The sequence below is a fragment of the Cibotium barometz genome, chromosome 24 (assembly GCF_041138505.1).
Source record: "Cibotium barometz isolate CiBa-2024 chromosome 24, ASM4113850v1, whole genome shotgun sequence".
Classification (NCBI taxonomy): Eukaryota; Viridiplantae; Streptophyta; class Polypodiopsida; order Cyatheales; family Cibotiaceae; genus Cibotium; species Cibotium barometz.
The window spans coordinates 17,815,439-17,887,527 of record NC_141069.1 but is presented as its reverse complement, the minus strand read 5'-3'; the positions used below and the strand labels follow the sequence as shown (position 1 = coordinate 17,887,527).

At 40.9% G+C, this 72,089-nt stretch overlaps 1 protein-coding gene across 4 annotated transcripts; it reads left to right on the top strand.

The window, feature by feature from the left end:
• Positions 1 to 25,597: 25,597 nt before the first annotated feature.
• LOC147624968 (carbonic anhydrase 2-like) lies at positions 25,598 to 59,320 on the top strand. Of its 4 annotated transcripts, XM_086818192.1 has the most exons (10): positions 25,598 to 25,780; positions 27,447 to 27,470; positions 38,218 to 38,282; positions 38,412 to 38,531; positions 51,626 to 51,674; positions 51,754 to 51,870; positions 52,000 to 52,053; positions 52,149 to 52,237; positions 52,336 to 52,441; positions 59,031 to 59,320. In XM_086818192.1, exons 1-10 carry the CDS (start codon positions 25,673 to 25,675, stop codon positions 59,199 to 59,201), a joined length of 903 nt encoding a protein of 300 aa, XP_086674318.1. In that variant the 5' UTR covers positions 25,598 to 25,672; the 3' UTR covers positions 59,202 to 59,320. The 4 variants fall into 4 exon arrangements, with proteins under 4 accessions (XP_086674318.1, XP_086674319.1, XP_086674320.1 ...); XM_086818193.1 differs by lacking the exon at positions 27,447 to 27,470; XM_086818191.1 differs by lacking the exons at positions 25,598 to 25,780; positions 27,447 to 27,470 and adding an exon at positions 28,621 to 28,967.
• The last annotated feature ends 12,769 nt before the right edge of the window (positions 59,321 to 72,089 follow it).

Genomic DNA, 72,089 nt, shown 5'->3' with positions numbered 1-72,089 from the left:
GTATACCATTCTGTATATCCGTCTCTTCAGTCTTTTGTTTGTTTTCATTCTGGTAATACATATGGGTTGATCCGTCACGTGTAATTGTTTGCATCACTTGTAAGTCGATTTACACTGTCTTTCATGTCTTTTTTGTATATGTTTCTCTGTGTCATGCTAGTGTATTGCTATGTGGATAACCAGAGAACTCAATAGGTTATCGGGTAGCGGTCACCCAATAACACTTTGGTGACCACGATGCGTCTTGCTGTCTGTTTAATTTTCTTTGTGTTTCCGTCACCATTCATGTCCGCACGTGAACAATTCTATTTGGCATGGCTACAAGCTCGGGCACTTCAGTTTTCTGACTCCATCTTGGAATCATCACAAGATGAAGCTTGTATACCAAAAGGAATGATGCATTTAATATGTTGTTCTTAAAGTAGTGTCCTAGCTTGTTCATGGAAACCTTAGTAGTTCTTGCTTGATTTTTTAAAAGAAATAATTTTATACAATGATGAAAGAAATTCTCCTATAAAGTCTCCATTAAACATAATTACTATGGCATCAAGAGCTTTGTTGACACTTTCAAAGGGAAACAACAAATTAGACCATAATAGAAGAGGAGATGCATCATAAGGGCAATCTCAAAACTCCCATACAACTTTAGTTACATGGGAGACCACAAAAGGGTGATCTCAAAACTCCCAAGAACAATGTAACTTTAGCTGCTTGTTGATTGCCTCTTTAGATGAGAGCAAGTAGCCACATGCATGTCTAGAATACATGTACATCCTTTTAAAAATGTAGGCAGATGCCTTCATTGAAGTCACCATACCCATTTCCCTCCGCTAGTATGCATCTTTAATTCGGTGTGTACTCTCTTAGCAAGCTTGTGCTATTGGTGAGCCTTAAGTTACTATGTCTTAGAGAGAAAAAGGGTAGTGTGACAATAAATAGCTCCAAAGTGAGGAAAAGCAACTCTTGTTTAAACAATCTACACACTTACATCAAGAGGGAAACATTCTTTGGTTTGATTTCCATGAGCTAAGATGGGTAGTCCATTGATTACTCCATGGCTGATCTATCAAGCATCACTTCTCATTATCACCTAAAGAGGTTTTACTTGGGTGCATGATGCAACACTACTGGCTACTACTATTGTTGCACGAAAGTTTAGGTTGCCTTTCTCTATATGGGAGTGGAGATCAATAAAGCAACACACACATACAGAGGTTTTCCTTGGGTTCAATCTCCCATGAGCTAAGATGAGTAGTCCTTTTGCTTACTCCATTGGCTGATCTTGTAGCTTTGCTTCTCGTTAAACTAGAGAGGTTTTTCTTAGGTGCATGATGTAACACCTTTGTTTGCTACTAGCTACTACTATTAGAAGAAATTTTAGATTGCCTTCCTCTATTGGAGTGGAGATCAATGTAGCAACACACACATAGATACAACATGCAAGGCAGAGATAGATGGAAGCACACTCAAAGTAGAATGATGAGAATGAGTAAAGTACAAGTGAAGTGATATGAGAAGGTCACTTACACACACTCATAAGAGTGTGTACATATGCTTGGGGGAAAAAACCTCTTGAAGAGGAAAAAAGTGTCTCGGCCCATTATAAGCCTACATCCACACATCACTACTATATAAATGGTTATAAATCCCCTATTATAGTGATAATGTAAACATGTATAGGGAGCTTGTGGTGGCTAATCAATCTCTAAATGGAAATAAGCCCAAAGCTTTCTGAAAAGCTTCAAGCTTCTCTCATGAGAGAGACTTTGTAAACATGTCTTTCCTATTATTGTGTGTAGAGACATAAACCAGGCTAATCTCTCCTACAATGAGTCTCTCCTTGACATAATGATTATGCACCTTAATGTGCTTTGTACAAGCATGAAACAATAAGTTCCTTGCAATGGCTAATGCAATCTAGATGTGAGTGAAGATGGAGGTGGGGGACTGTTGTCCAACACCACGATCTGCCAAAAAACATCTAAGCCATACACACTCCAGTCATTATAAAAGTTGCCATGTACTTAGCTTCATAGCTTAAAGTGGCCATTATCACGTTGCTTCTTAATAAGCCATGATATACATGAATCATCAAAGTGAAAGCAAAACCCACCAGTGGGGGACACTTGTGTCATAACATCCAGCCCAATTGGAATCACTTGAAAGCATGTAGCTGAACATCACCCCTCTTATCATAGAATAAGCCAAGAGACTGAGTGCCCTATAAGTATATGAATACTCACTTGGCAACCTACCAATGCTTCCTTTATGAGAATGTGCATAAACCTACTCAATTGGGAGACTACAAAAACCGAATGTCTGGTATCGTGTTATATAGATAGATGAGGCATCGAACAACAACTTGCTAATAAAGTGATGCATCAAATGGTTCACCTACATCTTGGAGACTAAGCCTAGCACCTATCTCTACTAGTGTAGCAACAAGCTTATAATCTTCAACCAAATTGTGTAAGCAGCCTATGTATGTACTTTAATTGCAGCATCATAACACCATCATCACGCTACATAAAATGTATGCCTAAATAATCATACAATTTCTTCTATACTGGTGTAGCAACAATAGGCTTTCAAAAGGTAGGAGATAAGCATACTAGTTTGTCATTAGTAATAAGACTTAGTAGAAGTAAGAGATGCTAAACAACCCAAGAGAAAACTAATCTTAAGAAAACAAATGTATGTGTTTATGGAGAAAATATTTCTCATTGCTTGGATGTAGCTTTATATAATGTCTCTTGCAACACTAGGGATATTGGGGGAAGTGCATCAAGGTGTTGTAAGGAGATGAGCATAGCAATTTTCCATTAGCAATAAGATGAATACTTAGTAGACGTAATCATCAAGACATTGTTATAAATAGAAATTCTTTGAAAGCAAGCAGCTTGCCTATATATAGGAAAGATTATGAGATTAAAGCTTAGAAGGGATAAACGTCGACAGATTGCAAGGGATAGAGTTGCTTCGAAAGGAATCCATGCTAATGTTTTTTGCTATGGTACTGATATGTTGGTGCATGAGAACTGTATTACTAAAAATGTATCAAGTTGTTGTCAGGAGGAAGGAGATAAGCACAATAGTTTGCCATTAGCAAAGAAGGCTAAAACTTAGTAGAAGTAATCGGCAAGAGATTAGGAACAAGACTTCTTTGAAAGCAAGGATCTTGCCTCAATATTGACAAGAAGATGGAAATAATGTTGTGTCACTAGAAATGGGATTAGAACTTGGTAGGGATGAACATCGATAGATTGTCGGGGATAGACCTTTTGAAAGCAATGCTAAGGGAAACTATGAATGGGAGGGAAGAGAATTCCATTTGTGTGATAAAAAGGGAGAATACTCACAATGAAATGAGACCTTCATATGCCCTTAATGAAAGAGTAGAATCTACTGACATGGTGACAAGGGATAATCTTCATAAGGATGAAAAAAATTAAAGATGTTCGACATGACTTAGATGATGTAGCATCTCTACGACATGACAGAGAAGTAACATGTACTCAAAGGGTGACAAGGGATAATCTTCATGGGGAGAGAGAAATGCCAAATTTGTACCAAGATGTAGAAGTGGCATTTGTTCACCAAAGATAAGGGAAAACCATCATGAGGAGAGAGAAATGACAAATCTTCATCAAGATGTAGAAGTATCATCTATTCATCATCAATGTGCAAAAGTAGAACATGCGAGGTAATGCAAGGAGTGATGTTCACAGTGCTTCATGTTATGTGCATGATAGAGAAAAGGGATGGATTTTTCATCCTTCATGAATATCCCCGTGTACCAAGTATGCATGTTGCAACATGGCCGTTGGTCTATTCAACTCTGCTAGTACACTCATTAAGGAGCAATTGCAAATGGGTGTGGTTTTTGTGAAGTGCAATTGTGGGAGTGTGAAAAGAAGAATGCTCATCATAGACAGGTCATTGGAAAGTACTATTGTAAGGGTGGAAGTGTGTCTCTACATCCACTTGCAAAACCACATGAACCATTAAAATCATTAATGTGTGTTGATAATGTTCAGAGTAAAACTTTTAGAAAAAATATTACAATCATGAACCATTAAAATCATTAGTGTGTGTTGATAATGTTCAAAGTAAAACTTTTAGAAAAAATATTCGAGCCTATAACAATGTGTTGGCTTTGTCTCATTGGGTGCAAATGTCCGTGAAACCATTTCACAGGCGACAGTGCTATATGCAATTTTAGGAATATACATGGTAGTGTTTATCATCGTATAGGATCCTTGGTGCAGGATGGTGTACACGGTCATGTTCCTTGATTTGCACAATTATATGTGTTTGATACTGAGCACGAATTATATGTGTTTGATACTGAGCACGAATTGTAGAATCTATTGGATGCTATGGATGGCTTGGATTCAATAATTTTAACTGAGCACGAATCGTAGAATCTATTGGATGCTATAAATGGCTTGGATTCAATAATTTTAGCTGAGCACGAATTGAAGAATCAATTGGATGCTATGAATGGCTTGGATTCAATAATTTTACAATCACTTATGAATGGCTTGGATTCAATAATTTTACAATCGATTGGATGCTATGAATGGCTTGGATTCAATAATTTTACAATCACTTATGATGTCGATGATGCATGCGTATAACCCATATGCAAGAACATTTTATAATGTGGGAAGAATGTTGAGGGATAGTCTAGATTCATGCATATAACCCATATGCAAGAACATTTTATAATGTGGCAAGAATGTTGAGGGATAGTCTAGATTCTAAAATAAAAATGACAATATGTGAGGGTAGGAGTACATCAAGGCAATACTTGATTCCAACTGCTAGTAGCGAGATTATAGATATTATGCCTAGGCAAGGTGACGCCCCCATGATTGGCTTGTCGTGGTCGATATTTTATTAAATGGTTGAGATTTGACTTTCAAGAAGATCTCAAATGTGCATAGGTCCTATATGCCACTTTTGTATGTGTTGCTATTTCAAGGAGAGGATGGATGGCATTTGAAGGTTTCTTATGTTGATGTGCCTGGATATACATGCTCATGCATTAACTAATAGCCAGTGTATCACTCAACGACAATATTATGCCTATCGTTTGCAAGTTCAGGATGACACAAATCATGCTTGCTTGCTCCATGGTGGGATGATTGTTGCATACTATAGTGTTGAGGAATCTGGGCTATTATGGGTTCGTAACAATCAAAGCGGAAGTACATGATGCAACACCTTTGGCTATTGTTGCAAGAAAAGCGTGAAAGCAAGTGGTCCATGACACATGTATTAGTTATGTCAAGATGCAATGGAAATTGTATGTTCAAAGGGTAAGCATGATCTGTTTCACTTGCAATACTGATTGGCAAGAAATATTAGATGCTTTGCATCTTGGGCAAAGTCCTTCAGATAAGCGTTTGGGTAACATCGAATTAAAAAACTTTAGACTTTTAAGGTTACAAACCTTTTAAAGTCTATGGTTAAAAAATTTACATTTTCTATCACCAAAGCTTCAATTAATACATACCCTATACCTTAGGGTATCCCTCTCTCCCTACCTCTCCCCTCGAAGTGAAATAGAATGAGCCCTCTTGCCTTTTTAAAGAAAATCGTGAGCCCAAAAAAAGAAAGATTGATAGCCTTGTCAATGTGTCTGAGGCCCCCTTCTTCTGAGTCTTTGGTTTTTTGTGGAGCATATGTATCTATGTATTTGAATGTTGTGGTTTCAACTCACACCCCCTTGTGATCGGGGCATGGCGGGATAGCCACTCGGACAAGGGCTCATGGCTATTCAAGAGAGCCTTTCCATTTTATTCTTTGTTACAACAGGCAATACTATGGCGTTTTCTGGATTCTTGGCTCCTCATGAGGTCCACATAGCCCATGTGGCTTCATTTGGTTAAAAGGACAATTTGGCACTTTTCTAATTCCTTTCTCTTTCATGATGATGTGGTCGGGTGCAGGATACATTTTAGCGGCCTATATTTGTCCTATTGACACATGTAGGAGTGAGACCAAGCCACCTGTAGGTATTGACACATGTAGGGGTGAGACCAAGCCACCTGTAGAGGGCATTTTTTTAAGTGATCTCACCCCTACATGTGTGAATATGACAAAGTGAGCCCGCTGAAATATACAGTAGTGGTGTGTGTTGAATCTGCCTTTATTGCACCTTGCTTGGACATTCTACAAAAATTAGAGATTTCGTCCATAAGTAAAGCACTCCAATGACAACCTTCGAGCAAATAGAGGGATGCAATTCGCCCCTTTTATCCTCCATATAGTACAAGACATTACTCGCCGTTACCTCTCACCTTGGAGCATATTACATTTGCTGCAAATAGAGAGATCCCTTTCATCCTCCATGTAGTACAAGACACTTCTATCTGCTACCTCTCATATCTCATGCCATGCTAGTATTTAAATGTTACGAGAAGATAGGAGGAGGTATACCTCATGCCATGCTAGTAACTGGGGTTGTATTTGGATGGTGCAAGAAGATAGGAGGATGCATAGGTTCTCTTTGAGGATTGGCAGGCATTTGGCTTGGATACACTGCGCTTGCTAGACGTAATGGCTAGAGTTGTTGCGATAAGATAGGAGGTATAGGTGCCCTTTGTGTGGATTCGTAAATATCTGTTGCACCTTGCTTGGACATTCTACAATTTAGTGATTTCCTCCATATCTAATGATCTTCTTGGAGCATATTGTCTTGCTGCATACAAAGGGATGCGATTGCCCCTTTCATCCACTACCTCCCATTTCTCATGCCATGCTAGCAATTGGAGTTGTATTTGGACGTCAAGAGAAGATAGAAGAAGGCTCTTGAAATTTCGCTTGGACACACTTCACTTGCTAAGGCAGTGGCTCCCTTAATGAGCCTTGGAACCGTGGTGAAGGTGGCCGGCTTCCTTATTGCTTGGTCAACTTAAAACTACCAAAAATCCTAGCAAGCATGTAGTCCACCTTTGCCTTGTTGGTTATTCACCAATCGATGCATACATAAAGCCTTCAAACCCTTCCAGCATGGAAGTTGACTTCCATGAAGCCTCTCAAAGGGTAAAACTTTCCTTTTCACCAAATATTCCTTTAAAGAACAATTGCAAAGCGGTACATATTCAATCATTGTCCTCCTCATCATGGCAAGGGATCCACATTGGCAAACATTGGACACATAAATCAGATCCTTCCAAATCCCTTTCTAATGGAAACTCTTTCCCATGGCATCATCTGTGGTATAGAGTCCCAAAATGACCTACCATGGGCGAAGAATGCATTTCATCCCCATCACCTTTTTCTTGTATATGAGACCATTTGTTATACAAAAATGAGGCAATTCTCTTCACATGTACCATGCGGTGAATTAAGGATCATATGAGCCAATTCCTCATCCAACAAATACTCCTCTTGTATGTCCCTAATCCAATCCGATATGACCAATAAGAATGCCCACATTCTTGATAACGAATCAACAACTACATTGTCTTTTCCCTTTCTATATGTGATCTCAAAGTCATAGTTTTGGAGTGTAGCCAACCATCTCCTATGCTTGGGTGATAGTGTACTGTGACAAGAAATATTTGAGCACTTGATCACTTAGAACATAGCATTTCTTCCATAAAGATAATGATGCCATTTCTTAATTGCATGTAAAATGACTATCATTTCTTGATAATATACATGTATCTCCATTGAGCTTTCTTACTTAGTTTTTGGCTCTCAAAAGCAATTACCCCTTGATCTTGATATAAAATAGCCCCAATCTCTCTTCCACATTCATCCTCCCTTATGGTAAAAGGCTTGGAAAAATCCGAGCATACAAGAATCCTTTTAAACTCTCTTCGAAACTCTTGTTTGCTATTTACATCCCAAATGAATGACTCCCTCTTCAACTTATCCATGTTGATAGGTGCCATAATTCGTAAATGTCACTGAATAAATGATAGAAAGATAAGAGACCTAAGAATCTTCTCAAATGTGTGATATTAGATGGTGTTGGCCAATTCTAGACACACTCCACTTTCTTAGGATCCACCCTAATAGCATCCTTGCCAACAATATGCCCAAGGTACTCCACTCTTGTGACATAAATGTGCATTTTCTCTCTTTGGCATTAATTGATCAGCCCTCAAAATCTCTAAAACTTTATGCACGTGCTTCACATGATCATCTTCACTCTTTCTATACAATAATATGTCATCAAAGAAGACCAACCATCCGATTTGGATAGATAGGGCTGAATCATCTCATTCATCGATACTTAGTAGAGGCTTCACCATATAATAAAATAGACCTCTCTCAGTCCCAAACCAAAAGGTGTCACCATACAATGAAATAGACCTCTCTCGATCGTAAATGTCATTTTGATTTCATCCCCTTCCTTCATTCTAATTTGATGGTAGCCCGATCTCCAATCAATATTTCAAAGAAGCATTCCACACACATGCAAAAAAGTGCATTCCTTCTTGTTTACAAGTAGAACGGGTGAAGCAAATAGAAAGTGGCTTGGCTTGACCCAACTTCCATGCTAGATGGGCTTGAAGGATTTATGTATGCATTGAGTGGTGAATAAACAACAAGGCAAAGGTGGAATACATGTTTACTAGAATTTCTTGTAGATTTAAGTTGACCCAATCCTTCAAGAACGATTGTAAAGCACTCTTTCCCTCTTGCTGCCTACTATACTCTATGGTACATATTCAATCATTGCCTTCCTCATCCATGGGAGGTAGCTCATCCATACCCAAGTAAGCCTTCAAATATGATACATGGAAAACATCATGTATCCTAGAGCATCATTATAGTGCTTCATTCTCTCTCGATACTTCTTGATGTTGTCCTTGCACTATTGGAGTAGGGCTTGCATCTTTCCTTGCATTTGGTGGGTTCATACCATCTTGTTTGGAAAATTCACTTTATATCCTTACATAGCCTCAAATAATGATATCCCAATGCTAAAGTGATAAGTACTATTATATGCAAATTCCACCATATGAAACCACTCATCCCACGTGTTAAAACCCTAAAGATCTCTCTAGCTAATAACCATGCATAAACATGCATGAACTAGGCATATACTCATCCACCCAACCACCCCCGAGCCCAAGCGTGCACACATAAATATAATGAAGTATCACATATCTTACCTTAGTGTCCCATACCACCAAGAGATATGACTTCACTCCAGCGGCACTTAGCTCTATCTTGCAATGGAAAGGGAGTAGACACAATGCTCTACACGAGAACATCCCTTGAGAGTGCCCCATGCCCCTATTATATAGGAGGGCCTCAAGTTACTCTTGACTCTCCATTTCCATGTGTGACCTTTGGTTGCCTGACCCTAACCTCAACCCAAGGTTAGACCTAACCCTTGCCCCACTAGAGCATGTTCCCATGCTCCCATGTTCAGATGCCTAGGGTGGGTTAGCCTCCTAGTATATGCACATATAATGTGCACATAGCACCACACATGTTCAGTATCAAAACAATAGTGCCCCAAATAAATCTCCAACCATTTGTTCACCCTCTTGGTTTGACCATTTGTCTCGGGATACCCCTCTTATAATATTAACGGATCTTGTTTAAAATCTTACAAATAGAGTGTGCCAAAAGATACTCATGAACTTCATATCTCTATCGCTTACTATTTATTGTGGCATCCTAAAGGCCACTCATGAAGTTCATATCTCTATCGCTCACTATTTAATATGTGACCCATGCAATGCATATTCTCCATGAATTGATGTGCCACTTGTGATGCTGAATACCATCCTTACCCACAATATGCCCACGTTACTCCACTCTTTTGAAATAAATGTGCCTTTTCTCTTTTTGGCATGAAATTGCAAAGCCTCCAAAACTTTATGTACATGCTTCACATGATTGTCTTCACTCTTTCTATGTATTAATATGTCATTGAAGGAGACCAACCATCCGATTTGGATAGATAGGGCTGAATCATCTTATCCACATCGATGCTTAGTAGGTCATCACCATACAACGAAATAAACCTCTCTTAGTCCTAAACCAAAAGGTATAACCAAATAGTGAAATATACCTCTCTCAATCCTAAATGTCATTTTGATTTCATCCTTTCCTTCATTCTAATTTGATGGAATCCCGATCTCCAATCAATCTTTCAAAGAAGCATGCATCTTTGAGTTCATTAAGGATATCATCCACTATCCTTGGAATAGGGTAATGGTTCACTTAATGTTGTAATCTTGTTCACATCCCTAAAATCCACACAGATGCAAAAAGTGTCATCCTTCTTCTTTACACGTAGAATGGGTGAAGAAAATAGAGAGTGGCTTGGCTTGACCCAACCCATATAAATTAACTCTAACTTTTTTAGCCACTTCATCTTTTGTCCACCATACAAAGCCTATATATAGAGGTCTATTAACAACTTTTGCATTCGTTCTCTAGCTCAATAGCATGATCTACCTTTCTTTTTTAGCCACTTCATCTTTTGTCCACCATAGAAAGCCTATATATAGAGGTCTATTAACAACTTTTGCATTCGTTCTCTAGCTCAATAGCATGATCTACCTTTCTTTTTTTTATGGTAGACGTTGGCATGTTGAATACATCTTTGTATCCTTCTAAAAGTTTTACAATAACCTTATGTAAAACCTTCTTATCTTCATCATTTCAAAGCTACAATACAAAAATTTTTCCACGTTAGCTTCAAATTTGCTGACAACACGTCAGCTTCAGAACTGCCGACTCCATATCAGCGTTAGACCTACTAACCTATTGATGCCACGTCAGCTTCCGTGCTATTGACTTACTAATGCCACATCAGCTTCTGATCTACTGACTTTGACTTGAATATTCTACGATCGTCGATTATGTACAGCTTCAAACGTGCAGATTGCTCATTTGGTTATGCGTCACTCATCTTGGTCACCCTAACTTCACCTCTCTTATGTGGTTATAGTGTCATTCACAAATTGCCACCTATGTAGCTCCCACACAAGCTCCTAACATTGCCAATTTAAGAGGGGAATATTGGTCACATGAAGGATTTTCTATTGTTGGTTCATCTGATGTAGAATTGCATGATGCTACTATGCCTGACATTGATCGTGGAGCTGACCCATACTCTGAATCAAGATTGTCTAGTTGGTGCTATGCCTAACATTGATACTAGTGCTATGCTTGACATTGATCCTGGTGCTGATCTATCCTCAAGTGATTATGCTTTTATAGCAATTGTCAGTAGAGTTGTCTCTATGGCTTATTGCATTGGGAGGGGGCACATGATGTGTATTACTAGTGGCGATGTCTACGGTCACTTATGCACTTGACCTCTCAATTATGCTCTGTCTTGAAGACATACCTGTATGCAGTGATGTTTACTTGCTGAGATGTATTACTTATGTTTAACCAACTCCTTGTTTGAGTCACCTCACCTTTGCAACTCATTGACATGGATACTAATGGAGTCATACTATTACATTATTCAGCTTGGTTGCCTTATCACTATGCATAATTCAAGGTTTCTTTACATCAGTATGTGTGGGATTACACATCCTTTTTACATTACCATGTTGAGAGGTTGCCATATACTCTCATAGTATGGTTGGATGTATGCCTTGCTGCTTCCACTTGTCAAATTTGTTATATCATCCCACTCCATTGTTGATTCCACCTTGTCGGCTCATCCATTGATAAAGGTTATTTTTCAAATGTATTAGTATTCAATGGACCTTGACAGATTATCTCTTGCTGTTGTTCTAGTGCTCACATTATCTGTTTCTTGCTGACTTAGCTGAGCTTGTTTTAACTTTGAATTAGTGTTTTGTACTACTCCCATTTAATCAAATTCAGTAGCCCAACTTTCCCATATCGCTCTATGGCCATGGGTGATGCATTCATTGAAGAGGATGCAGCCATTGTGATTTCTTGCTGGGACACGCACTCCTTTGGTCATGTATCTTTTACTGATTCCACCCTTCTTGCGTCCACATTACATGAGGAGCCACTTTCTCTTCTTGATGCATTGGAATCTAATCATTAGGATACAGTCATACATTCAGCCTTTTTCTCTGCTGACATTCAGCAGATTAAATAGAAATTGGCCTTGATTATTTTCTCATGACGTTACAGCATGCATTTGATGTTTAGACATTGGGCTTTTACACTATTTAAAGTATCCAGTTCAAAGCAATCGAGGGGGTGTCTTGCTACTTCCAATGAAGCTTTTGATGATGCCCCTTATGACAACGAACTATCAAATGCCTTCTTCCATATGTAGTACCCATCTAGAAACTCAGTATGTAGCAGTGTCACAGTTGAGCAGATTTAAGCATTGCCCCAGCTTTGGCATTGGCACACAATGAAGCATAAATGCGTTTTCTTTATGCTTGCCGCCTCCACTGACAACTATTGGGCATGATGTTTTGACACTAAAGTGACCAATAATGGTAACTATTTTCGATAGCAACCACCACTAATGGGCTTTTGTTATCCAAAATTTTCACCCTATGATCCGATATCAACTAGGCCGCGTTAATGTAGTTGCAGATGCTTTTAGTCACATACCTCTTAATGATAACCAAAGTTTTGTTTGCAATTCTAATTCATTTGATGAACTTAAACATGCTTATTTGAATAATGTGTCTGTTATTCAAGTGCTATCTTTTGATGCCATGATTGACTCATATGTGGATGATCCAGATTTTTCACCTGTATGGAATGCCATACATGCTAACAATTCTTTAAACGATTATTCTTATGAAAATGGATTTTTATTCTTTCAAAAGAGACTTTGCATCACTGCACCATTTAGAGAACTAGCCATAACTGAGATGCATGCTCCTGCATATATGTGACATAGAGGAATTCAATCCACATTAGCTGCATGTAAAGAATATTTCTTTTGGCCTGACATGAAACACGACATTGCAAAATTTGTGTCTGAATGTATTGTTTGTTGAAGAATTAAACACCATCATGGTAAATCTTTTGGTCTTTTAATGACCTTACCTATTCCCAAATGTCCATGGGAAGAGATTTCAATGGACTTTATTACTGGTTTGCCAACTATGTCCTCTCACAATGACATGATATGGCCATAGTTGATAGATTTAGCAAGCAACCATACTTTGTACCTTGCAAGAAGACCTTGTCTGCCCCTCAAGCTATAAAGCTATTCATTAAGACTATCTTTCCTCACCATGGCTTTCCCAAAGTCATTCTCTCTGACTGAGATGGCCGCTTTTGCAATCATTTTTGAGTTACTTTATTCAAGAACTTAGGTTCTAAAATGGACTTTACATCCACTTTCCACCTAGAAAGCAATGGCCATACTGAAGCTACCAACCGCACTATTATGGATCTTCTTAGATCCTATACTATTGACTGACCCTCTAATTGGGATCAACATTTGCCTCTACTTCAATTTGCAAACAACAATACCCCCCATTTGGCTATTGGTCGAGCTCCCTTTGAAATTATCTATTGCAAGAAACTTCCCATTCATGTCTCTACCATAATTAGTGATGTTCGTGCTAACACTTTAGCTTATGACCATGCCACCATTTTAGCTGAAGTCACTGAATCTATCAAACGAGCACAATTGAAATACACCACTCAAGCCAATAAGAAACGACAACCAATGAAATTCAAAGAAAATGATCTAGTTTGGCTTCACATAGAGAAAAGATGCTTAAAGAATATTGCCAAGCATCCTAAGATCAAGTTGGCTCCTAGATTTTATGGACCGTTCACGATTATCCAATAAATCAATGAAAATGCATTCTGCTGGGGCATTCCTACTCACTAGAAGATACATAACTCATTCCACATTAGTTTATTGAGACCCTTAAAGGCCCCACTCCTGTTATTGATGATCCATCTCTCCTCGAGGATGACTCTGAAGTTCTAGTACCTGAAAGTATTATAGACCACCATGACCAGACAACCACCCATACTGGCACTGTATATCATCGTTACTTGGTGAAGGAGCATAAGAATCATTCTATTGAGAAATTACAATGGATTCCTGAAACATCACTTACCTCGCACTACCAACACTTGATTCTGACATACCACTCACATTCACATTGATTCTTTTATGAACACCGATTCGCCGACTAAGGCAGCACATTCATTTAGTGCCGATTTGCCAACTAAGGCAACACATTCATTTAGTGCCAATTCGTCGACTAAGGCAGCACGTTACTTTAGTGCTCATTTGCTGACTGAGGGAGCACATTGATTTAGTACCGATTCACCATCGACGCGACTGAGGCATCACATTAGCATGAGGTTGGCCACCCTTGCTTTTGTTTATTTCATAGAAGTGAGAATAGTTGCTTTTTAACCCCGTGGTATGTTATGGAAATGAGAATTGTGGAATTATTTGATATTTTATGTGATATTTATGGTACGCTCATTTGCCACATGGTTGTGACTGGCTACGCACAAGAGTGTGGAGCAGTGGTCACACATCGTGTTGGGCGAATAAGCGAGATTTAATATGTCTTGTATTTTTGTGGTGAGCAGATCAGTGCATGGAGTAACATGGGTGTGATGGATTTTGTTGGCCGGTGCACGGCCGTCGTATTTTGATGTGCAACAATGGTCGCTTGCCCATAGTTTCATTTAATTAAATTGCTACAATTTTAATGTAAATAGAATAGCTTGGGGACCAAGTTACTTTTTGATATTAATGGCCCAAAGTGGAATGTATCAAGCTATATTTGTGAGCACTTATTTTTTGCTAATACACAAATACATGCATGAGGAAGTGTGCTCACTCATGCATGGGAGGGAGATTGAACCCACTCTTTTTGTCGTGCGTAGTTGCTATATTTATCTCCTTCTCGTTTATTTGCAAAGCTTGAAGCTATATTAACAACACTTTAAGCCATATTTTTCTTCATATATCTCCACCAAGATCAGATTCCTGGTCTTTGAGCATTAACATTAACCCTTATGTCCTTCACAAGCCCTTTGATTTACTTGACCACCTTGAAAACATCACTAAGACCTTTGACATAGATCATTAGCTTAAGGAATTTATGATTGTAATCTCTCACACCTCTTGTTTGTGTCATCATCCCACTCATAAATCTTGTGAGCACCTTGCAATTATGAAACAAATGCATCTCTCCTTTTTTTCTTGAATTCCAACCAAGTGGTAATAACGTAACCACTTTCTTGAACATGCCACCATAATGCATATTCCAATTGTAGATTAACAAAATACATCTTAGCATGCTCATTTCTAAGATTGATCTCAAAGTACAAGTCAAGTTTATTTGCCCATTCTTCAAACTCATCGTTGTTGTTGTTGTTGTTGTTGTTGTTGTTGGTGGTGGTGGTGGTGGTGGTGGTGGTGGTGTTGGTGTTGGTGTTGGTGTTCTCTCCCTTGAACTTTGAAAACACCATTTATCCTTAATGCCCTTGAACGCATCATTATTACCATGAGCATTGACAATATGTTATATCCTTTGTGAATGCTCCTTGATGCCCTTAGACTCATCATTGTTATCATGATCATTGCCAACACACCCTCTCTTACTGTAGTCGGTCTATCAAACCTTCCATTTATATGCATGTCATCAAATACCACTTTTTTTCCTCTTCCAAATTCTATAGGTGAAGATCCAAAACTCCATTTAGGAGGTTGATTATCCTTTTTCACAATGGCATGACCATCTTCAATATCATAGTCATCTTCATCATCATCCATAAGCACTGTGGTATCTGTTCACTTAAAGCTATCATTTGGTTGTTTTGAGAACCCTCCAATGTCTAATTTCTTCCTCCCTTCCATATGAGTGCTCCTCTCAATCTTGTCTCTTGAGGACCCACCCATGTGTAATTTCTTCCTCTCTTCCATATGATTGCTCCTCTCAATCTTGTCTCCAAATGAAGAAAATTCACCTTTGATCTATCAAAGCACCTCTCTTTGATTGAGTTGCAAGTTGTCTAATCTTTTGAGAGTTAGAAAAGTTGTCCATCGTTGACCTAAACATCATTGCAACATATTACATCTTTGCTCAATTGAGCATTGGGCACATTTGCAACACCCTCATTGACATCCATAGCATTCACTTGAGCTTGTTCCGCCTAACTTTAAGCCTTTAATATGTCATTGTCTCCTTGTGTATTGTCCAATGATGCATCATTTACATGCTCATTTTCCACGTTAGCCATTGCCTCTTTCCTAAAAGTGATAGCAAAAGAGGGACTTCTATATACCTTTTGGCATTGAAACTATGCAATTTCGCTGATCAAATGACCTCCAATCATAGTGTCAATAGCTCTTCAAATAAGCTTCATAAAGATGAAAATATAATCCACAAATGAAACCCTGAGAGAGAGAGAGAGAGAGAGAGAGAGAGAGAGAGAGAGAGAGAGAGAGAGAGATGTTTACCAAGAGGTTGAGAGAAATAAATGATCTTTCTTGCAATTTTATAAAGGAGTTAAAATTTATTTAGTTTCATAGTTTTTAGATGTTTAAAAAACACTAATTTCTCTCAATTTATTTATAAATTAATTTCAAAATGTCTTTGGATAGAGGTCTTTCATGCTATTGCTAAGTCTCTCATAAACTCTTAACTTCCAATTTAATCTTGGGAGCGATAAACAAAATAAAAATGGTTGCTACATTTTTTAGGTGCCTCAAAATAAGAAATTAAATAGGCGCTTAATCCAACAAATTCAGTGAATGCATTTTTTAGCTGCCTCAAAAATAAGTAACTAAGAAGTGCTTAATCCATAAATCCATAAATAATATGTAGATATTTCCATGTACAAAGTTGCATAACATTAATTTTTTTCTTCCAACAAAAAATTCTCTCGATTGGACAACATATGATGTCATAGATATCAACATTTTGCAATCAAATGTAATTGTGCAAAAATTTCAAGTTATAGTTTTATTTTTTACTTTAAGTAATTAAATTCTTAGTATCTTTGAAGTTTTTCATGTATAAACGTTGTGGGAAGGTTGTCACCAAAAAACTTATGTCAATTCTTAGTTTTATTTGCACACTTTGGGAAGTTTGCCACAAGAAAATTTATGTCAATTCTTAGTTTTATATGCACACTTTGGTTGAACATTATTGCAAATTTCCCCATTTGTTGAGAATGATATAATGTTTGCATGGTCTTGTAAACTCATTTTTGAGAAAGACAAAGCATATTTCTAAACATCACACATTGTGATGTTTGGAAACATTGTTGTACATTTCTCCGTTAGAGAATGATAAGACTTTTGAATGGTTTTATGAACTCATTTTTTGAGAAAGTAAAAGAATGCTATGTTACATTTAAAACAAGTGGATTAAGGGTTTTTTGGCCAAAAAAGGAAGAGACCGAGCCATAACAATAGCAAGCATTTGGTCTACATCAATTTGGAAGTGCCCCACATAGTAAGGAGATTGTAACAAATAAGAAGTTTTTAGATTATTCAACAACATTTGTAATAAGTTATCCCTAAAGTTGTGCTACAGTGACTCCAAGTTTCTTATTTTCTTGCATTACACAATGTGAATGGTTTGATAAACATAGTTGAAGATGCGATAATGGGATTTAAGCTTGCACCAATCAAGAAAATGTAAGAGTTTGGAATGCATATGGTCTAGACAGAAGTGCATGATAAAAATTTGCATGTATATGCTAAAACGTGCATGTCATGTGAGCAAGTTTTTGATCACTTGATGCAAATGATCCATTTTATGCCCATAGCAACCTAGGGAAATTTTCTATGAGCATAAAGGCTTATTCATTTTGGTAAGTTTTCATGATTATGAACATTTTTGAGTTATGAAATAATTGTGTTGCCCTTCAATGAAGTGATTAGACATGATGTAAATATGGTAAAACATATGAATACACTTCATGAGTTTAACTAGATCAATAGTTTGTAAGAATGCTATGCAAGTGTGAAGCTCTCTATAGAATTATTAGATATACTATCACTTGATAACTTGGTGAATGCTGACTATGATAATACATGAGTTAATATTTTGTATTAAGAGAGGTATACCATAACTTTAAATATGAAATTAACAAACCAAATTAGTTTGATGACTTCATGGATATAGCAATGACAAAGCACATGCAAAGAAAAAATTGAATGTTTCAATGAACATAGTTAAAGATGCACCTCAATAATGAAAGAATTTAGACCTGCACCAATCAAGAAAATGCAAGAGTTAGGTATACATGTGGTTTGGACAAAAATTGCAAAAGGAGAAATTATTTTTTTGAAGTCATGGATGATGATCATGATGTTAATAAAGTTTTAAATTTACACGCTGGTGATAAAACTTAGATATATATGTCGTGTGAATAAGATTTTGATGATTGTGATACAAAAATGGTTCATTTGATGCCCATACAAACCTAGTAAAGGTTGATTCATTACAACCCACAAGTTTTCATGATTATGAAATTGATGTGGTGTTTCCCTTCAATGAAGTAATTAAATGTGCTACAAATATGGAAATACATATGAATAAACTTAATGTGTTTGATCAAATCAATAGGATGCTATGCAATTGTGAAAAGCTCAAGGAGACATTTTTCTTTTTGGGATGATAATGATGCTGATGAATTCTTTAAGTTACATGTTAGCGAAAAATATTTGGATATAAAATTAATGTGTTTCCCTTCAATGAAGCAATTACATATGATGCAAACATGGAAAAACCTATGAATAAATTTTGTGTTTGATAAAATAAATAGTTTGTAAGAATGTATGCAATTTTTGAAAGCTTTATGTAATAATTAGATTTGCTAACACTTTGAAGACTTGGCAAACATCAAATATAATAGTGCATCTCTTGATATATGTGCATTGAGAGAGGGATGGCACAACTTCAAACCAAATCACTTTAGCATGTTCATGGACATATGTCCAGAATTGTTTGACTTTGTTGACACTCTTGTTTACATTAAAAGTTTAAACTTCACTCAACAAGAGCCACTCCTTAGATTGTATCACCTTTCACCTAATTTTTTCATTTTTAAATTTTATTTTCTCTACGAGAGATTAATACTTTGAACATCATTGTAAGCTTTGAGTGGACATTAACCTTTGAGTAGATATTGTAACCTTTGAGTGGACATATGAAAGAGAAGGCATATAATGATTTATCAAGTTGAACTTTTTACTTGAGGGAACTTGTTAGTAGATGTCTTTAAAAAATGTGCATTTGGAGCATTCCTTCTATAATGGGGTAGAATAGACTAAGGTTCATTGAGTGATTTTGGCATTAACCATAGTTTATGGGGTTGATTAAGTAGTTAATATAAGTTGTTAGGTGGATTCAATAAAAGAGATAATTTAGTAGAGGTGGAGATATTCATAGGAGATATTACAAGAAAAGAGAGATTGTGTCTACCTTTTTTAAGGTCAAAATACTAATCACCAAAAAGAATATAGATTGTGGTGGTTGGGTTGGACAGTGGTCAAAGGTTCATTAAGGTTGCATCTTTTCAATCACACTAAGTTTAGTTGAGATTAGACTAGTTTTACCACAAATAGCAATTTGATTTGCAAGGCAGCACCCTAGGTGGAGTACAACAAGCGAATCAGAAACAATAGAGGAAACCTAATGAGATTTCATCCTACGTATGAAAACCATGAACTCAAGATGTGAAGACTAGGAGAAACTTGATCAAACACAAATGAAGAGATGTTCCTCATGGGGTTTCCTCATGGGATTGAAGAAAAACACAAATGATGTTTCCTCATGGAATTTCTTTGCTATCCAAATCTCCTTGCACTACCATACTTAGTAGGAAGGGTTGCAAACACCAATCATGTATTGGTTGTCTTGTATCATGAGAGTTAATAACTCCAGCCAATAACTAATTCTACTGTTGAGGGGGTTTGAGAAATTCAATTTTTAGAACCTGCACATGTTTGCTACATTGCTTTTTTGTTTTTGTGAATCACTTTGTGAAGGTGGCATTAGAGGAGTCTCATCAAAGTCACTAGGAGAATTTGAGGGTGCAAATCTTTGTTCCAATTTGTGGCATGACCTCTCCTTGTTTGTATCTTACTTATTTTAATAAAAAACACAGACAAAGAGATGAGGTTACTCTATTGCATTTTCTTTGATGATATAAAATGCAATAGAGCTCTCCTTGAAAAAAACAAATAAGGAAATGAGAGATGAGATTTCTCTATTGCATTTTATTTGATATAAGATGGTCACATATCAACAATGATATGTATTTGAGACTTTATCTGGAACACAAATGATGTTAGTGTACTTTCTTTCCTTCTTTTCTCCTCTTCAATGGCTTTATTTAGAAAATTATTTTGATCCTCTAGCATTCTAAAGAGTAAGATCTCCATAAAACACACTCCCAAAGCACGGATCGTGAAAAACCTGTACATGAAAGTTGACTTTATATACCTTGCATCATTCAAGCTACAACCACAAATTAAAAGATTGGAGTGAAATCTTGAAAAAACAAGTATACTTATCGATAATCACTAGACCATACAATCAAACCGCCTTATCCTTCCTATGGATATTCAAAATTGTTGTTTTTACACAAACATGCTTTGTGAGGTCTTGACTCCATCTTGAAGGCCAAATCAACACAAGTATAAAAATGAGTGTAGTTCATATAATATATTTATTTAATATGAGTAGATCATATAATATTTTAAAAAATATGAGTGTAGATCATAAAATAAAAAATGTGAGTATAGATCATATAATATTCTCAAAACTAGTCTTTCAAAATAAAGTACAATGATGAGAATTGATGCTCATGTGTGTTGCTTTAGCTAGTGATTTTCTTCCCAAACATAATACATTACATTACTAAGAAATGACCATTCTCGATTCCCTCGCACATTGTCCTCAAACTCTTGGGTCAATTATCCTCCAATGTGCAATTTAAGAATGCCAAATCTCAGTATTCACAGATATAGATTGGCCATCTGGAGTCTCTAAGGATATTGTGAAATCCCCTTTAGTTTTACACTAGCCATGTTTGTTGAGCTCATTTTCCAATTCTTCATGCTTCTCTGTGAGACAATGCTCAGTGAGACAAGACATACCCTTGTACGGCTAATCATTTGTATAAAAGGAATTCAAGGAGGTGGGGTGATCTTTTCACCTTTAAAAGGTAAAAAATAAATCAATAAATAATATTTGTTACAATAAATATGGTTATATATGCACATGATCCATATAATAAATAACTCTAGTCGATCTATGAGTTACGACAACTATGCAACTTGTATAGCCTTTCCATTAAGTTCTGTCTTGTCCATTTCTTCATTATGATGTTAACCTTCCATGTCAACATCCATATCTATGTCACATTGTTCAAGTTATTGCATGGAAAATGACTCTTCTAGCACATTTCTCTGTGATGTATAATAAATATATATGCCATTAATGACTTTTATAACAAAAAAAACAAATTAACGTCACAAATTTTTGCTACTTTTACTAAATGATCTCGTGGCCAAATAATGCAAGTTTGAATTGCTGGTCCAAGGTCTAAATTTTAGCTTCTAGAAGGAAGACCAAGCCCTTTACAAATACACGATGTTATCATGAATTACTTGGTTCAAGGTCTCAATTTTAGCTTTTAGAAGGAAGACCAACCCCTTTGCAAATGCACGATGTTATCACAACACTAACATGTCCAATTGGTAATGGTCTTCCATTGAACAACATTATTATTTCCTTGAGTTGCAATAACAAAGCCCAGCGCATCATCTCTATCACCATCTACAAGACACACTTCACCACCCAGAAAAAGGCTCCTTCTTTTCTTTTTTATTGTTCCATATTTATCAAAAAAGAGAAGCCCCTTTCTTTTAATTTTTCTCTTTTTTACTTTAATTTACTATTTTATTTAAAAAAAACTCTTCGATTTTTTATTGGAGTGGAGATTAATGTAACACACACATAGATGCAGCAAGTAAGTAGAGATAAATGGAAGCTCAACATGAAAAGTAGATTGATGAGAATTAAGTGAAGTACAAGTGAAGTGATATGATAAAGTCACTTATACACTCATAAAAGTCTGTACATATGCTTATGGGAAACAACATTCTAAAGAGGGAAAAGGTGCCTTGGCCCATTATTAGTCTACATCCACACATCACTACAATATAAATGCTACAAATCCCCCCTTGTAGTGATGATATGCATGTAAAGGGATCATGTGGCCGATCAATCCCCAAATGGCAATAAGCCGAAAGCTTTATGAAAAGTTTCAAACTTCTCTCGTGAAGAGAGCCTTCCCAGACAAATCTATCACGTTGTCATGTGTAGAGACATAACCCATGCTAATCTCTCCTACAATGAGCATCTCCCTAACATAATGGTAATGCATCTCAATGTGCTTTGTGCGAGCATGAAACACTGGGTTTCTCACAAGGCTTAATGCACTCTAGTTGAAGACGAAGGTGAAGGATTGTTGTCTAACACTAAGATCTACCAAAAGGTGTCTACGCTATACACACTCCACAGTTGTCTCGCTGTAAAAGTTACCTTATACTCAGCTTCACAGAGCAGGCACTGGTGGCATAACATCTAGCCTAATCGAAATGACTAAAATCATGCAGCTAAACATCACCCCCTTAGCATAGAATAAGCCAATTGTAAGTATCTGAATACTTGCTTAGCATAGAATAAGCCAATTGTAAGTATCTGAATACTTGCTTAGCATAGAATAAGCCAATTGTAAGTATCTGAATACTTGCTTAGCATAGAATAAGCCAATTGTAAGTATCTGAATACTTGCTTAGCAGCTTGCCAATGTGTACTTATGGGACTATGCATAACCTGCTCAAATCAAAGACCCCAAACTAAATTTATAGCCTCTTATTACATAAATAGATGAGGCACCCAATAGCTTGCTAATAAAGTGATGCATCAAATGTTTCACTTACATCCTAGAGACTAACCCTATCACCTGTCTCTATTAGTGTAGCAACAACAGACTTACGGCATTCAAGACCAAATTGTGTAAGCAACCATTGTATGTACTTTGACTGCAATATCACCACAATACCATCATCATGCTGTAAAAATTGTACGCCCAAATAATAATGCAATGAGCCCAAATTTGTCATCTCAAATACCACATGTAATTCAGCCTTGTAGAGACTAAAATCTTCTCCTCATTAGGGCTTGTGAGAATAGCATGTCATTAACGTATGAAATGATGACAAAAAAATAATATTTACTCCTCTTCACATAGAAGGTACTCTCAGTTGTTGGTGGACTATCGTAAAAACCATTTACAAACAAGTATATGTTTATCTTCTCATACCATGCTCTGGGAGCTTGCTTAAGGCCATATAAAGCTTTTCTTAACCTGCGTACTTTCGATTCTTGCCCCTTCTCACTCAATAAAACCATGAGGTTGAGATACATAAACCTCCTCATGCAAGTCACCATTTAAGAAGGTAATCTTGATATCCAATCGATGTACATATTCCTACCATGATGTCTTGCTCATGGTAATAATTGAAGTTTATATTTTAATCCATTAGTACACCTGATGTGTCTCCCAAGATCCTATTTCCTGTCAGTGCACTAAATGTATAAACAAAATTTCGTTTATATGCCAACTATTCATTTCTACTTCTATTCATCTAAGTTTTGTGGTTCTTATAGATGGCATTGAAGAGAGCATTTATAAGCCACCGGAAGGTGGACAACAAACAAGGGAGAGTCCATTGACACTAAGGCTTCTACCAAACCAATGCATTGTATGGTTCATGAACCAAGATCAAAGATGTTTGAGATCTCAATGTCGTGTGGAGTCCAACGACATTGATCCTACACTCTATAACCTATGCGATTTTGTTGTTCACATCTTGTCAACTTAAGCAGTACCTTAAGTGGATGCATAGAAACTAGATCGAGATTCGGTAATATGTCTTGTGCTTTGTAACATCCATATACACACATTCAAAGGCATGATTGGCTATTTTCTCAAAGATGTCGATAAAGATCACGTCCACTTTTTTGTACACAACAATGAGGAGTTCAAATGAGCTAGATGAGGTATATAATTAGTATGGCCTTGGTGATATGAAGAATAAGTGTTGCATTTCTCCCTCTATCATCTTTATTCGTGTTTGGGTTTTCTTTCAATCACTTTATACTTCACGCTGGGAACATATAAATATTACCCTAATGCATGCTCAGTGATTCCACGTGCTAGGAACGACTAGCTAACTTTGTTTGGAAGATATTAAAGACTCCTTGTCAAGATGGCATATGTGAAGAAGGTCTTCTTCAATGGTCGTTGCTTTAATGAGGTGGTTTGCAGATGCAGAATGGCTTGTTGGGATGTACTTGTTTGGCTTCATTAATAATCTGATCAACCTCACTGTTTTGATGATGTTTAAGATATTGACTTAAACCATATCTTTTGGTGATGTTAAAGATATTGACTTAAACCATATCTTTTGGTGGATGAAGAAGACACCGCCATGGTTTGATGTGCCATAGTAGAGTAGTACAAAACGATCCCTCTCCCTACAAACAGGGGCATTTCAAACACTATCTTCGAGTGAATGATTGCGCAATTTTAGGTGTATCATCTAGCTATAAGAATATTAAAGGACATATGGAGCAAGATATAATTAGACACACCCAAGTTCAACGAGAGTGGCTAAACATCATTTGATTCATGTAAATCATAAAGGCAACGAGATAGAATAAAATCTCTCTAAGATAGCAGATATCCTTTTTAAAACCTATGGATAAAAAACAACAAGATGGATTCACCTTCACGTTATGAATAAAATAAATTCTACTTAACATTAAGGAGTATTGGAATATCTATGATGTGGGTTGTATATTTTACCCTTAGATAGACCACGTAGTTAGGATTTCAATAAGCTTGTCCATTACTCAGTTTAGTAAACATTCAACTCATGCACAAGGTTGCTTTTGGAATATATGGGAAATTTTGGGTGGACATTGAAACTAGCAACGAGAAAGCATTTATTAATAGGTCTAGTTCGAGTAAGCCTTGCTTGATGGGCTAGAAATGTGTGGTATCACCGCTTGGGCACACAGGATCCTGTGGGTAACTTAAAGGTGGGGGAAATAGCCTAGTAGTAAAGTTTTTGAGCTCTACTTTGGAGATTGGACTCACTCCCTTCTCACACCATAAAGTGTGGGAAGGAACCTCTTGCACCATAAAACAAAAAAGAAGGTTGTAGGCCAATGAGGTGATAGCTCAAGTGGTGAAGGTGTTTGCCTAAGACCAAGAGGTCCTGGGTTCAAAACCTCCCTTGGTGTTTCCTTGGCGGCATCGTCTATAGGTGGATAAATAAGTGCGTAAGCGTTTACGGTGAATGTCTACAGATGGTGAAATTTGGTAACTATGGGAAGATCTTGACAAAGGCTAGTCGAAAAAAACAAAAGAAAAGAAGGTTGTAAGTTGTGAGGCCCGAAAAAGAGATAAGCTATCTTCTACAAGAGGTGTGTGAGAGGTTGTTAGTTGTTGTGAGGCCCCATCAACCTTTGCCTTTAAAAGGGAAAAACAGGAGAAAAAGAGATAAGGTAGCTAATACAAGAGGTGTGTGAGAGAGAGGGAGCAAACTTCAAAGCAAGGAATGGCAGCGCATGGTCTGTGCCAGAGCCCTTTTCTTCTCAACACGCTGTCTCTCCCTTATACCGCATCATCTTCTTCTTCTTCATGGACCATGGCAGCTGTTGCTACCCAGTATCCACGCGCTGCTATGGTGGGTCTTCAATTTCCACGACGCCTTTCCGCTTGGAAGGGAATGGGAGGTCGCAGGCCGCTGTCCAAGGTATATAACATTCATTTCCCGGTCCTGCTCCCCCCCCTTTCTTTTTTTCTTGCATCTTCTGTTGCATTTTCTGTGGAGCTGTGAGGATAATGTGGTTTGGAAATATTTTCCTAAGTTATATTCCAGAAACAATTGTACAGGCATGAAAAACACAATAAGCAGCTATTTTTGTAAATTGTCGCTTTGAGCATCTTTGGGGGGCTTCACAAATGTCCACAAACAAGTAAAATCCCCAGGGATTGTGTCAGAAAGAGCTTGTATCAGAGAGGAGCTAGTGTCTGCCTCCATCGTGGAGGGGCTCACGTTGTAACTAGTCAATGTCACTTTCCATTTAGAAGCAACGGTATGGCTGGCCAAAGTGGTTAATGTGTCCAATTGTGAAGGGGGGTCGCTGGTTCAAATCTTGTCATGCCCCACATGCCCTATTGTCTGACTTGACCGGGGCGCGGATGAGATTTTTCAGAACTCATTGATGACTCGGTATTGGTTGTGGGCCTGCACTACATGTTTCCGTGGACCTTGTGAAGTCAAAAAGGGGCAGACCTGTTTTTGTGAATCATCTTTTGCCACTCAGGTGGGGGGATGGTGTCTGGCACGCTTGTGAATCCCTCCTTAGTCTTTAAATGGTAAAGTTTTACTTTCTTAAATTACATGCATTTCAAGGAATTGGTGTCTAAGTTCAAGGCTTTTTGGTTTGCCAAATGACATTGGCCAGATCTCTCTGCCTCAATGCATTTTATTATTGTTTGCCTCTTATAAGCTTTTGTGCACTTTTGAAGAAGGGGCTTGGATTCTATCATCATTAGTGAACCTTGGTATGATATGTAATAAGCATTGCTGCCCATTTTCTATTCCTGATAGCGTTGGTGTCATGTGCACCCTGTACTTGGGTGCCACGTGGACATACAAACCTTAGTCGTGTGCTAGTTTTTGGGTTAGTGATGAATTGTGAGCCCCTAGTCTAGGTACAAGTCAAGCTAGTGGCCGTAAGGGTAGGCTTGGGTAATTGCACAGCTAACTTAGTAATATTGACTTAAACCATATCTTTCATTAATCTGATCAACCTCATTGTTTTGATGATGTTGAAGATATTGACTTAAACCATATCTTTTGGTGGATGAAGCAGACACCGCCATGGTTTAAGGTGCCATAGTAGAGTAGGACAAAATGATCCCTCTCCCTACAAACAGGGGCAGGTCAAACACTATCTTCGAGTGAATGATTGCACAATTTTAGGTGTATATATGTACAACATTTGTTGCTTCCTACAATGTCTCCTTTATTTGGGTTTTCACTTTTTTATAAAATAGGTTTTTGTGGAGAGCATGACTTTCTAAAAATCTCATGTACATAAATAACATTGACAAATTTCTAAGTTCATTTAAGTAGTTGTAGGTGTACATATGTCGGTCAATAAAACATCCATTGCTTCCTACAATCTCTCCTTGACATGAATTCACAATTCTCTACAAAACTGATTTCTGTTGAGAGCACAGCTTTCAAGAAATTTGATATACATAAATTATGGTCACAAGTTTCTTAGTTTAGTTCAATTGCCAATTTACTGTACTATTTATTCTTTGTATGATCACATTGTGAAATAGTGTGGTTTTCATATGTTGCCTTCTCCTTCGTCTCCTTTCGTGTTTCATGCCACAAATTGCAGGTCCATAATGCAAGCAAGGCCAAGGTAGGCCAAGTTTATATGGTTCATGCGAGCTTTTTTTGAAGCTTTAAGATAATACCCCATACAAAATACATCTTGTGAGTATACCCCATACAAATATGTTCTGGCACAAATTAAGACTCAAGAAAAACCTTATTGGTTTCAATGTTCAACATTGTTTATCTTCAAACCTTTAATTTTACCACTCTCATTAAAAATGAAGGAAAATGTGAAGTCATCTAGCTATAAGAATATTAAAGGACATATGGAGCAAGATATAAACAGACACACCCAAGTTCAATGAGAGTGGCTAAACATCATTTGATTCATGTAAATCACAAAGGCAACGAGATAGAATCAAATCTCTAAGATAGCAGATATCCTTTTTAAAACCTATGGATAAAAAACAACAAGATGGATTCACCTTCATGTTATGAATAAAATAAATTCTACTTAACATTAAGGAGTATTGGAATATCTATGATGTGGGTTGTATATTTTACCCTTAGATAGACCACGTAGTTAGGATTTCAATAAGCTTGTCCATTACTCAGTTTAGTAAACATTCAACTCATGCACAAGGTTGCTTTTGGAATATATGGAAAATTTTGGGTGGACATTGAAACTAGCAACGAGAAAGCATTTATTAATAGGTCTAGTTCGAGTAAGCCTTGCTTGATGGGCTAGAAATGTGTGGTATCACCGCTTGGGCACACAGGATCCTATGGGTAACTTAAAGGTGGGGGAAATAGCCTAGTAGTAAAGTTTTTGAGCTCTACTTTGGAGATTGGACTCACTCCCTTCTCACACCATAAAGTGTGGGAAGGAACCTCTTGCACCATAAAACAAAAAAGAAGGTTGTAGGCCAATGAGGTGATAGCTCAAGTGGTGAAGGTGTTTGCCTAAGACCAAGAGGTCTTGGGTTCAAAACCTCCCTTTGGTGCTTCCTTGGCGGCATCGTCTATAGGTGGATAAATAAGTGCATAAGTGCTTATGGGTGACCATCTAGGGATGGTGAAATTTGGTAACTATGAGAAGATCTTGGACAAAGGTTAGTTGAAAAAAACAAAAGAAAAGAAGGTTGTAAGTTGTGAAGCCCCATCAACCTTTGCCTTTCAAGGACTTTGAGATAAACTAAGTACATTTAAAAGGGAAAAACAGGATAAAAAGAGAAAAGCTAGCTTCTACAAGAGGCGTGTGAGAGAGAGGGAGCAAACTTCAAAGCAAGGAATGGCAGCGCATGGTCTGTGCCAGAGCCCTTTTCTTCTCAACACGCTGTCTCTTCCTTATACCGCATCATCTTCTTCTTCTTCATCATCAGCTGTGGGCCATGGCAGCTGTTGCTACCCAGTATCCACGCGCTGCTATGGTGGGTCTTCAATTTCCACGACGCCTTTCGCTTCCGCTTGGAAGGGAATGGGAGGTCGCAGGCCGCTGTTTTCCCTTAACGTTGTGGCTGAGACAGCTGAGGTAGCGCAGGCCCCACCTGCAGCATCAGACGGCCTGACCATGAACCTCAAAGTAAGTGTTCTCTCTCTCTCTCTCTCTCTCTCTCTCTCTCTCTATATATATATATATATATATATATATATATATATATATATATATATATATATATATAACATTCATTCCTTTCTTTTTTTCTTGCATCTTCTGTTGCATTTTCTGTGGAGCTGTGAGGATAATGGGGTTTGGAAATATTTTCCTAAGTTATATTCCAGAAACAATTGTACAGGCATGAAAAACACAATAAGCACGTATTTTTGTAAATTGTCGCTTTGAGCATCTTTGGGGGGCTTCACAAATGTCCACAAACAAGTAAAATCCCCAGGGATTGTGTCAGAAAGAGCTTATATCAGAGAGGAGCTAGTGTCTGCCTCCATCGTGGAGGGGCTCACGTTGTAACTAGTCAATGTCACTTTCCATTTAGAAGCAACGGTATGGCTGGCCAAAGTGGTTAATGTGTCCAATTGTGAAGGGGGGTCGCTGGTTCAAATCTTGTCAGGTCCCACATGCCCTATTGTCTGACTTGACCGGGGCACGGATGAGATTTTTCAGAACTCATCGATGACTCGGCATTGGTTGTGGGCCTGCACTACATGTTTCCGTGGACCTTGTGAAGTCAAAAAGGGGCAGACCTGTTTTTGTGAATCATCTTTTGCCACTCAGGTGGGGGGATGGTGTCCGGCACGCTTGTGAATCCCTCCTTAGTCTTTAAATGGTAAAGTTTTACTTTCTTAAATTATATGCATTTCAAGGAATTGGTGTCTAAGTTCAAGGCTTTTTGGTTTGCCAAATGACATTGGCCAGATCTCTCTGCCTCAATGCATTTTATTATTGTTTGCCTCTGATAAGCTTTTGTGCACTTTTGAAGAAGGGGCTTGGATTCTATCATCATTAGTGAACCTTGGTATGATATGTAATAAGCATTGCTGCCCATTTTCTATTCCTGATAGCGTTGGTGTCATGTGCACCCTGTACTTGGGTGCCACGTGGACATACAAACCTTAGTCGTGTGCTAGTTTTTGGGTTAGTGATGAATTGTGAGCCCCTAGTCTAGGTACAGGTTCAGAGCAGCAAGTTTGTCATCGGGCAACTTACAGGCTTAGCAAAGCGCATGTGTGCATGTGTTCTACATATGACATTAGTATTTGAGCATTGGGTTCATCGCGAGGCAACTCAAAGGCTCAGCAAAGCCAGTTTCCGCATGTTTTCCACATGTTACAGTCATACTAGATTATCAAGTTCTCCATGAGGCAGATCAAAGCAAGGCAAGATCAATGTCCATGTGTTCCACTTGTGAGATTGGTGTTGGAGCAAAGAGGATAACCACCATGTGCTCAAGGAACAGTGGGGGCAGTGTTATTGCTCAGGCGATGGTCAAGGAAGAGTTTAGAGCAAAAGATATCATGGTATTGTGCTTAGTGAGAAAGAAGGAAGGTCTTCAATGTTATTGGGAGCAGTAACACTTCCAGTTTGGACCTGCAAATTGAGTAGATTTTGTAGATGTGAGAGGACGTTAACAGAATAAGCAAATTGTGGACTACTTGTGCTTTTGTGCAAGAGTTATTCAAGAAGAAAGAGAGCATTGGAAACACACATGGACATAGACCTAAATCCTGAGAGAAAGTGAAGCAAATATAAAACACAGATGTAGGCCCGGGTACAAGACCTGTAAATGCTGGAAATTGATGTTTATTACTGAAATCTGAGCACGAGGGAAGCCCGTAGGTGCTGTATAATGATAAGAAGCAGTAGAAGCTGCTAATGACCTCAACTGAATGCTGAAAAATGAGATGAATTGAGGGAAAGGGAGCCAGCCCTTACTCCCTTAGGATGCTGGTCGGCCAGCTGTAGCAGGTCGACAGCATGCCAGTAGCATAAAATGCTACATAAAATGCCCAAAAATACCAAAAAAGGTAGAAAAATGTTGAATAATCTCTGCTAAGATATGCCAAAGTAGGGCCTCATAAATGGCCAATACAATCATGAAAAAGATGATGTAGACTCTCTGGAGATGATATAATCCAACACCTCCTCTTCAGCGCCCAGAGGGGTGGTCCAATACCAGCACGCTAAAGTAACACCTCCATGGTAGCTCTCGGAAGTGGTTTGGTGAAGAGATTAGCCACATTGTCCTTGGTAGAACAATAGGCTCCATAGGTCCTACAAGATCTCCATGTATAAGCTCCAGTCTTCGGGTTGCTCGATGAGTGGTCTCCTGTGGAAATGCATCTCGATGATGCTTGCCCATCATGCATGCGGAATGAGCAGATGTGAGAGAGACTTGAGCTGAGGTAGTCCTTTGACAACCTGCTGAGAATGGAACTTGTGTAAGGCAGCAATGGGCACATGACCGAAGTGAGAATGCTACAAAGAAGTATTTGCCTCAGAAACCAAAGCCAACATGGTGAGAAAAGGTGATGAATATGGGAATCAGTGCGAGGGATCTGGGAAGAAAAATTGGTGATCTTGTAGAGACTCCCATCATGGACTCCATTGGCAACAACCGAGAGAGTCTTCCTGTCGATTACTTCGATGACCTCATCATCAAAGTACACACCAAGTCCCTTCTGAGAAGCTTTGTATACTGAAAATAGATTTTTGGAAATTCGTGGTACATGCAGAACATCATGTAAGGTGGCAGAGGAACCCAAAGAAACATTACCAACACCGGTGATAGAAAGGAAAGAGTTGTTGCCGATACGAACTGAAGAAGAGATAGTATGGTAGTCCTCCAAGATATGGGCCTGATTGGTCATGTGGGCAGAAGCACCACTATTACCAACCCATTCCACCGCTTTAGGTGTGAAACTAACCTCTTCAGGAGAAGTCATATCTGTGATCATGAGGAATGAATCCATTGAAGAAGTGGATGAATCTGTGAGTGCCATGTATGCAACTTTGGCAGATCTCTCCTCTGAAACTTTGCCTTATCTTTGGTGTTATCCTTGTGAGATGCTTTAGAAGCATTCTAGGCTTTATACTTGGCTTTATCTTTGGTGTTATCCTTGTGAGATGCTTTAGAAGCATTCTAGGCTTTATACTTGGCTTTTGCTGCCCGAGAATCATCATGACAAGCAAAGCAGCGAGCCTCAGTATGACTTGTCCTGCCACAATAATCACATTCATTGCTTTTGTCCTTGGATTCCTTAGAATTCTGTTTACCCTTGCCTTTGCCTCTGTTTTTTGTTGTTGCTACTGTTGTTGTTGGAGTTCCCTTTTGTACCTTTGCCTTTGCCCTTGTTAGAGGCAACAAAAGCAGACTCCGACTTGCCTTTTCTGTAAAGCATGCACTTGTTGTGGAGATAACTCACGACTTCCTCAAAAGGGGGGAGAGGATCGCGGAAATACCTTTTCCGCGAAGCATGCACTTGTCGTGGAGATAACTCATGACTTCCTCAAAAGGGGGGAGGGGATCACGGAAATAAATATTATCCCTAAAAGAATCAAAGGAAGCAGGCAACTTACCAAGAAGTTTATGGATGTGATTGTTGATGGTGCTCCCGTACTCCTCAAGTTGCAGCTTGATACGGGAAAACTCTCCAATCTTCTCAATCAGGTTATCTGACTCAGTGATGGTAAGCTTCTCCAAATTTGTAACATGCGGAAGCTCTGGGAGTTTTCTTTCAGCCCTAAACACCACTGGAAAACATGCTGATGCAAAACGCAGACATAAAGAGAGAGTAGAGAGAGAGAGATATGGCTGGAAATTCAGTATATTCTTATGGTACAAAAAGGTACCTAACTCTGCAGCCCTAGGCTGCCTTCATACAAAAGGTGAACATCACCCAAAATCTTGTCCTATACTTGGACCCTAAGGACCCAACTCATAATGAGTTGAATGACTCCTACAATGAGCATATGCGCCTTTTTATAGGCCTTGGGACATGTGGAGAACTGGCCGACTTGGGATATTCTTCATAAACGTTGGTCGGGCAGGCCTGTTCCCATTAACGATGAAGCGCTTGTTTCATCCGCCATGATCTGGTACAGCCGACTGGTTCTGTAAGCAGCCGACAACACCCCTTCCTTGTTTTTGTCGATGTACAGTCTATTATTTGGGCCGTTACGCAGGGTCATGGAGTTTGAGGATCAGAGATGCCTGGGATTGTTTCTACATGAGCTTAGGAGACACAAAGAGACCCTCTTGGCAGACACGAGGCCGAGCCATGATGTACCTAGACAGAGGACCCTGACAGATTTCTTCGGCACCAGCACCAGCAACCCAGCCCACACACCTCCTGATACCTCCTCCATTGGGCCATCAGGGCACCGACCACGCTCCCAGGGAGTCACCACTGATAGAGCAATTATCTTATGTCGTGCTCGTTGGCCACACCCACCAGGATCCCGAACGGCATCCTCACCATCGCCAAATTAGAGCCATTATTGCTCGGCATCGGAGGCGCCTACCTCGCTTCTACGACCTCTCCATTCTAGACAGCCCCATGGCGGAGATACTTGATCTAAGGAGAGGGCAACACTTCAACTGATGAGCATACATGGATCTACCTGATATACATTTTTCAGTATTTTCCAATATTTTCTACTCAGTATCATCTCGGAGTCTTATAGGTATGTTCTTATAACTGTAGGACAATCAGTTTATTGTACTTTTTAGTCTCATTTCGTTGTTCTCTTTGATGAGACACCAACTTCAGATGTATTCTCAGTTTTGGTCTCATAGGCCACTATGGCCTCTTAGAGACGTTAATATATCATTTCATTTCATCTCTCTCTCTCTCTCTCTCTCTCTCTCTCTCTCACACACACACACACACACACACACACACACATACACACACACGTTGAAATCTGAACTGAATGTTATGTCCGCACTACTCTAACAAGTAAAAGGTTCTTTCAACCTTCGACATGTAACATTGGAATCAAAGCTTTGAGCTTGTACAAAGTGTAGCTCAAGGGACAACCAATAAGAGCCGCCCGCACGTTTAGTGGCTGGTTTCTTTGTGCTTTCAAAAAACCATCGGGCCTTCCAATATGGCCCTTCTCTAGGCCACCAATGCAAGACATGATGATGAAGATAATGTGAGACATGTTCATGACCATGATGCCTTCCCAGCCACCCACCTCACCCCAAGTGGTTGCCCAACCACCTCCTGAGGCCCGACCTCCGACATATATGCACACGCATCTAGATTGATTTAGTTATAACAACAATATATGTATACATTGATTACTCTGTGTAATGAGTAATAAAACTCCACTATAATAGCTACCAATGATAGTCATGAATCACAAAGGGAAGCCGGAATTAGAAAGAGGGTGGACACACATAGTCATTTCATACAGGAGGGAGACAAATGAGGAGAAAAGAGACAGACAGATAGAAGCTAATCCTCGCCTTCATTGACAGCCCCTAAGTAACATCCTGCCAATGAATAGCAATCTCACGTTGAACCCTCATTTTAGCATTTAACAAAATTATTACGATAACTATAAAAAAACACTAACATCTGACCTTAACTCCATGAGGGTCTAAACTCACATTGTATAGCCTTTAATTATCATGATCTTAACCCTTTATTATCATAATATCAACACTTAATTATAGGGTAAAGAAAATCATTGCGAACCTTAACTCCATGAGGATCTAAACTCACATTGTATAGCCTTTAATTATCATGATCTTAACCCTTTATTATCATAATATCAACACTTAATTATAGGGTAAAGAAAATCATTGCGAATAGTTACTGCAAAAATTGTAAGCACAAAACACATAGGCAAACCTTTTTGGAAGCTAATTGAACAAGCAAGCTCTTGCGTATGTGTTATATGCTCGAGAGGGGTTGGGTGGCTTGCTTGGTGTTGTCTGGGCCTCCATTCTTGTCGAACTTTAGGTGAAGCTGTTGGGGTTGAAGTCGGTGGTGAGGTTGTCTTCACTTTGTTCGATTTTGGCAGCCATATGAAGGTATTATCATCATAATACCCTTGTTCTTGAAGCATGTGCATAGGCACCCATCTTTGATAAACAATATGAATTGGTGGTTGATGCTTCTGCTGGTGCTGAGGTTTCTTTCTTTGTGTAGTCTTAGGGGACTTTTTGATATTACCTTGGTAGTACCCTTGTGCTTGTAGTACTTTTTTTGGTACCCACACTTGTTGACTTGCCGGAGTTCTATGAGAGGAGCTCGCATAGGATTTGTGGATGGTGTTGTGGAGTACTTTTATTCTTTCTTGGCCTCTAAGTGTTGTGTTGAGGAAGAGGCTTTGATGAACGAGGCACCCAAATTGGATTAGCACCTTTGTAGTAGCCTTGAGCTACGAGTAATTTCTTTTCCACTCACATTTTGATACCATTAAGATACCTTGATTTTGTGTCATGGTGGAGTTTTCTTTTTGGTTGCAGTGGAAGGTTTGGGGCCCTCCTTCACATTGGTTGGCACTGTGGTTGCGGTTTTGAGACTCATAGGCATTGTTGATGATGAGGCTGGAGTCTCTTGTGGAGTGACTGTCGGATGATGAGGTTTTTGAGCATGCAGCCGTCTCCTTTGGTGAGGGTGGTGGTTGAAGAAACGTGGGATCTGGGGCTTTTCCTTTGAGGTCATTTTTAGAGATAGATAGTTGCGCTTGGGGGGATTTCTTTAGGAATAGCCAATGATTGCGATGTTTTGGTATTGGAATTTGTTGGTGAGGATGGTGTTGATGGAGTAGATGCTTTATCGAAGTTGGTCATAGATACAGATGGTAGGTCATGGTGTAGAGGGGCTTCCGTAGAAGAGGCTTGTAATTTTTTTGCATTTAGCATCATAGAAATCCATTAGGGTTGGATCCTCTTTCTGGCAGTATAGTAAAGCACAGTGGTGCTTGGGAAGCAGTAGTCCATTTATGCCCCGAGATCAAATCTGCTTCCAACACATACTCAACCACAAAAAATTTGCAAGTAAGGGGGTTGGTTTCAATATACATTGTATGTTCAAAGTGCCCCAAACATTGCATGTTCAAGTCTTGTGTAAATGGAATTCTTTTAGGATGAGCTGTGAGTGTTGGTTGATCTAACAAATCTCATAACTTGAGGGTCATGAGATTTTTCTCTCGTTGTGGATAAAGCTGTGCTTGGATTGTGGTGATTTTATTGGAAAGTTCCAATCCAACCATAACCCTTGGGATATTCTGGAGTAAGATATGTTGGAAGTTTCAACTCCTTCAAGGTCTCTCCTTCCCATAATAGCAATTTCACAATGCCCGCATGAGTATTCAAGGTGACTGTTTGCATGGATTCATCAATTGAATACAACGAGTCACATACCCAAGTTCCACCAAGGATGACATCATACTCAAGGGGATCTGGGGTAACATGGAATCTAAATTTCACATTTCCACCGATTGTTTAGTAGCATAGCTAAAGTAACCTGGAACTTCAATGTTTTATCCATTGGCACCTCTCTTGTTGCAAGACCATTGTCTTTGGGGATGATTTTAGGTTATCCCAATGACACCCAAGTGTCTACTGTCATGATGTTATGATTAGCTCAAGGGCTAATCAATGCACGTTTGCACTTAACATTATTGCTCGTAGGGAAATCTAACCATACCATGATAAAATCTTCAAGTGAAACCATGGATGTTTCAATTTTTGTTTCAGCTTCAGATCCCGTTTTGGTCTCATATTCTCATTCACTTTCATCCTCTGCTTGGCTTTTAGTTTCTTCAATATTACCCAATGTGTACAGTGGCACACGGTGCTCTCACAACTTTAACTGATGTCTGTTTGTTGGAAACTTGCAAATCCTTACAGTCCTACTCTATGTAGCTCTTGATGTCTTGGTGTAACTCATGTTTAGCCTTTAAAGGTGTAATTGCCGATGCTATGTTGGCTTCACCACGAGAGAAGAGCACTCCTCCAAATGAGGTTTGAGAGATTGCTTTAATTTTTTAAGGGAATTATCAAATTCCTCACGTGCTTTTTCAACCGCATAATTCGTGCAATCTATCTCTAATGACTCTTTTGTAGAGAGTACGTCTTCCTCTTAAAAGGGAAAACGATACTCCTCTAGTTCTTCTATTTTGGTTGTTTTTATAGGTTTAACATTATGAGGTTCAATCACAACTGGTGATCCTGTATGACACTCAACAATGCTAAGCATGCTCTCCTGAGCTTTCTTTTTGCATCCACATATGTCATGTGATCATGATTTTCACTTTGGCGTAGTTGGGTGGGTTCTAGTTTCTTGATTGGTCTGAGAGGTGCACTGAGTGACGAATGAGAACTTGTTTCATCCTCATTAAGTGACGTACTAGAACTTGTATCATTTTTTGAGTTCCGGCTTGACTGTCTCTGCGCGGCGGCGGCGACGTGTTTTGTTGTTGCTGCGGCTTATTTTTTTGCCATTTGCTGTAGCTTGAGTGCTCTCCCCTTTGCTGAGTTGCAACTTGCTCTCCCCTACCACTCCACCCTTCCTCTTGGCTGCCCCACACTCTCCGTTCCACCTACTACTCCACCCTTCCTCTTGGCTGCCCCACACTCTTTGTTCCACCTTGAGGCTTGGCTGCCCCACACTCTCCCCACCTCCTCTTGGCCCCTCCTCATATGACGTGGCGTTCCCCGACGTTCCCGATCCGCTCCCGTTCCCGTTCCCGCTCCTGTTCTAGCATCCGACGTTCCCGTTCCGCGGTAACTATGGTGAAAGGACACCACCACTTTCATTGTATTTTGATATTATGGAGTTGACTCTCCAACTCCACTCATTCCAATGCAATCATCTCTTTGCATCTTATCTTGTGTGCGCCTTCTTCTCTCTGTGTGTGTGGGTTGCTGTTCCAAAACCCTAGTTCAGCTGCAGCCAACATGGGGGTGATGTGGTTATTTGATCTACGATTGGGTGGTGAGCCTAAGCTTGCCGATTATGTGTTTAACTTGTGTTTAGGGGATCTTGGAGAGGGTTGATCATGACAAACTCTTGACAAAGACATTTGACGGCCTATGAGTGGTTTTGACGAGAGTTTACCAATTTTATGTCTCCATCGGTCCATATGAAGCTTGGAATCAAAGCCAAGCTATTGACGACCAGCATAGACCAGCCTTTGATTATGTTTGACTGATGTTGGATTGAGGTTCTATTAGTTTATTTTTGGGCCTGCTCTAACATGAAGAAACATATCAATAGATTTGTATAAATGTTATTTTTGCTGTTTTATTGCTTTATTTGGTAGATTTGAGTTGTGACTTTTTCCTTGGCCAGATCATCCAACTGGGCATGCTTGTCTTTTGCCTAAATTACTTAATTCGGTGATTGCTGTACAGATGGTAATGTGTGACAACAAGGTCTTTCATGACAAAGCTATTGATGGGCTTAACCCTTTACCCAAGTATCTCTCTCTCTCTCTCTTTCTCTCTCAGTGCTTTGTCCAAAAACTTAACAAAACTGTACGCATTCATCATTCACAAAATGCCACATGTTTGCACTGATCATTCAGAAAATTCTATGCATTTTACAGACAAATCCCTCAAGTAAAGACCCATGCTGCAGCTGCTGTCTCCGAGCCAACAACACAGGCGGAAACGTCGCCTTTGGAAAAAATCAAAACTGGCTTTCTCAAATTCAAGGAGTACTTCAAGTGAGAGTCTGCCTCGCCTTTAATTTTGTTACTTGTATATTTAGGTGAGAAGTATAGTTGCCCTTCTATTAGTGACCCGAAAGAGTTGAAGAAGAAATTGTATTATTATCCTCGAGGATGCCAAAATGGCATATGGGACTTGAAAAATACAATGAGAATAAGTGTGTGTGTTGATAAAGTTACACAATGTGGAAGCAAAAACATAGGAGAGAGGGAGAGCAAAGGGGAGAGAGAGACATCAGACAATGAACATTGTAGCGGCCTAATGAGCATGCTAATTTGTGTGAAAGAGAAGAATGCAACCCGTGTAAAAACGCCGCAACCACATGAGTATGCGAGCGTATGTGTGCAAGCCATAAAATGAAAAGTACATCTAGTCTGCATCAAAGGACCTATCAAAGACCAAGAATCAAGAAGCATTCAACAATGGAAGATCACTTTGTGGCAGAAAATGCAATTCAAGATGCCTCTAGGCTCCAAAATTGTCCTCTAAAAACATTGTATGTTCTACCCTTTGGCACCGATGATGTAGCCAAGGTAGAAGAAATAACCAAAATTTGTAACCCTACTCTTAGAAGAGACCTCTAGACCTCAAAGTTAGGTCAAGTCTCTATCAAGGGGGGGACCTTGTTGGGGATGGAGGCATAGTTACCAAGGGACGGGGACGGGGACGGGGACGGGGACGGGGGACGGGAACGGGGATGGGGACGGGGACGGCTAAAGGTAGGGAACGGGGACGGGGGGGTGGGGACGGTGTAGTGAGTAGGAGAGGGTGGAGAGGAAGGTGGGGACGGTGTAGTGAGTAGGAGAGAGTGGCTCCAAGCCCATTATATAGTTGTGTTGCTCTCTCTCTCTCTCTCTCTCTCTCTCTCAAATGGCCAGTGTTAATGGCTAGTAGCCGTTTATTTGAAAAAAAATGCATGAAGATTTAGCTATTGCAGCCGTCCCCGTCCCCTGCAGACAACGTCCCCCCGTTCCCACAGGGGGGAACGCCCGTCCCCTGGTCACATCCCCTCCGTCCCGTCCCCCTGGCCGTCCCCAGCCCGGTGTGTAGGTCTCTCTGCTCGGGACGACGTTCCCACATCCCACGTGGGCGTCCCTCCGTCCCCTGTCACTATGGATGGAGGAAGCGTGTACACAGACACACACACACACACAAGCTCCAGCACACAGAGAAAACGTGAGAGAGCTGAAAAGATGTACTCGATAATGATAAAAATGAAAGTACTAAAAAGCCTAGGGCTAAGTGCCGAACACACAAGAGTGTGTTCACACGGGGAAAAAACCTGTGTCTAGCCACAGGGAGAAAAGTGCCTGTGAGTAAGCTGGGCTTACACCTGAACCAGCTGGGAGTGGCCGGGTGGACATGATCAACAAACCCCCCTCAAGTGAACGGTGTGAACGGGTAGCAGGGTGATATACCTATGAATGCTGCCCTGCACTATGCTTCACAGTAAGAGTGATCAAGAGAGATCACGATGGCAAAGATGAATTGTAGTGCCAATGGAAAAAGCAAGCACTATATGATGGGGAAGATGAGAAACCCCAAAGTCAGTGTGCTAAATCTAGAGCACAGTAGTACATAAACGCATCATGTGAAATGCATGTCAAAGATCATGTGTACTTTAACTACATCAAATCAAGAGGCATCGCATATAATATCCTCCAGTAAGGAAAGTAAATATAATACCCCCCCCCCCCTCAAGGTAAGCATCCAAATGCCAAACTGAACTGCATGGAATCCACATCAATGACAACAAGAGAGCAAAGCATAGCTCTGTAACGGCATCAGTGATAAGCATAAGACGATGGAGCAGATAACGCATGTGTAAAGGCAACATGATCTAGAAGTCATGCCTGTGAGACATGCAATGTAAGCTGCAAGAGGTAAACTCATCAATGGAGGGTATGATGAGGAAAAAATCAGCAATGGTAGGGCTGAAAAAAATAAAATTTAGCAATGGGAAAAAGCTGAAAATCGGGAGAAGAAGTGGGGGCTCAGGGCGGGCATTAGCCAATGCTATGAGAGGATAGGTAAAGTTTAAACTCTCAGCGATGCCATGATCAGTGGCATGTACGGCAAGTGTAAAGATGCATAATCCCACAATGAATAATATACATGTGACATGTCAAAACCATGAGGGCAAGGCAGCACTGGCCAAGTGTGTAGAAGGCACTCCGAGTAAACATCACATGTGAGAAAGTGACAATGTCGACACTGTAGAAACAATCCCGCTACAAGGAAAAGCAGCATAAAAGGCATCTCCAGTAGACATCACATAAGAGAAAGCGTCTAGCATAGACAAGCATAAGGGTCAACAAGCATAAGTGACCATGAAGCATCACCAACTGCATGTGGGCAAGTAAAAATCCCCCCCCCCCCCCGAAATGCATCTGCCAGACAATGCATACCAAAAAGTACTGACTATAGTGCATAGTCATCAAAAGCAGACATCTCTGCAGGTGATGAAGATGTAATGGTCAAGGCTGATACATGTGTAGCCAAATTGGCTTGATTTGCACCTGTGGAAGAAGATGCCAACTTCTTCTTGTTTTCACTCTCAATACGCTTCTTGCATTCCTCTATGGTGTGCCCTGTTTACCTGCAATAATTATAACACTTTTTCTTTTCAAGCTTGTCCTCTGATTTGGGAGGATCCGATGGGCTAGGTTAGGCCCAGATCGATTCCCACAAAAGGAAGCAGTCATTGTTGACTCAATAGATATCATGTTGCTCATGTTGGAATGGGATTGCTCTTCATTGAGCAAGAGAGTCACAAGGTTGTCAAAAGTGACCGCATTAGGTGCATTGCCAGCCAACAACCGCAAAGTGGTGCCAAATGTCTGATAAGAGTCGGGCAAGTTGCGCAAAACTGTCTAAACAAGATAGCCATCTGTCAAGATCTCATCAATGTTAATGAGCTGCTCTCGAAGATCTTTCACATGCGTAAGGTACTGATCGATAGAGTCACCTTGAAGCATGCGGTCAGTCTCAAGCGTGCCCCGAAGGTAAGCTACACGAGTCTCATTGCGACTTGAATACGCCGCCGCCAAGGTATCTCAAGCACCCTTTGAGTGGTGCAGGAACGAATGTACAGAATGATATGCCTGCGACACGAGAGAGCAATCAACGCATGGGCCTGAGCATCCCTAGCATCCCAAGCATCCCAAGTACGTTGCTACTGGGTAGGAGGAGAACAAGAAGGTGGACCTACTGGAGGGTGACTGAGGATGCTCCTCAGTGCCATCCACATATAGCCATACATTCTTGGCAACCAATACATGATGCATCATATAAGCCCACATAGGGTAGTTATCCCCATTGAGCTTGTCCTTTTGAGACAGCATGCCAAAGAGGTCATTGTTATTGTTGGCCATGACAACACAACAAATTTGTCGCACCACAAGAGTAGGCAATGCCCAACAAAACTGTAAGAATGCAGGAGATAAATAGCAAGATAATCAATGGACCGAAAGGGAACTCTTTCACCACAAGAAATACATATGCATGTCTCAAATCTGCAAGTGTACTGCACGATAATACAAATGTGTCAAAGTGTCCACAATGGCATACATCTACTCCAGCAAACCAGAAATATATACATGTGCCGTGAAAAACACGATCAGCTGACACTTGTAAGAGCTGCAAGTGCTCAAATCCCGGCAAAATCAAAGGTAAATGGGTCGAATGCTCCAAAATGGGCTCATTGTAAAAAAGTTACAATTTTTAGGTAGCCAATTAGATCAATCTGAATCGGCACTTGTAAATCTGCTCGACGGTTGCTTCAAGTGAAGGCGACGTAGCATCGAAGTCAGTGTTTTTTAAGGTTTTTAAAACCTTACGAAAGCCTTATTAAAAGGCTTTTTAGTAAGTCTTTTACACTCGACTCTTGCGAACGGGAAACAGCTGGCGCAGGGCAGCAGCAAGGCGGCGCACAATAGTTCGGGCAGCAGGTACTGTAGGCGCAGCAGCAAGAGAAGAGCTCACCTTGTAGAGAGAGAGAGCGTGCGTGTTCAGTCCTCAGTACAGTAGGCTCAAGCAAAATCTAAGGGGACAGCGGGGTGTAACTCTAACCCTAACCCTAACTAGGCTCTGATACCAATGTTGGGGATGGAGGAAGCTAGCCTGTACACAGACACACGCACAAGCTCAAGCACACAGAGAAAACATGAGAGAGTTGGAAAGATGTACTCGATAATGATAAAAATGAAAGTACAGTGAGAGTACTAAGTGCCCAACACACAAGAGTGTGTTCACGCAGGGAAAAAACCTATGTCCAGCCATAGGGAAAAAGTGCCCGTGAGTAACTAGTCGGGAATAGCTGTGTGGACATGACCAACATACCTCACTCTTAGAGATGACCTCTAGGCCTCAAAGATAGGTCAAGTCACCATCAAGGGAGGGTGAAAATATGTTGTAAAGCCTTGCATCCAACCACCTTGAGTCGCCTAAAGATTTGGCACTAAGGGGGGATGTTGAGAAATGTGGTGCCAAAAAGCACAAGGAAGAGCTAGGGAGTGAGAATAAGTAGCCAAGAAAGTGCAAAGCCTAGCATAAAGCCACATGAGCAAAGGGATTTATCCCACATTGATGTACAAGCCCAAGGGTGTACTTCCTCATATAAAAGGAGGCCATTTCAAGCAATGAATCATATCACTTGCACTTATCTTAAGTCTCTTTATGTATCCAAGCTAATTCATCTTGGTGTCTAATTGTACTTGAGTGTATCTTAACTAGCACACACTCATTATGAGTTTTTTTCATTTCTATCCATCTTAGATTAGTGTTATCATTAGTGCATGATTAGTTTGTGATTAGGTAAATGTATTTTCATTAGGAGAACTTGATCCATGATTCTTAACACACTCAACACATGAGATGCACAAATTCTAACATCCCCTCTGTAGTGTGCAAAAGTCCGAAGAAGAAAACTGACGAAGAAGATGCGACCATAGACACCCTAGTTTGATCGGATACTGAATACACTGCGGAAGATGTACCTGCCAACTTGTCTCTTCAAAACAAAATGCCACCTTGAACAACAAAGAAATCTGTTTGGCTCCAAATTCCCACACGAGTGTGGAGTCAACTCCAATCACCTCAACAGTGGACTGTGAACACATCATGCCGTGTAAAACATCGAACAATGAACTTGGAACTTATCGAGTCTATATTCTTTGCTACACCAAGCAATAGACGTGGAACACATCTAGTCCATAGCTCCAAAAAAGTGAACTTTTCTCGCTAGATATTCTAATGCTTGGAACTCCGACTTACGGTTCCCATGCACTAGAAATGGAGCTACTAAGAGCTCCCTCTCCCGCCCACAAGCCACCTTTGGTTGGAAGCACATGGGGGAGAACTATCTCTATAACTATAGAAGCTGACCATCCAGGTCCTTCTTGGCTTTTGCAACCTTGGGGACACTAGAAGTATCAGAGTCATCATCCTGTATATGATCATTGCCCGTGTAAGCCCAGCAGGGCGTGCAGTGACAGACTCAAACACGTGTCCAAGAGATAAAGATGCAGAGAGAGAGAGGGGGGGGAGAGAAGGGAATAGGGATCTTGCACAGTACACCACATTGAGCGGGCAACATGCCCGCCCCTTTCCTGAATTTATTTAGGAACAATCCACGAGCACACTAGCTAGGATCAATACAATCAATGAATACAAAACGAACAGATAAGCCGATGTCGATGTCGAGGCACAAGATCTCTGATGCCGAGCACACCACGGGGATGACCCACAAGTATATCTCACCGGGCTAGTACCAGATCCAAGTCTAGATCTAAGTCCCGATCCAAGTCCAAATACAAGTCCAGATCCAAGTCCCAATCCAAGTCCAAATCCAAGTTCAGATCCAAATGCAAGTCTACGTCGAGATCCAAGTTCAAATCCAAGTCCAGATCCAAATCCAAATCCAAGTCCAAGTCCAAGTCCAAATCCAAGTCCAAATCCAAATCCAAGTTCAGATCCAAATCCAAGTCTAAGTTCCATGTTCATGTCTAAGCTTCATGCCCAAGCTATATGTCCAAGTTCCATGTCTATGTACAAGGGTCATGCCGAAGCTATATGTCCAAGTTCCATGTTCAAGTTCCACGCCCGAATTCTCCATGTTCAAGTTCCATGCCCAAGTTCTCCATGTCCAAGTTCTCCATGTCCAAGCTCTCGATGTCCTAGTTTCTCTCATCGAAAGAGAGGAGGTGGTGCTTCTTCAAAAGGTGGCAATCCTCCAAAGAAGGCGGTTGAAAGGTGGTGCTGATGGAGGCAGCAGGCATCGGTGGAGGAGCGAATAGGTGGCGGTGATGGCTCTGGGGCGGTTGAGGTGCTGGTGGAGGCGGCGGAATCAGGATCTGGTTAGGGGAGGCGCTGGTGGAGTTGAGCTCTGGGCGGCGGTGACATGCGGCTTTGGGGTGGTGGCGTTGTTGCTCTAGCCGGCAGAGGCAGCTCTGCAGACGGGGAGAGGTTGAGGGTGGAGAGGGAGATTTTGATGATGAAGATGATGATCAGCCTTCCAAGATGGCTCTCCAAAATTTTTTATGATCTTTCCAAGCGAGTACAAGCTTCTTATATACTTGATAGGGGTGCTTGTTTTTCCCAAGCTTTGCTTTTGTTTTATCTTCTTTCTTTTGCTTTTTTTTAAATTAAATATTATTAATAATAGCCAAAGTTCTTGATTTGTGCTTTTACAACTTCAGGGCTCCCATGTATCCATCAACTTGTCCATGAGTCCGGGCATGAGTTCCACCATGTGAAAAGAACTAGGTGGGCCAAATAGTTCCAGCTTGTCTCTGAAAACTTGGTCCTGGCCTGGGTTGTACCTTTGGTCTTGCAGTCCTTGGCCAAATGAACGTGCTTTCCACAAGAGTAGCAGTGACACCGTCTTGCCTGGTAGTAAGTGTTTGATCCTGTCCACTAGGAGGGAACCTTACCTGCTCTTGAGAAACAAGGATAGATGCCTCCTCCAAGAGGAAACCCATATCCACGGCAATAGCACACCTCTACAAGCAAGCCTTTGTGCCACTGACAATCTGAACACTCCACAACCAATCTCCAACACTTCTCCAATGGAACGAGGTACAAGGAACAAGCAGCCCCTCTCAAAACTGAGAGAGAAAAAGGCCGAACGGTAGCAAACAGTCCACCAAAACTTGTCGGAAAAGACCCACAAAGTAGGTAGATCCATTGAAGAAGAGGTAGGCTAAAGACGCCACAAGTCTGGGACGCTACACACGCGAAGAACACACGTGAAGAAGAGGACCACCAACTGCTGTCTAGGGCTCTGCTCCAAACGCCAACACCGCGAAAGCATAGGACCAACAGCCCCCTCTCAAACGAAGGCAAGGCTGAAGCACAAGCGAGGAAACACCTCCACTGTTGCTTAGGGCTGAAAATGCAGCCCATGCACCACCAACAACCACAACGGATGATGGAGAAAGATAACATAGGAGAGAAAGTGCTGCTGCCACCACAAAAACGAAGCCACCAAAGCTGAAGCACAACCAATGTGAAAACGCAGCCTTCAGGATATAAACGCAGCAGCTAGAGGAAAAAACGCAGCCACTGAGTGGAAGGAAACTCACTGCTGCCTTGAAGTGCCGGTCACCTAAGCAACTGATACCATGATAAAGTTGCACAATGCGGAAGCAAAAACATAGGAGAGAGGGAGAGCAAAGGAGAGAGAGAGAGACATTAGACAATGAACATCATGTTATGTAGCAAGAGGCTTTTACAAAGGCAATATCAGCCAGCAGATGATGTAGAACTAGTGTATGTAAATGATTGGATTGTTAGATGACAAGTGAGAGGAGAGGAGGCATTATACAAGGAAGATTGTAGCTGGCCGATTGCCCTAAAGCTGGCTGACAGCAGCCCACAACCTGGAAATCCCCACAACTAGCATATATACAAGAGAAAAAGTCCATCCTAATACAAGGCCAAGATCCCACCAACACATGAGATGCACAAATTCTTACATGTGTGTGTGTGTTGAGAGAGAGAGAGAGAGAAAGAAAGAAAGCTTTATTAACGTCTACTAGAGGCCGAACTCGACCTATGAGACAACTTGTAGACTAGTGTGTATAATTCTCACAATCCAAACTTATTTGGACGTGTGTGCATATGTGTTACCAAGAAGTGTTGCATGACCCTTTTGCCCACACATACCCACTAGACCAAGGCATTAGCACTCAGTAGCTTAGTCATTTTTCAGTCTTATCAAGCACTTTTTTTTGGTCAAGCCCAGGGACAAGTTGCCATTTGATGTTAGGGTATGTCGTGGTAGGTCATTGAAGTGCCCCTGCAAAGTCTCGAATAAGGTGCCCGTGCGTAGTCCCACACTAGTTTGTAACCCACTTGGAGTGTGTACATTGTGCTAGGTGACCATTGGGCCAATGCTAGGCACTACACTAGTTTTTAAGTGTGTTTGGCAGCCTTTTTAAAAGTGCGAGTCTAAAAAGGGACTGAGAGGGGTTAGAGAGAGAGGCCAATTGGATTGCAGCTTGGGCACTCTTGAGTGGGCCATTAAAATGGCATACAAAACCAGTGTCTGAGGGGCTGAGGATATAAACCAGGCCCAGCCTTCATCCCAGACAACAACAAAAGCAGCCCAGTCAGCTTTTGCCTTCTGTATTTTAGCCTCAGTGCCGCCTTGCAGTTTGTGCAAGCTCACCTTGATCAGCATCTCTATGTCTGCGTTTTTCTGCCGTCTACTCCTAGCCTGCTGTTTTGTGGATGTTTGTCTGTTGTCCAGCCTGTCAATAGCATTCAATTTAGATTTTTTCCTCAGCTGCCTCAGTCATCTTGCTGTTTTCTGTCCTCTGAAACTCACAGTTCTCAGGAGGCAGCCTGCTTGTGCAAAGATTTTGTTGGGATATGCTCATGTTCTGCCCAGAATTCAGTCCACCACTCAGCTCAGCCAAGAAGATGGAAATGTACACCTTGTAGGATAGTTCTGCATTGTATTCATTTCAACTTCAGCAATAGAGCAGATACACCGAGAGGTGGGGGTCAGTCAGCGGGCTATTTGGACCTAGCACTGCGTGGGTCCTTTCTCTTTTCTACCTTAGCTAGCCTGCTTTTGTCCTCTGAAACTTCGTTGCTTAGAAGGCAGCCTGCTCGAGCATTGCTGGGATGTGCTCCTGTTCTTCCAAGAAGTAACTCCAGCATCCAGTTCAGCAAAGAAGACGGCGATCTACACATTGTGCATTCACTCTCTTACCCTTCTCTTCAAAAGTGATTTAAAAGTAAAAGTTGAGCAGTGAAAGACTTTCCTGCACACCTTACCACTCAAGCTTCCACATGTGCATGTAACACATTAGTCTACATATGGGTGGTCAAAAAAGGCCACATAAATGGTCCTCTCCAGTTTCACATGCCCGTTTGTGGCCAATGTATGGATCTGAGTGTGTGGGATCCCAGTTCTTCATGCCCATTTGTGGCTACTATGGATTCGAGTGCCCAGGATCCTATTTTTGCGCTTTCCAATCTGCCGGACTTGTGCCCGGAAATGCTAGTGCTGTACTTGTTCCATGACCGGGAGACTTGTTCATAACTATGTGCACATGTTTGCATGTTTGAAACTGTTTTCATGTGAACTGTTTTCGTGTGACTGCCTCTGCGATGAATGTTCAGTTCAGGGGCCGAGGACGAGGCATTTGCAGGCAAGAGAAGAGGAGCTTAAGCTTTTGCATGAGAACCTGCAGGTTCACAAGCTTATTGAGGACAGCAAAGCTGAATCCATGGTGGACCGTACATTTGACTCCATGGCGAGGGAGTTGGATGTGAAGCCAAGCAAGCTGGCCCTCACCTATCTTATACGGAATGGAGATGTATTGGAAGGTGACTCTGGTGTTTTACAATTCAAGAAGTTCTCTCTAGGAGGATCAAGTCTTTTGTTCAAAGAGAGGAGCCTTTGATGATTTCACACCATCTTCTTCACCACCTGACACAGGGATGAGAGACATGCCTATGCCAAAGAGGGTGGATAGCTAGGTTGTCATTCATATGCAGGACATGCATCTTGTGCAAAACATCGTACTTTGCCTATAGAATTGGCCCATGGAGAAACCACGCATGGGCTGAGATTTTCTGGCTATACCAGTAATGCACTTGTCGAAGAGTACTCTCATGAGCATGGTGATGCAAGGAGAGATGTTTCTATGCATGCAGTTAGGCCACCGTTGCCAAGGCCACCAACGTTGAGAGCACATGCTCCATTTGAGCTCCACGTAACAAAGGGTTGCTGTGTTGGACAAGAAGAGAAAGCATGATGAAGGGGACAAATTTGTTCAATGCTACCGAGCATTGAACAAGCTTACTACCAAGAATCGCTTTCCGATTCCGCACACATAGATGACATGCTTGATAAGTCTGCATGCTTGAGCTGCATTGATTTGAAGAGCGGGTATCACCCGGTGCATGTGGTACCATAGGATGTTCATAAGAATAGCTTTCGGGATTTATGAGTACTTACTCATGCCGTTCGGTCTCACGAATGCCTCGGCTGCATTCAATAGAATGATGAATCGCATATGAATTCACATGTGTGTTCTTTGATGACATCTTGGTGTTCTCCAAGAATGAGGAGGAACATGGATCTCATTTGGCCATAGTGTTTAGAGAGCTTCGCAAGCACATCATATCCAAGGTTATAAAACTTGATGTCATTCAAATTTCGCAATTGGCCAAAGTTGACGTATTCAGAGCTTTGTGTGTGTGAACCAGCCCTTGTATGTGTTTATGTGTCCATGTGTGTGTGAACCCACTCTTATAAGTGGATAAGGTAAGTGTGCCATGTGGCACTTGCTTATTAGTTTGTGTGATTTGGGTCAAAAGATAAGGCTGCAAGCCTACAAAAAGCATTATACTTGGTGAGTAACTTCACTTCTATGAATCTAATCAAGCTTATCGTTGTATGTGGAATTATTTGCTCTCTCCATTTAGTTTGTTTTATCTTTCTCTCTCTCATCCACTCAACACCAACACCATGGATGCCTTTCATCCTCCTTAGCTCCAGCTTGAATCTGTGTGTAACCCCAATACCATTAATCCATACATGAAGTACAAAGCTTTCTTGGCTTATGTTCATACTACTACCGATGCTTGATAAGGCATTTTTCTTGGATTGCCTCGATGAGCGTACCAAGAAGAAAGTAGCATCAAAATGGTCGGTGTTGGATGAGAGGGATGCATTCCTCCAACTCTAGCAGTCATAAGTGGGCCGGTGTTGATAATTCTGGACTTGCAGAAGCCTTTCAGTGTGGAGTGTGATGCTTGCGGGAATTGTATTGGGGCTGTCCTAAACCAAGAGGGACATGCTGTGGCTTATTAGAGCCGCTGTTTGCGTTATGCCGAGCTCTTTTTGGGCATCTATGAGAAAGAGTTACTAGTTGTAATTCATGCCTTAACCATATGGAAACACTGTCTTCTTGGGATTGATTTCAGGATAAAGACGGACCACCAAAGCCTAAGGTACTTTCTTACGTAGACCAAGTTCTCAGAGAAGCATATGAGGATGGCAAACTTCCTCTCTATGTCTCATTTTCAGATTGTACACACTCCAAGAAAGAAGAATGTCGTGGCAGATGCATTGTCTAGGAGACCGGATGTGGCTACAATTTCAGTTGCATCTCATGGGGACCTATTTGCCATGCAAGATTTGTATCATTCTGATGTAGATTTTGCAAGTTTATGGGCTGATTTGATGGTTGGACATGTGCATGCTTCATATGTGATCAAAGATAGCTAGCTCATGAAGGATAACTGCCCATGCATGGTGTCTAACATGAGACAAAAGATTATGGGTGCATGCCACGCTCCTCCTTGTGTTGGTCATCGAGGTATTTTGCACTACGTGTTGTGAATGGGAGCTTCACGTGTGAACCACCCCTAATTGTATGTGTACTTGTGTGTGAGAAACCTCTTAGTTGTGTGTGTGTGTGTGTGTTTTGACATCCTCCATGATGATGTCAGCAATGATGTCAACATGATGTCATCAGCCTATGATGTCATCCATGATGTCACCCTGATGATATCACCCATGACATCATCGTAGATATTATGGCACGTGTACCCGGAACGTTAGTTTTGAGATTGCTTCACTCCATTGATCAGGTGGGGAGTTGCTGCTCTACATGGACGTAATCATCACCGACAACATTGTTTTGTATTTGTATTCATCTTTTGTTTATGGCAAATCTGGAAAGCATAGTTCATAACATAGGTTTAGCAAACGCATACGCATTCAGGTATGTAAGAATGTTTCGAGTATGTTTTAGGCCCGAACGGAGTAACGTACGTGACCAATATAATACCTCATAGAAAGGACGAGATTTAGACAAATAGATACAAATAACATTGTAAACTCAAGCTCTCCAAGTTGCATTATAAAAACTTACAAAGTCACAACTTACAAGTTACATAAATGCTCATTGCGTGGACCGATTTTCGATTAAAAAAACGTAGCAACTTTCAAAAAACGTAAAACCTTAGAAAAACATTTTAAAAAAACGTACGGATGAAACACGTTCAAACGCGTATGTTGCAAATGTTTGCTTCATGAAGAAAACGCGAATGTTTTGAACTATGCCGGAAAGCATTGCTCGGGAACATTGTACAAATAAAATACTCCAATAATATGCTTGGTATTGAGGGGGGGTTGGCTCGGGTTCGTGCCCCAGTGTGGTGCCTTTGAGCATTTTTTATTTTTTAGCTTTGTCTATGTTTTGTGCTTTTTTTCCATTTCATAAAGTGTTCAAGTGATTGTTATTTACGAGATGGTTCTCAATGCATGCTCTCATCCAATAGGGTGAATTACATGGGTGGCCTCAATGCTAACATGTGTGTGTGTGTGTCTCTCTCTCTCTCTCTCTCTCTCACACATACACACACACACACACGCGCGCGCGCGCGCACACATGCACATCTAGTGAGGTGCTGCACTCACGCACACATGCATGGTTAAATAAAGAGATAGGAGATTACTTCAGTTTGCTCTCACAGATACATGAGTCATGTGCATGGGCTTTTATGCTAAGGGTAAGGGAAGGGCAAGGGAAATAGCTTTGACATGTTGTGTTGCACTTTGTAGGCAAGAGCAAGCTCTCTTCAAGCAGCTGGCTGAATCCCAGCACCCAACGGTCCGTCATTTGTCTCATCTTCTGTTCTTATGGACTTTTCTCAGCTAAGAAGTACTTAAATACTTCCTTTTTTCTACAGTTTATGATTATTGCTTGTGCGGATTCAAGGGTTGATCCATGTACAATCTTGGGTTTGGGGCTTGGTGAGGCTTTTGTAGTACGAAATATTGCAAACATGGTCCCTCCTTACTTGCCGGTTCGACATCTCTTTAGAATATTGCAACAGATTGGATGGTTTCCTAGCATCAATTTTATTGGGTTTCCTTTTTCATATGTTAGTAATATGAGATTCTTGACATCTGATATGGATATGTTTCTCGTGCAGAAGACATGCTCTTCAACAGCTTCTGCCATTGAGTATGCTGTGCTATTTCTCAAGGTTATAGGGCTTATAAGTTCACACTGTTGAGCAATGTGGCAGTGGTAACCTGCATTATTTGTTCTTGACTGGGCTGATGTTGGGACTCGATGTAGGTGAAGCACCTCATGGTTATTGGGCATAGTCGGTGTGGTGGCATCAAAGCTTTGATGGGCATGAAGGAAGATGGCTCGAATAGGTTCAGGTCTGTGCACATTGAATGCCGAGCTGTTACTTGATTGTAGGGTGTTTGTTTGTGACTCTTGTTTATTCATGCTATGTATGTACATGAAATTACGACAGTGAGTTTATCGAAGATTGGGTCATGGTTTCAAAAGGTGCTTCTAAAAAGGTGAAAGGCATACTCCGCAATGCCCCCTTTGAGGATCAATGCGCTTTCTGTGAAAAGGTGAGATATCAATTGCTTGATTGTAGGTGTAGGATGAGAAGGTTAAGCATGCATGTAGACACAGGGTAAGATGAATAGTTGCTCACATCCGTAGATTATAGTCTCATCATCATCATCATCCTAATATGGAGGATTATCATGTGCACACGTTTCCTAGTCATATGAACATATGATGCTCCTTGTGTATATTACGTAACTACCGGACATTTCAAAAACTTTTAGAAACTACGTTTCAGAAAACACATTTTAGAAACTGTGTTTCAGAAACGTTCACACAAATGCCAAAAGTTTCATAAACCTTTCATAAGGAGGGGTACGTGGTCCAAAAAATCCTATATATGCTACCTGTTTTATGCCAGCGTGTTGTACAAAGCATGGAAGCTATGAAACAAACGGGTTTAAGAGAGAAAACATTGAATCGGTAAGTTACAAGTAGCCTGCAGGCAGCAGCCTGCTGCAGGTGCCTGCCAATTTTTGGAAAACACCGAACAACTTTACAAGAAACCGTAAGTCTAAGGGATATTGGGACTCACAACTCAGCAAAGCTCAATATATAAATAACAAAACACTGATAAAGAAACAGAAGCGTGAGACTTAAAGACCTATCATGAGTCACAAGTCAATAGTACAAATGTGAAAATGTCAATAATGATGAGTCATGGCTCATAAATAATACAAAATGAATCATGATGAAGCATATGCCATGGCTCATGGCCCATAAAGTAAGGGCCTGGAGGCTCATGTAGGTTATTGGGGTTAGGTGTAGATCTAAGCTAATGAGGATTGAAGATGTCCATGATGGGGATGTATGGAGATAGTAAGAGAGAGAGAGAGAGAGAGAGAGAGAGAGAGAGAGAGAGAGAGAGAGAGAAACTCAATGTTCTAGAGAGAGGCGATTCACGACTCAATGTAGATTGATTAGATCGATGTACTTTGAAGAACACCAAGCACATGCTTTTATAGGTTGCAAACTTTATCTTTTGACTCACAAATCACACTAGGTGAGTGACATGTGACATGGCCATTGACATCACTGCCTACTACACACACATAATATCTTATCCACCTAAGGGTGGATTCACATACTCAAGCACACTTACACATAAGTGAGTGTTCACACCTCTTTAAGAACTGTTTACATATACACACACACACACACACACATACGGACGGGTACATAAACAAGGGTACACGCACACATACACGAGACTCTAAAATACCCAACAAACCCCCCTTCGGAGCGAGGGTGGAGTTACGAGGAATAGCCTTCATACTTATGGTGATTTGGGCATACTTGGCTTGATGCAACAGATCACAGCCAAGCGTGCAAATTGAGCTTGACCACACATAAGATTCTTTAGCCTCTAGAACTATCCCCCCCTTACTCAAACAATGTTAACGAGGAAATTATAGAGCCTTTTATGAAACAAGGCAATACAAACATTTAGGTGGGAAAACACACGGGAAAATGTAACACACAAGATTATTTTTCAGATTTTGGGGGACATCCCGGGCAAAGAACCCAACTCAAAATAAAAAAAAAATTAAGTGGGCTAAAAAACTCAATCGGTATCTATCTAATGGAGAGTTCAGCAGTTTAAAGGCTTTATCAGGTGTTGCTGTAGAAGTCTCCGGCTTCTTTGGTTCTTCCTCCTCTGAATGTATCTTCTTCTCCTGCCACTAAGTTTGCATGGTTCTTTTCTTGTTCCTTGGCTATCTTCTTGAAGCACTTCACTGCCTTGCCTTTGAATTTGTTGCTTTGTTTTGAGAAGAAGCAGTTGTTGTAATAAAGAACCGATAGAGCTCAAGTGTTCTTGAAGTGAGTGATGCTCCTTCATTTTTAATGATGGTATTTTTGTTTCAAGAACACTTTTGAATTATTAATCTTATCACCGAATAGGTTTTCCAACTTGTTTCATACCTCCTCTGCAGTTTTGTCGAAGTTGATGTGATGTAGTAAATTATTTGCAAGACCTAGGCTGATATGGGCAAGTGTGGTCCCCCCATGCCTTGACTTCTGGAGAGGTGGCAACTCCCTCGGGCTTCTCATTTGTTCATTTTACAATGTTCCATAGACCATCTCTCATGAGAGTAGAAGCAGTGAACTTCTGCTTTAGCTCTAAATGCAGGTTAGAGAACTGCTGGTTGTACTGTCATTCACAGTGTCTTAAGTGTTGCATACAAGTGGCTGAGAAGAGGCCTCTCAGTAGGTAAAGGGTTATGAAGCACTGGGCAGCATCTTGGAAGAGGCCTGTTAGAGTGGGCTCAGGTCTGTCCAAGTAATATTGTCGGCAGACAAGACGGCACAGGAGTAGAGAGAATGGCGGCAGAGGCTCAAGGTATAGTCGACACCGAGAGGCAGGAGAAATCAAGAGATGAGCAGGCGGCAAAAGGTCGACGAGCAGACGAACAGGTGGCGAGACAGTCGATGCCGGGAGAAGTGCAAGGAGTCGTCGGTAAAGTCGACGAGCAGGTGGAAGGCAGAGGTATGTGAGGTGAAAGAAAAGTTGTCGAGGGTGAAAAAAATTGCTGTTTGGAGGGTGAAAAGGGCCTGGCCCAGCAAGGGCTTGGGGCGCCCAGCGCTTCTTGGTAGGGCGGGTGGCTCAGCCGGGGCGCTTGCCCTCCCGGTTTGCCAGTCCGAGGGGCGGAAATGGGTGGAGATGGTGGTGTGAGACGGTGGCGCAAACAGTGATAGCAGGTCCGACATGAAGTTCGAAGGAGATGCCGCCGGGTGCTCAGTTGACACCAAAGGTCCAATGCATAGTTCACAGGAGATGCCACCACGTGCGCAGTTGACACCGGTGTTATGATAGGTTATTAGGGTTAGGTGCAGATCTAAGCTAAGGAGGATTGAAGATATCCATGATGGGGATGTCTGCTGACAGTAAGAGAGAGAGAGAGAGAGAGTTAGAAAGAGAAACTCAATGTTCTAGAGAGATGATTGCACAACTCAATGTATATTGATTAGATTGATGTATTTTGAAGTACACCAAGTACATGCTTTTATATGTTGCAAACCTCATCTTTTGACTCACACAAATCACACTAGGTGAGTAACACATGGCATGGCATTTGACATCACTGCTTACTACAAATAGAGTATCTTATCCACCTGAGGGTGGGCTCACACACATAAGCACACTTACACATAAGTGAGTGTTCACACCCCTTTAGCTGTTCACACACACACACACACACACACACACACACACACACACACACACAGAGACACAGATACAGGTATATAAACAGGGGTACACGCACACATACACGAGACTCCGAAATACCCGACAGCTCAAGCCTCCAATTCCTCAAGAGAACGTCGGGACTGAAAAGAGGACTATCCTTCTGAATGGCGAGGGTGTTGAGAATTATTCCATTGGAGATTAGGCCGGGAGGTAGAAGTGCCAGAAGATTCTCTGCGACTATCTCGGTTCATACGAGATCCATTGGCTTTCTGAAAGGCATTAGCTCGATCTGAAGAGACCAAATTTCGAGAATTAATGTTTGGAACGCGCTCGGCGTATCGTATGGCATCGGCAAGATCGACAGGGTTTTATTTCTGAACATCGGCACCCTGTGTGGGGTTAAGACCTTCAACGAAGGCATGAAGTTCGTCCACTGGGGACAAAGAGTCAATCTCCAGTATCAAGTTGGTGAACTGGGAGATATAAGAGGCCAAGGAACCAGTTTGGTCCAAATGGCGTAAGCGAGTACGGGCTTGGAAATCCGCATTGGTAGGTATAAACTGCTTACGGAGGACTTGCTCTTGAAATTTTCCCACGTTTTAACCGATTTTCCGGCGTGCTGTCGTCGTTGCCACCACAATAAAGCAGTGTCTTTGAGGAGGGATGCCGCAAAAATCACCTTTTTGGAATGAGAAAGGGTCATGGTTTCAAAGTATAACCGCAGTTTGTAGAGCCATTGGTCTAAGATGCGCTTATTGCGCTAACCACCATAAGAGTCAGGGGGTTTAATTTGCAATTCCTTTGTTTTACTGGCTTGTAAAAGACGATAAAGAGTTTTAAGGTCGTCGCCTTCTACCTCGGAAGGAATGACGCCTGCGTCTGCTGGTACTGTTGCTAAAACATCTGTTGTTGGTACGGAACTCGTGTAGGAGTGGCGATCCATGTGGGGTTGCTGGATCTGCGAAGCCAAGGATGCCATAGACTGTTGGAGTTGCTGTTGGAATTGCTACTGAAGTTGCTGTAAAGCTGGCTGCCATTCCGGAGGGGCTGGTATGTCAACAGGGTCTGCCATGAGAGAAGATGTTGATGTAGAGGCTTCAGAGTGACGAGGCTCTGGGGGTTTTTGCTGTTGATTACGTCGTTGGGCTCTAGTAAGAAATCCCGAGAGGAGAGGCTACGTACTGGTGAAGCGGCTATAGACCATCCAGTATAGTAAGGGCGATCCTCTGGGACTGGGCTTGCATGAGAGTCTGCTACTGGAGAAGAAGGTACATCGGCTGGAGGGTGCGGCATTTAGAAATCCCGAGAGGAGAGGCTACGTACTGGTGAAGCGGCTATAGACCATCCAGTATAGTAAGGGCGATCCTCTGGGATTGGGCTCGCATGAGAGTCTGCTACTGGAGAAGAAGGTACAGGGGTAGCTACTGGTGTCAAGGGTGTATACTCTGGTGTAGAGGGGCGCACCGTGAATGAAGATGGATAAACATCCTCAGAATAGGTGCAATATTCATGAAAAATGATGCTACACTCGGGGAGCATAGCACCTAGGTAAGGATGACGCCTGAGTATAAAACAGTAATGATCCAGATCCTGTGTAGAAGTACGAACATGAACATGGATCACCCACACGTCGAATTCTCGGAGGTGAGAAGTTGGTGTGGCTATCTGAATGCGGTAATGAGTGGGCTGGAAAAAGAGGGGCACACTTACTGGAACAGGGGTTGAGACCGGTGGAGAAACACGGGTAGGAGAGGGCACTATGGACTGAGAGGGTGTATCTTGTAAATAACTGAAATCATAAGTTTCCTCTGCCATATGTCGTCGGAGAAGAGAGTAATGTGTGTCCACGTGATCTGAGAGGTGTTCTTGAACCCGTAAAAAGGGATATTGGCCCCGAATGAGTGAAGAGCCCGCAAAAGAATGAAATGGCGGATTTTTGATATTCTAATACTCCACATTATGTGAAACGGAAAAATCACACCTGAAGGAGGTTGCCATAATGAATGTTGCGCAAACGATGAAGACCGATTTTAGAGGGCTGAATATAATGAAGAGAGGCGGCAGCAGGCCGGTACGCTGACGGTGTGTGCAGGGTGGCAGCAGGCGTTGGCGGAAGACGGCCGTGGGTTCTCCTCCTCTTTTTTTTTCCTCTTGTATGTGGCGCTGGTCCGCTGGCCGTCAGTTCTCCCTTTTGTTTTTTTTTTGTGAGTTAGCACTGGTCGCTGTCGTGGGTTTCCCTTCTTTTTTTTTTTGGTTTCTTGTGCGTTGCGCTAGTCACTGCCGTGGGCGTCTTTATGCAGGTCAGGCTACCGTTGATGTGCTGGTTGCTGGCTGCTTGGATTGTTGGGTAAAGCCACGTGGGTTAAGCCTTAACTTATAAGGCTAGGTAAACCTTTGTGTATTATGTGAAACGTCACATAAAAAAATGTGAAAGGTTGTGGCTTTCAGAAAACTAATGGGTGGCGCTCCTTCCGTGGAGATGATTCAGTCCCAAGGGAGTGCTATAAAGACCTCCAGTAGAGTACAGGGCAGCCTTCAAGCATTTGGATGGAACCCTGATGCGAGTCTCTGCTTCCCACCATTTTTTTTGTTCGAGAAAATTGGGGGAAAAATGCTTAATCAAGCAAAATTGGCAAAATTGGGCAAAATTACATGGGGCATTCTCTCCTGCTCTTCCATTCAACTCTTGCTATCCCTAATTCTAAGGTTAATTTGCTGATTTAGGGTTTTTGATTTTTAGGATTAGGGTTAGGGTTTTTTGGATGTGGGCATCCTACAGGTAGGAGCTTGTTTGCTCTGATACCACTGTGAGGACTTCCTAGTCTATTAAGACATGATTAAAATTGAATACAAGAACTAAAGATAATTAGAGAGCGGAAAGCTGAGTTGTTTGCATCGAGACAGAGGCCTTTCTTAAATAGAGGCCGAAAGGGTACAAGTGAAGAGACACATCCCTTGGAAGGGGTGTGGCTTTTGAATCAATGGTTATGTCCTTTGGATTTAGGGGTGTGTCTTTTAATGAATAGACATGTCCTTTGATAGTGACCCATGTGTAAGGGTGTGACCCTTCACAGGTGTCCTTTCAGTTAATAAGGGATTAAGGAGTAATTAAGGAGAGATTAAGAGAGTTAGTCACAATCGTGACAATTATACTTTGTGCATAATACTACTTGTGTGTGATACTTACCATCATGTATAATACTACTCATCATCCATGCATTGTGGACACTGTCCTTGTGTTCATACAGCATATTCACATAGATACTCATCATTTTATACACGCATCATCATCATAGCCACAACATCTACTAGAAATAGCCACAGCATCATGTGCTCATGTTTCGTAGTACTAATCATCATGTCACTCAGAAAGGGCTAAGTGTGTGAATTGGGTAGTGCAGGAAGCAGTGAACCATTCTTTGTGGAATTGTCTCTCATTTCCATTTGTAAGAGACAAAGTGGCGGCAGGGGAGTTGTTTTTGCATGGAGGCTACTATGACTTTGTGAACGGCTCATTTGAACGATGGTCTGTGGACTTTTCGAATACGACAGGGTTCGAGAAGCTTGAGTAAACTTTGTTTCAAGTCTGGCGCACTCTAAAGGAGGTGCATCCACCTATTGGCTAATATAAGGCTCAAAAGGATTGTATTGTTTCCGATGCTTTATAATTATTCTTTATTTGAATATCAAATTCTGGCTTTCAAAGGAGGAGGCTATACTGCCAATCAACAAATTAATTATTGCTTATTTTGTTTTATTTCTCCTCAACTTGGAGAATATGTTAACTAGTTTCTCATGTCTCAAAAGCTCCAGTGAGTGTGTGGTTTTATGATCCAACTAATAAAGGATTCTCAAAGGTTCTCGTGGCCCGTGCAATGAAAAAATGCACTTTGTTTGGAGTCATGGCCAGAAGCAGAGCACCTTGAGAGCTCCGATATTTATCTAGGTGGTATGTCGTCATGGCTTTTGCGCTTGCGGTCAATGTAAGGTTCTTCCTTACAAATTACGAGGTCTTAAAGGGCTGTATATTTGCAGTTGCTTAAGAGATCATAATGCACGGCGTGGATGTGGGGTGGCATTTACATACACACACAAATAAGCACACTTGAATAAAAATATACATGTATCGTTTATTTTTAGATTGACACACACACATGTATAGTAGATTTTTAGATTAAAAAACGCACACCTACATATAAAAGCACCCATAGACACTCATATAAACACACATACAAATATAAATATGAATATATATTTATATGTATAAAAGATATAAAGATTTATATTTGTATAAAAGATATATTTTTATATAGACACACATTCATAAGATATAAAGGTAAACACAGATTTATATGTGTGTGCACACACACACACACACACACGCACACACACACACACGCACTCACACATATACGTAGTATATACATACACAAATGGACACGTGCACACACACACACACATACATATGCACACTTTTTTTAGTGAAACCCCACACACACGTGTGTACACATAGAAAAGATATAAACATACATTAAGGCATTTACATTTTGTGGACAGACGAACAAACGATGTTGCGAACAAGCTCATGTATGTAGGTTTACATGATTAGGCTCATGGCTTACATGTCTTAACTCACAGCTCACATATTGAGACTCATAGGTGCCCTTAGTCTGGCAATCTTTCTCTCTCTCTCTCTCTCTCTCATCGTTTAGTCATGCAATCATGGCATGATTTTTTCTCTCTTTACTCTCTCTCTCTCTCATAGTTTAGCCAGGCAATCATGATAGCATTCTCTCTCTCTCTCTCTCTCTCTCTCTCTCTCTCTCTCATAGTATCATGATTGCTTGACTAAACTATGAGAGAGAGAGAGAGAGAGAGAGAGAGAGAGTGAATGCCATCATGATTGCTTGGCTAAACTATGTGTGTGTGTGTGTGTGAGAGAGAGAGAGAGAGAGAGAGAGAGAAATGTCCTATGACAACAAGTGAGACCAAGAAGGTAAAATGTTCAAACGATCAATAGTAGGAGATACATAGAGCATCTTTAAAAACTATAACAACAAAGCAACAATAGATGAATTGGGTAGGTCAACGTATGAAAACATAGGCCTAATGAATACAAAGAGACTAGTGGGCTCGCGCCACGTGTGCCTATATTAGGGATGCAAGATCACTTTCTATCAAGTCAATGGGTTTATAAAGGCAACCAAGAAACTTCTTTGGAGGAATGAGATGGTGGGCCCTCCATGTGTCCACACATGTCCTTAATTCCCATATGCATTTGATAGTTTCCTTTGGGTAGTGGATGCAATTCCACTAATCTTAAGGTCGTGGGATGTTGTGGGTCTTCGAGATGTCCTTAGACAATTCATTATGTGGTGAGATAAAACTATTTGTTTTAAGGTCTTGATGACTCCCTTGGAAAGAGGTCTCTCTCAAGGTGTTCTCTATTTGAATTACCTTGTGCCTCGTCCTTGTTATCTTGCTCTTTAGCTTAGGCTATCCAACGTTCTAGGAAAAATCTATGAGGAGTGTGTAGCCATGGTTTTTCCCATTCTTTGCCCCCTCCATAAGTTTTTCCTAGTGTCTTTGTATCATATGCAAGAAAGGTGTTGCACATCTCTAATCTACATACTACATGATATGGCAAAGATGACCATATATCCCTATTTAAATGACTAGAAATGGAAGAAGCCTTTGATTTTGTAGTATGTTGGACGTCAAAGGATAGAGTGCTTCTTAGTTTTAGTTTCGTGCATAATTCCATACTTGTAGCTCCTTATGCTTTTGTGTGGGTGCCATCTCTCCCTAGTCTAGCCCGTAATGTGACATATGAAGCATAAATTTCCTAGATAAACCAAACTCCACTGGCTGTGAGAAAATGGTTTCGATATACGAGATGCCACTTCTAATGATTACTGTCTTGGAATTGCATGAGGTTGACTATGGTATTAAAAAGATGGCAATGCATATGTAGAGAGGTTGTGTATTGTCATTATTTCATTGTCACGAATACCAAAAGTTGTCTAGCCCTTTTGATGCCAGGTCTAAGGATGAAGGTAAGACCAACCATGGGATTTTCCATTTGCCTTATGTTGTGACCTCAAAATGTTTAGCCTTGAATGTATGTGACAAGCTAAAATAATGAAGGGAGAAGAATTAGGGTTTCATGTGGGAGACATACACAGAGAAGAGAGAGAGAGAGAGAGAGAGAGAGAGAGAGAGAGAGAGAGAGAGATGTGGGGATAAGTCAACTCAAGGTATGAGTGTGTGACTCCCCTATCACACATGTATATTTGCTCTAGTACATAGTGCACTTAGTACATTCAAAGTACTAAGTATACTATGTACTATACAACTTATGGGCTAGTACACACTATAAGGGTGGGCATAATGCCTTTACCCCAACAACCTCAAGTGCCCTTAAATGAAGGAAAAGAAAAAATCAGCATGTACATGATAATATACAAGGTCATATCAAGGCTGAAACTGGCCTCATCCAATGCCCATCAAGTGTCTGCAATGAGCAAACCACTCTGGAGGCAAACTCTTTGTCAACAGATCAGCCGGGTTGTCATTCGTATGAATCTTGACAAGCTGAATTTGCTTGTTCTCTATCACCTCTCTGATGAAGTGATACTTCACATCCACATGCTTCGTCTTTGCATGAAAGACGGGGTTCTTTGCCAACTGGATGGCACTCTGATTGTCACAATGCAACAATGGAATATCCCCCGTATAACCCAAATCAACCACTAACCGAGATAGCCATAATGCCTCCTTGCAAGCCTCTGTGGCTGCAATATACTCGGCCTCTGTAGAGTAGATAAGGCAGTGCACTTCTGCATCCTGGATATCCATGACACAGCACCTCCTGTGAATGTAAACGCATAACCGGTAGTAGACTTCCGGTTATCTGGATGACCGGCATAATCCGAATCCGTGTAACCATGCACTAATGCATCCTGTTTGCCAAAGCATATGCACATATCCTATGTGCCCTTCAGGTGAAGCATACGGAATCTTGGCCATATCAGCCCTGTCACTATCCGACTGTGGGCTGTCCATAGCACTGAGTTTCACATATGGAGGCAAAGGAGTACTAGTCTTCTCCCCCCCGTCCAAATTGAACCTCTGCAAAACTTTGCCAATGTATTCCTTCTGAGACAAATACAACACATGCTGATTTCTGTCCCGAAGTATCCGCATACCCAAAATGTGGTTGGCATCACCCAAATCCTTCATATCAAAGGTTTGATGCAGCCTCTTCTTCAAGGCATCCATCTCTTTACGAGATTTCTCGACAATCAACATATCATCAACATACAAGATGAGGATCAATAGACTGCCATCCACCAGCTTTCTTGGTGTATAAGCAGTGATCTATGTCACTTCTCCTGAAGTCCTGGGATTTCATGAATGTATCAAATTTATGATACCATTCCCTTGGTGCCTGTTTGAGCCCATAAAGACTCTTTTTCAGCTTGCATACAAGCTTCTCCTTTCCATTCACTGCATAACCCTCTGGCTGTTGCATATATATCTCCTCATGGAGATCACTGTGAAGAAAAGCAGTCTTCACATCCATCTGAATCAAATCCAGATCATCATGAGCAACCAAAGCTAATACAGCTCTAAGTGGTCATTTTGACCACTGGAGAGAAGATCTCATCAAAGTCCACACCATATTCCTGCTTGAAGCCCTTAGCCACTAACCTGGCTTTGTATCTTGGCTTTGCATCAGCAGGTGCAACTTTGAGCCTGTAAACCCACTTGCATGGCAAAATCTTCTTGCCTGTAGGCAAATGCACCAACTTCCATGTTCCATTTTTGTGCAGAGAATCCATCTCTGACTTCATAGCACACTCCCAAAGAGCCTTGTCTGCCCTCTGTAAAGCCTCCTTGTAAACAAGAGGGCTCCCCACAATCAGTGAGCATCAAGTAGTCAACCCCTGGAACAAACTTTGTTAGGGGCTCTGGAGGGTCTTGTGGACCTCCGTACCCAATGACCATCTATTGTAGGTTGCTGTCCAGCCTGCATATCACCTATTGGTGGCTCTTGTTCCATGCCATAAGGTTGAAATATCGAGGAAATATCATGCCCGGTATCTCCTCTAACTGTGGAATATCCATAGGGATATCTTCTGCCATCTCTGGCTGTCCATTTGGACCATTTTCAGCACCATTTAAGGGCTGGTTTTGTTGCTGTAATGGCTGATTTACAGCCCTTGGTTGTTGTCCATGATGTCCATCATCATCAAAGATGACTCTGCCAGGCTCCTGTTGCCTTGCAGGCTCCTCATACATGCATGTTTCATAAAAAATGACATCATTGCTATGTATAATCTTTCTATTCACTGGATCCCAAAGTCTATACCCCATTTCACCTCTGTCACCATATCCTAGGAATATGCATTTGTGAGACTTAGGATCAAGTTTGGTGCATATTTCCCTGCGTATGTGCACGTACGCAACACAACCAAACACTCTCAGGTGCTTGTATGATGGAGGCTTCCCTGTCCATACTTCCTTTGGCACTTTCCCACCAAGACTCGTGTTGGGTGACCTGTTTATAAGATGAACGGCTGTCATAACAACTTCAGCCCAAAAACCATGAGGTAACGCAGCATGTGACAACATAGAACGGACCTTCTCTTGAATGGTCCTGTTCATCCTCTCTGCTGTCCCGTTTTGTGGAGGATCATAAGGAGTAGAGAGCTCCCTCTTGATGCCTTTAGCATCACAAAAGTCCTGAAACTGTTTGGACATATACTCTCCACCATTGTCGGAATGCAAAGCCTTTAGTGTTTTGCCAGTTTGATTCTCAACAAGAGCAACAAACTCTCAAACACTGAGAATGTATCACTCTTCAAACGAAGAGGATAAACCCACACCTTGCGTGTGGCATCATCAATAAAAGACACAAAGTATTTTGCCCCTCCCAAAGAAAGCTGAGGCATCTCATACATCTGTATGCACAAGCTCTAACTGAGCATCTTTCTGTCCAAGAGCTTTCTTGTGGGGACACTGGAGTTGCCTGCCATGTATACAATGCTCACAAAACTGAAAACTTGAAAACTTTAGAGAAGGCAAGTAACCCAAACGAGACAATTGCTCCATTCCTTTGACACTCATGTGTTCCAACCGGCTATGCCACATAGAGATTTCCGGCAGCTCGGTTGCATTTACATTAGCATGGTGACAAACACCAGCATGCATGAAGTAAAGAGTGTCCACCTTAGAGCCTCTGGCAACAACCAGTGAGCCCTTACTAATCTTCCACTTTCCACGACCAAATGTGGTAACATAATCAGCATCATCAAGCTGTCCAGTAGAAAGTAGGTTCTTCTTGATCTCAGGCACATGCCTGACATCATGGAGCATAAGCTGTGAGCCATCTGAAAACACAAGCCTCACATCACCTCTGCCAAGAATCTTGCATGCATGGTTGTTACCCAAATAAACTACTCCTTCATTGCCAACAGCAGCAGTATACCTGACAAACAAGTCTCTGCAACCTGTGACATGAAAGGAGGCACCTGAATCAATGATCCATGAGTGCATACCATGACCATCTCCTGCAAGAAGTGAATGGGCATCAAGTGAAGACGTGAATAGGACCATCCTCACTGTCACCTGCATGTGACACATTGACTTCTTCAATCTTGACTCCACTTTTGCCCTTTGGCTTTGCATCTTTGGCTTCATCTTTGTCTTTGTCTTTCCTTTGCCCTTTTCCTTTTGCTCAATTTCTGTCCGGGACTGTTGTATGTAGTGGTAGGGACTGTCAAGGTCTAATTTTCACTCATTTGGACAGCCAGGAGAGCATTTATTGTTGTTGTACTTGCTGGTACAGATTTGGTACAACTTTGTACAAGTTTTGGCATGGCTGTACATTGATTTGAGTGAGGAAAAGGCTCCTTTTCAGTTGCTGTACTTGTCGGTACAGGTTTGGTACATCATTGGTGAGCACTTAGTACTGTTGTATAGTACTTTGGAAGGGGAACAGAGCACATCTAAGGTGCTGTCCTAAATCTGCAGCAACCAAATTTTGGTGATTTTATCACATACAGTGGGAGTAGAGTTGCATTCGTGCTTCCGCAGTGGGAGATAAAGTTAAAGGGAGAAGAATTAGGGTTTCATGTGGGAGACATACACAGAGAAGAGAGAGAGAGAGAGAGAGAGAGAGAGAGAGACATGTGGGGATAAGTCAACTCAAGGTATGAGTGTGTGACTCCCCTATCACACATGTATATTTGCTCTAGTACACATAGTGCACTTAGTACATTAAAAGTACTAAGTGTACTATGTACTATACAACTTATGGGCTAGTACACACTATAAGGGTGGGCATAATGCCTTTACCCCAACAAATAAGGCATCCATGTGAGGTGGTAAACTCTACTATAATCATGTGATGTGGGATGGATCATTTGCAACAAACGAGATGAGAGCATCATGAAATGCATCCTCTCTCGATTGGCAAAATAACATTTCATATGTGGCTGGTGACTAATGAGTTACATATAAGAGATTTTTTTTTTGGTTAATGGTAGAAATGTGCGTGAATGCATTGTCTCTCTAGGTTTGCCAAAGATTCTAATCCCTAGCTAATCTTCCCTTATTTATTGATTTCAAATGGATTTTGGGAATAGGAATACCAACCTTATGCATATATAGTTTTTCAAAGTCTCCATTGGTTGACTATGGCTAGCTATCAAATGTAAAGATTCTAATCCCTAGCTAATCTTCCCTTATTTATTGATTTCAAATGGATTTTGGGAATAGGAATACCAACCTTATGCATATATAGTTTTTCAAAGTCTCCATTGGTTGACTATGGCTAGCTATCAAATGTAAAAATGACTTCATGTAGCCCAATGTGTGTTTCACTTTTGTAATATATATGTAATATATAATACCTTCCACAAACACAAAGTACATGTATATATTATAGTTACATGTGTGTTTCTCAATGTTTGCAATATATAATACCTTCCACAAACACAAAGTACATTGTGAACAGTGAAAAAAACTATAAACCTCAATAGATACAATTCAAATTGTTTAAAATATTTGAAGGCTAAAGCTATAACAAGAAGCTTTTAAACAAGTGAAAGAAACTATTTATTCCACATGCCCATATTTGCAAAACATTTCAAAGTATTTGAATGCTAAAGCTATAATAAAAAACATTGTGAGCTAGGGATGACTGTACACTATAAAATCAATTGATAAAAACATAGATTTGATTGACAGAGCAAGATCTTGGACATTAACAAGCATTGCATTAGATTTCACAAATGTGAGTCCAAGTATAGTATTTTTTAACCCAAAAAGAAGAGCATCTAGATTCATAATTTTCTTCTTGATTCTCTCAATCATCTCCTAGAATCTCTCAATTAATCCATATGGATCATGACATCACCTTGCTTACACAAGGAATCTCTCACCTTTTACACCTTCACACACTGGCCTTCTATTTATTAGAATCAACTTTAGGTAATGCACCCTCACAAAATGAAAATGAATCACCGAATAGGGGAGAACTTGCATCCTTATTTTCAACCCCTCCCCTCAGTGGATGCATCCCTAAACTTCACATCCTAGTCAAGAGTTAGCCTTGGGTCATAGGCACCATTGAACCCTGGTAGGATTGGACTTATTAAACCTCTTGTAGTGACTAGAGGTGATATTACACTATAGGCATAAGTGCCAGAGTAACACCTTAGAATAGGTGTTCACTCTTTCTATAAATAGATAATGTTTTAATCTTTTCGATTACAAGATTTGCATCATGGTCTTATCCTTTTCCTTTTTTAGGAATGTGATGTAACAGGTAATTTTTACGCAATAGATACTTTTTTTGTTACTCCATTGGCTATTGTATCTTTGATTTGACTTATGAAAGATAGTCATTAGTGGGAGACATCTTTCCTTTGAGTCTTTCATCAAGAAACTTTCACTTACTTCAAAGGTGATTTTTGGTAAGCTTTTCAAGGTTGTTAAATTCTTTTTGCATGCTTTTTAATTGGATGGCTAAAACATCATTATTCAATGGAAATCAAATACTTGCAAGTTGTTATATTATGCTTTTTATGAATCTTCACAATTCACTTTTTTTTAGGCCTTATTTTTTAGTGTTTTCTTGTTTTCTCAAAAGTGGAAATTTGTGGATGATATGGATAGATGGCAACACATAGCCACCCCCCCCCCCCCCCCCCGCGTGCGTGTTTGCATGATACTACTTCTCGAATTGTTTGCACAAGAAAGAACTAGTGGGGACCTGCTTCTTGTTGCTACTGCAACAATTTGTACACTCCTACCATGTGGTAATTTGTTCCCCTTGTACAGTCTTGCCACGTAACAAAATGAGATGACCACATAGAGTGACACGTGGGTGAATGCTGTGGCAAGAGCAAAGAAGAGCAAGAATGATAGTGTAGAGATTTCACTCTGAGAGTGTGAAACCCTTCCCATCAAAACATTCCACATGCCATCATTATGTGTGAAATCGCTAACACAGGTATTTCTTTACATGGGGAACCTCAAAATTAGTGAGACCATTTCAATCGATCAATATCCTAAAACCAATACTTCTTCTTGTTTTTTCTGTGTCGGGGTGGTGGGAGAGGAGTCATAGGGTAAACACATAGATTTGTTGATGATGACCTAGAGGGTAGCCGCAGAGGCGATATTGCATAGCTGTAGACCTTGCCTACTCTGCACCCAGAAGAGTCTTTCGCCTCTTTTCAGGATCCCTACCATGTTGAAGAACGAAATGATTGCTGCCTCTGAACTCCTCGACTCTCTACTAACTTCCCGTTGCCTGCCTCTTCTTTGAAGGCACATCTTTGAAGGTCAGAGGGCAACGCTACAAGTACCTCCATACACCAATTATTTTGACCTTGTTGAAGAAGCCCGGAACCTGTGGTCTCTCACTGCCTCGATGGAGGTTATGGTGCTTACTTGTGATAGTGAGCTTATTGAGGATTTGGTGCTACTTTCGGGACCTAACGGTCTATTGAAGCAACATATTCCAGGTAGTCTTGACCAATAACATGACTTTTTTTAAGGATTTCCCTAGGGCTAGAGGTCGTATAAGAGATGGTGCAAGTGTGCTTCTTAGGTGACATAGTCTAAGGCTCCATCTGTGCCAACACTAGGGCTAGGGATCATAGGAAATGATGCAAATGCGCTTCTCAAGCGACAACCTAAGGCTTCGTGTTGACTAGCATTAGTTGTCTCTCATGGCCGCCCTCATGGTGGTGAGAATGCTGGTGGGATATATGCTCATCCATCACCCAAACATAACGTATTGCAGAATGATGATGTGCTAGGTGGGAGTGATGAAGTTGATGAGTCATCTTCGCAGTAGAAGGATGATGCATCAGGCTAGAATGACTTTGTTGAGTCCTCCCTATTGGGGTCATGGTAGTGGAGATCATGAAGATACAACATGATCTAACTGATGATCATGATGCCTTACAAAGCGCTCATGTATTGCGCACGTATGCAGAGATTGTGCAACGTGACTTCTCTCTCCTTTAGCATTATGAGAGGTAGGCACAGACTGGCAAAGTGTTAGCTTAGGTCTAGGGTCAAAACCATATCTTTACCATGGGGATTGTCTCGTGGAATGTCTTATAGAATGTGAAGGGCCTCAGCAGGGCTTCCCACCCATAGTAGCACTAGCTCCATCTTGATGTTACATGTGGAACTATGGATATGCTCTTGTTTTGCAGGAGTACAAATTGGATAGGCACCAATGTGGTAACTGGTAAGATCCCTTCTGGCTACACTTATTGATCCTGGGCAGATGGGACCAAAGGGGGTATATGCACTTGTGTTGCAACGTCACTTATGCCTCATGTTATTGGATATGATGTTATCATACCTGCAAGGGTGCAATGGATTATAGTCATGCACGAGGGGGTCAGAAATTGGGCAGCTTGAATATTTATGCACCTAATGTGAGGTGAGGGTGGACTTTTAGGACACCATCACAAACCTCCTCCCCCAAATAGATCATTGGATAGTTGGAGGGGATCTCAACATGGTTGAGTAGCCCTCTGACGACAAAAAAGGTGGCCGTGAGGGTAGACCAACCCTCTGACAAAAAGGGTGGTCATGCGGGTAGAACACACCACTTTGGAGAGAGCCTGGTGGGAAAGATTCATGCTCTCCTATGGCAGGGAATGCTAGACCGAGGATGACTTCCAAAGGAGGCCTAACTCTTCTTGGCATAGCCACAAAGATGTATCTTGGCATGATTGGATATGTTTTATGTGGATGATTGGGGCTTGGATAGGGGAGGCACCATTGCTATCATGCTTGGCACAAACAAGTCAGGTCATTGCTCGATTGTTTTGTGCCTTTTGGAGCTAGGGACTTGGAATCAGATGGCATCCCCTTGTGTATGTATCCTCGATTCTCTCTATTTGGATATAGAGATTTCACATGACGTCAGAGAGATTTGCAGGTTATGTGACAATCCTGACTCTCGATAGAGAGTTGCTTTGGCCTTAGGAGGCTTTGGCCAAGAAGCATGAATCCCTGGACAAGGAGAGAGCTATCAGGTGCATGATTGTTGTGCTTCTTCAGAGGAGGGAACAACATGAGAAGCGTCCACAGTCTCCTTGGATCCCTGACCTATTATCTACAATTAGAGCATAGCTGCACATGGCCATGGATAGGCGGCGGGCTGAGTTTTCATTTCATGCTAAAACGAGGCCTTTTGGGCATAGATGGGTGGTAGATGCAACAAACACTTCTTCTTAGCACATGTGCCTACCCATAGTAGGGAATGTGTGAGATATTTGCAAAACTCATAGGGAGAGATTCAAAAACTAAGCCAAATAAGGTGAGGAGTATTGCACCATAGTTTTATTGAGTTTTGTTTTGTGCAAAGGCCCCCTCTCCATAGAGAGATGTTGCATTGCATAAAGCTTGGGAGTGCATGCCCAGACTCATCATAGCTGATACGTGTTTCTCATTTGATTTTCCCCTTTCTCGAAAGATGAGTTGACACATGCTTTGTAGGCTCTTTCAAAAGGAAAATGCCTAGGGGATGATGGTCTCTTCCCATCCTTTTTTATATAGTTTTGGGACTATATCGGGGATGAGATCATTGTGGCTCTTTACATGCAATGTGGTGTATAGGTATGATGCCCCCCTTTCTCACAGATAGTGGGGATAAGACCATTACTCTTCTTGGATGTTCATATAAAGGTTTAGCTAAGGCATTGAGTATGAGGTTACCATATGTTCTTCAAAAGGTTATTCATGACAAACAAAATGGGTTTCTCCAAGGAAGAAGTATATTTGATAATTTCTCATTTTGTGAAGCTATAAAGTGGACTAAATCTAGCGAGCAACCCCTTGCCATCATCTTATTGGACTTTGGAAAACCATATGACATAGTGAATTGGGACTTCTTGGAAGGCATGATGATGGCATGTGTGGTTTTCACAAGATTAGTGGATCAAAGGGACTCGGAGGCTCATAGCATAGTTTCCTTACTATACCTCATAGTGGAGGCTATGAGTAGGTTCTTTCGGGCTACCCTAGGAGTCTTAGGCCCTAGTTTTCCTATACATACAGAGGAAGAGTTATTGGACTCGGAGCTAATAGATGATATTGTGATGTTTTTGGAGGCCTCACGTTCATGTCTTTGTGCCTTCCTCGGTATAAAAACAATTAACTTGCGTGGAGAAGCTCATTGTAAAGCATAATATTTTCTCTTTATAAAACTAAATAAATTTACAAAAATTGAGGGATCAAGATGAAAACTTGTCAAATTATATTTTCCTAGTGAGGAATTGAAAGGGAGTAGCATCTGGATTTAGCCTAATTAGCCTTGGATTAGCCTAGATTAGGATGATTAACTTAGGTTTAGAGAGATAAGAGAGAGTAAGTGACTTGTGTATTGATGATTATCAAATTCAAAACAAGCCATAACTTCTTTCCCGTGATGTCATAAGAACCTTGAGTAGCTTTCAATCATTATGCATCCAATTTCCAAGGGTATAGGGCTATCCACAGTGAATTTACAGTAATTTCCAAGTTAATTCACTGTTCATGACCCTCGTTGGACTTCCAATATGCATCCAACAACCCTTCAAATCCTTCCAATAATGTAGAGGTGGGTTACCAAGAAGCTTCTTCCTTAGGTAGCCCTCGACATTTGACCAAGTACTCCACTAATGTACGGTTGTGCGAAGAACTCTTTCTCTTGTACACAAAATCACTTCCGGCACATACTCAATCATTCCCTCCTCATTCACTAGAGGTAATTCATCTTGCACAAATACCTATGGCCCAAGGTAAGCTTTGAGATGTGATACATGGAATACATCATGAATCTTTGAGGTTGATTGAAGTGCCAATTGATATGCAACTTCACCAACATGCCTCACCACCTTGTATGGCCCATAGTAGCGATGAGCTGACTTGGTATTTGT

Excerpts from the sequence above, each read along its gene's own strand:
- LOC147624968 (XM_086818191.1), top strand. The coding sequence starts at position 28,677 with ATGGCAGCGCATGGTCTGTGCCAGAGCCCTTTTCTTCTCAACACGCTG. Across the intron at positions 51,675-51,753 it reads CTGAATCCCAGCACCCAACG|TTTATGATTATTGCTTGTGC; the intron begins GTCCGTCATTTG and ends TTTTTTCTACAG. Across the intron at positions 52,238-52,335 it reads GATGGCTCGAATAGGTTCAG|TGAGTTTATCGAAGATTGGG; the intron begins GTCTGTGCACAT and ends AAATTACGACAG.